Source organism: Argopecten irradians, chromosome 16, assembly GCF_041381155.1.
Source record: "Argopecten irradians isolate NY chromosome 16, Ai_NY, whole genome shotgun sequence".
In the NCBI taxonomy this organism is placed as follows: Eukaryota; Metazoa; Mollusca; class Bivalvia; order Pectinida; family Pectinidae; genus Argopecten; species Argopecten irradians.
The window spans coordinates 9,012,291-9,084,379 of NC_091149.1; the positions used below are offsets into that span (position 1 = coordinate 9,012,291).

At 34.4% G+C, this 72,089-nt stretch overlaps 3 protein-coding genes across 3 annotated transcripts; 1 reads left to right on the forward strand and 2 right to left on the reverse strand.

The window, feature by feature from the left end:
• Positions 1-3,672: 3,672 nt before the first annotated feature.
• On the reverse strand, positions 3,673-6,796 carry LOC138310567 (tripartite motif-containing protein 2-like). The gene is made up of 2 exons (XM_069251837.1): positions 6,111-6,796; positions 3,673-5,960 (listed from the first exon to the last, which is right to left on the reverse strand). Exon 2 carries the CDS (start codon positions 5,928-5,930, stop codon positions 4,344-4,346), a length of 1,587 nt encoding a protein of 528 aa, XP_069107938.1. The 5' UTR covers positions 5,931-5,960; positions 6,111-6,796; the 3' UTR covers positions 3,673-4,343.
• A 2,319-nt stretch (positions 6,797-9,115) lies between these two features.
• Positions 9,116-13,343, reverse strand: LOC138310569 (uncharacterized). Its single transcript, XM_069251839.1, has 2 exons — positions 12,810-13,343; positions 9,116-10,131 (listed from the first exon to the last, which is right to left on the reverse strand). Exons 1-2 carry the CDS (start codon positions 12,940-12,942, stop codon positions 9,932-9,934), a joined length of 333 nt encoding a protein of 110 aa, XP_069107940.1. The 5' UTR covers positions 12,943-13,343; the 3' UTR covers positions 9,116-9,931.
• Positions 13,344-23,619: 10,276 nt separating this feature from the next.
• LOC138310568 (uncharacterized) lies at positions 23,620-25,733 on the forward strand. Its single transcript, XM_069251838.1, has 4 exons — positions 23,620-23,791; positions 24,352-24,585; positions 24,976-25,005; positions 25,240-25,733. Exons 1-4 carry the CDS (start codon positions 23,644-23,646, stop codon positions 25,392-25,394), a joined length of 567 nt encoding a protein of 188 aa, XP_069107939.1. The 5' UTR covers positions 23,620-23,643; the 3' UTR covers positions 25,395-25,733.
• Positions 25,734-72,089: the final 46,356 nt, after the last annotated feature.

A 72,089-nucleotide genomic window follows, 5' to 3' on the forward strand; every position in this document is an offset into this window, starting at 1 on the left:
TCACAGCTATCACACCCTGCTGTACTGTAGTAGTTTTATCACAGCTATCACACCCTGCTGTACTGTAGTAGTTTTATCACAGCTATCACACCCTGCTGTACTGTAGTAGTTTTATCACAGCTATCACACCCTGCTGTACTGTAGTAGTTTTATCACAGCTATCACACCCTGCTGTACTGTAGTAGTTTTATCACAGCTATCACACCCTGCTGTACTGTAGTAGTTTTATCACAGCTATCACACACTGCTGTACTGCTGTACTGTAGTTTTATCACAGCTATCACACCCTGCTGTACTGTAGTAGTTTTATCACAGCTATCACACCCTGCTGTACTGTAGTAGTTTTATCACAGCTATCACACCCTGCTGTACTGTAGTAGTTTTATCACAGCTATCACACCCTGCTGTACTGTAGTAGTTTTATCACAGCTATCACACCCTGCTGTACTGTAGTAGTTTTATCACAGCTATCACACCCTGCTGTACTGTAGTAGTTTTATCACAGCTATCACACCCTGCTGTACTGTAGTAGTTTTATCACAGCTATCACACCCTGCTGTACAGTAGTAGTTTTATCACAGCTATCACACCCTGCTGTACTGTAGTAGTTTTATCACAGCTATCACACCCTGCTGTACTGTAGTAGTTTTATCACAGCTATCACACCCTGCTGTACTTTAGTAGTTTTATCACAGCTATCACACCCTGCTGTACTGTAGTAGTTTTATCACAGCTATCACACCCTGCTGTACTGTAGTAGTTTTATCACAGCTATCACACCCTGCTGTACTGTAGTAGTTTTATCACAGCTATCACACCCTGCTGTACTGTAGTAGTTTTATCACAGCTATCACACCCTGCTGTACTGTTGTAGTTTTATCACAGCTATCACACCCTGCTGTACTGTAGTAGTTTTATCACAGCTATCACACCCTGCTGTACTGTAGTAGTTTTATCACAGCTATCACACCCTGCTGTACTGTAGTAGTTTTATCACAGCTATCACACCCTGCTGTACTGTTGTAGTTTTATCACAGCTATCACACCCTGCTGTACTGTAGTAGTTTTATCACAGCTATCACACCCTGCTGTACTGTAGTAGTTTTATCACAGCTATCACACCCTGCTGTACTGTAGTAGTTTTATCACAGCTATCACACCCTGCTGTACTGTAGTAGTTTTATCACAGCTATCACACCCTGCTGTACTGTAGTAGTTTTATCACAGCTATCACACCCTGCTGTACTGTAGTAGTTTTATCACAGCTATCACACCCTGCTGTACTGTAGTAGTTTTATCACAGCTATCACACCCTGCTGTACTGTAGTAGTTTTATCACAGCTATCACACCCTGCTGTACTGTAGTAGTTTTATCACAGCTATCACACCCTGCTGTACTGTAGTAGTTTTATCACAGCTATCACACCCTGCTGTACTGTAGTAGTTTTATCACAGCTATCACACCCTGCTGTATGTAGTAGTTTTATCACAGCTATCACACCCTGCTGTACTGTAGTAGTTTTATCACAGCTATCACACCCTGCTGTACTGTAGTAGTTTTATCACAGCTATCACACCCTGCTGTACTGTAGTAGTTTTATCACAGCTATCACACCCTGCTGTACTGTAGTAGTTTTATCACAGCTATCACACCCTGCTGTACTGTAGTAGTTTTATCACAGCTATCACACCCTGCTGTACTGTAGTAGTTTTATCACAGCTATCACACCCTGCTGTACTGTAGTAGTTTTATCACAGCTATCACACCCTGCTGTACTGTAGTAGTTTTATCACAGCTATCACACCCTGCTGTACTGTAGTAGTTTTATCACAGCTATCACACCTGCTGTACTAGTAGTACCTGTAGTAGTTTTTATCACAGCTATCACACCCTGCTGTACTGTAGTAGTTTTATCACAGCTATCACACCCTGCTGTACTGTAGTAGTTTTATCACAGCTATCACACCCTGCTGTACTGTAGTAGTTTTATCACAGCTATCACACACCTCTGCTGTACTGTAGTAGTTTTATCACAGCTATCACACCTGCTGTACTGTAGTAGTTTTATCACAGCTATCACACCCTGCTGTACTGTAGTAGTTTTATCACAGCTATCACACCCTGCTGTACTGTAGTAGTTTTTATCACAGCTATCACACCCTGCTGTACTGTAGTAGTTTTATCACAGCTATCACACCCTGCTGTACTGTAGTAGTGTTTTATCACAGCTATCACACCCTGCTGTACTGTAGTAGTTCTATCACAGCTATCACACCCTGCTGTACTGTAGTAGTTTTATATCACAGCTATCACACCCTGCTGTACTGTAGTAGTTTTATCACAGCTATCACACCCTGCTGTACTGTAGTAGTTTTATCACAGCTATCACACCCTGCTGTACTGTAGTAGTTTTATCACAGCTATCACACCCTGCTGTACTGTAGTAGTTTTATCACAGCTATCACACCCTGCTGTACTGTAGTAGTTTTATCACAGCTATCACACCCTGCTGTACTGTAGTAGTTTTATCACAGCTATCACACCCTGCTGTACTGTAGTAGTTTTATCACAGCTATCACACCCTGCTATACTGTAGTAGTTTTATCACAGCTATCACACCCTGCTGTACTGTAGTAGTTTTATCACACCTGCTGTAGTAGTAGTTTATCACATCACCACCCTGCTGTACTGTAGTAGTTTTATCACAGCTATCACACCCTGCTGTACTGTAGTAGTTTTATCACAGCTATCACACCCTGCTGTACTGTAGTAGTTTTATCACAGCTATCACACCCTGCTGTACTGTAGTAGTTTTATCACAGCTATCACACCCTGCTGTACTGTAGTAGTTTTATCACAGCTATCACACCCTGCTGTACTGTAGTAGTTTTATCACAGCTATCACACCCTGCTGTACTGTAGTAGTTTTATCACAGCTATCACACCCTGCTGTACTGTAGTAGTTTTATCACAGCTATCACACCCTGCTGTACTGTAGTAGTTTTATCACAGCTATCACACCGCTGTTAGTTACATAGTAGTAGTTTTATCACAGCTATCACACCCTGCTGTACTGTAGTAGTTTTATCACAGCTATCACACCCTGCTGTACTGTAGTAGTTTTATCACAGCTATCACACCCTGCTGTACTGTAGTAGTTTTATCACAGCTATCACACCCTGCTGTACTGTAGTAGTTTTATCACAGCTATCACACCCTGCTGTACTGTAGTAGTTTTATCACAGCTATCACACCCTGCTGTACTGTAGTAGTTTTATCACAGCTATCACATCCTGCTGTACTGTAGTAGTTTTATCACAGCTATCACACCCTGCTGTACTGTAGTAGTTTTATCACAGCTATCACACCCTGCTGTACGTTGTAGTAGTTTTATCACAGCTATCACACCCTGCTGTACTGTAGTAGTTTTATCACAGCTATCACACCTGCTGTACTGTAGTAGTTTTATCACAGCTATCACACCCTGCTGTACTGTAGTAGTTTTATCACAGCTATCACACCTGCTGTACTGTAGTAGTTTTATCACAGCTATCACACCCTGCTGTACTGTAGTAGTTTTATCACAGCTATCACACCCTGCTGTACTGTAGTAGTTTTATCACAGCTATCACACCCTGCTGTACTGTAGTAGTTTTATCACAGCTATCACACCCTGCTGTACTGTAGTAGTTTTATCACAGCTATCACACCCTGCTGTACTGTAGTAGTTTTATCACAGCTATCACACCCTGCTGTACTGTAGTAGTTTTATCACAGCTATCACACCCTGCTGTACTGTAGTAGTTTTATCACACAGTATCACACCCTGCTGTACTGTAGTAGTTTTATCACAGCTATCACACCCTTCTGTACTGTAGTAGTTTTATCACAGCTATCACACTCTGCTGTACTGTAGTAGTTTTATCACAGCTATCACACCCTGCTGTACTGTAGTAGTTTTATCACAGCTATCACACCCTGCTGTACTGTAGTAGTTTTATCACAGCTATCACACCCTGCTGTACTGTAGTAGTTTTATCACAGCTATCACACCCTGCTGTACTGTAGTAGTTTTATCTCAGCTATCACACCCTGCTGTACTGTAGTAGTTTTATCACAGCTATCACACCCTGCTGTACTGTAGTAGTTTTATGACAACTATCACACCCTGCTGTACTGTAGTAGTTTTATCACAGCTATAACACCCTGCTGTACTGTATGATTTGTGTTACAGCTATCACACCCTGCTGTATTGTAGTAGTTTTATCACAGCTATCACACCCTGCTGTACTGTAGTAGTTTTATAAAAGCTATCACACCCTACTATATTGTAGTAGATTAATCACATCTTGTAGTACTGCAACATCTTTACACAATCCCCCATGAACCCAGTTGGTATCCATAGTAAATCATCTCTACCCACACTTACAGCCCATACGCTGTCTCTGTCTGTGTGTAGGATCCCGAGGCCTTTACCATCTTTACTCAATAGGACGACATTTTTGTTGTAATAATTCCCTACGATGATGCTCCCCTGACTATCATACACTATATCATATGGGTTAAATGGTCTACCTCCTGTTTGTGGTGATTGTTTACATGTACTGGGGATGTCACCTCTGTATACAAACAGTTGCTGGAAGTAAGTATCCATGACAACTACATGACTGTTTCCATCACCACCATCACGTTCATCACTGTGACCAATCACTGCGACATTGTTAGTGATAGGACATTCTGTGATCCTGTATGCTGTACACATGAATGGTTTCCCAATCCCTGATGCCATTGTAGTGATGACCATCTGACCTTGTGTGGTATATTTGGAAACGATTCCTGACATGCCCACAATGACATGGTTCTTTGCTGTAATACATATGCTGAAAAGACGTGTTTTAGTTGTGAATTGTTGGATTAACTGTCCTGATACCAGCTCGAGGATGTTGTTTTGTTGATCACAGGCCCACAATCTGTGTGTTGTTGGTGATACACTGATGTCCATGATCCCAGTCTTGTGTGTGACCTTCTGTATCACTGTACCATTCCTGTTCAGGAGAGTTAATGTGTTACTGTAGTCACTGGTCCAGGCCTGGTCATCAGTGGTAGGACATATAGAACCAATGACACATGGAGACTTCCACTCCTCCACCACCTTGGTCTCTGTCAGTAGTGTTTTCCTGGCCACTGCTTTCTTACCTTTATCCTCCGATTGCTGTTGTGATGAGGGTTGTTGCTGACCGTCTGATAATGCTACTGACCGTTTCCGGTCAGTAGATGTATGACCTTGGCCTGAGGTGATGACCTCTCCTAAGGCTTGTAGCAGGTGACCTTTAGGAGAATTGTTTGGATTAAAGCTAACTGTGTCTAAACCAGGTTTTACAGGAATATTTTTTCGGGAATCTATTTCACATTTGGTGTCGTATATTTCTATGTGAGAGCCCTGCTGAAGTACTTTCTTACATTTCAGCATTTGTTGTTTAAGTTCTTTGTCATACATCTCCAGTTCTTGTTTGTATTTCTGTATAAGTATGATATTGTCGTCTTTCATGTTCTGATACAATGAGAGAGTCTCTGCTCTAAGCTTGTCAAGGTCTTGTTTTAATTTTTCTATTTGCATGTCCAACTGATCAGATAATTTCTCAAATATGCTTTCGTTGTCTTTGAGGAGTGTATCAGTAGAGGTGATGTATTTCCCAATCTGTACCAAATCATTTTGTTCTGTTCTGTCAATAAAGTTTCTGATGTCTTGTTTCTTCTGAGGAGTGACTTCAATAAGCTCACACACTGGATGAATTCTGTGAATAGTTGATATACATTTTAGACAGATTGGTTCTTGACACTTTTCACAGTACAAATCTAGTTGTCTCCCCTTGTGATGGTTACAGGTTGTCTGTCCTTCCGTACGAACTGGTACGTTTGCTGTTGCCATTCTGATGCAGATAGAATGTTTGTTGAATTTCTGAAAATTGATTATATTGAATCAATACAATATTTGCATAATCAATTGAATAAGAGTTTTTTTTTGAAGTCTTGTTCAGTATAACTTGTGAATAAAGTTTTACATATTGATCTCAAACAGGTTAGTTTAAATGTATAAGAAAATAATTACCTGATAATCACTGCATTCACTGATGACACACACAGGATACCTGGGATTAAATCAAGTGGTTCATCCCCAGAATGTAAATGGTATTCAATGTTGCTAAAATATCCTTCAAAATTCACAGCCAACCGGGCATTTACTTCGTTCTTCTTAAAATAGCAGATCTGTCACTTTCTTAGTTTCTAATGGAAATATAAATTTTAGATCAATTTCCAAATTGGCACTACACAAAAAAGTACATTAAATGAAATTATATGTGTCCACATTGAAAAAACACCTTCCTTGTGTCCACGCATACGTCTATATAGATATTTTTGTCTAATAAGGCCAGACGAAATTAGATATCACTTCCTTGTCCGGCTTGACTTACAAATTAACAGAATCATTGTCATTGGTTATTTAAGTAAGCAAACGTCTACCAACGAAAATGTCTATCTATTGAGGCGTGTATAGGGATATTAGATATAACTTCCTTTGTCGATTGAGGTTACCAACAGACATACAGTTGTAAATTAAAGCAGACATATATTGTGTATAACGTCGATTTGGGTCAAGTTTACAACCAGCGATATCCAAGTTCTCAAGTTGTTAATATAAGGATTAACTTGAATATATTTTTTTATGTTATGGAGATATTACACAAAAATCAGAGTGTACTCTCATCATAAACCGCTTCGCACCGCTTTGCGGTTTATTTAGAGTACACTCAGATTTTTGTGTTTTATCTCCATAACATAAAAAATACATTCAAATTAATCCTTATAAACCAATTTACTAAAGATAATCTCTTCAATATTCAAAATTCAGTTTTGGACTCTTTTGTCTATGAAATCATTACGCCGTCATCTCAGCCAATCAGAAGCAATGTTACAAACGGCGACGCCATTTTTTCCTTTATGGGCTGATAAGGTAAATGTTTAAGCCAATGAAAATGCTCGTAACAAGCAAAATTGAATTATTTATCAAATGCAATAAATCATATAGGTTTAACATATACATAGATAGATAATACCATGCTGATTGTTATGTTTTCAAGATGGCGGAGGATAGTTCCGATACACTTCAAAGCAAACAAATTGACTAATATATGAGTATGCTATATATATACTACTGCATTTAATGAGAAGTTTCCTTTTTTCTGTTGCCTGGATCAAATATTTCCCCAGCAAATTTAAGCTCTTAACTTTTTTAGATGATAATATCATAATTAAATTATAAACACTTGGATGTTTGTGGTAATATTCCTTTACACATTTTTTTTACGTAATTCAGAATAAGCAGGACACAGTAATACAAAATGCATTTCATGTTCTACATCATTTTTGTCTAAAAAAGTAGAAAGTCTGTTGCCTCTTGGAACGTCGTTATATCGGCCTGATTCAATATGCAGAAAGTGAGCTTGCCCGCGGTATTTACTCAATATTTGCTTAGTTTTAGAATTCAAAGATTTCTTTAAATAAAAATTGGATTTCAAAATTATCAACAAGATGTTTGTAAATTTCACATTTCGACGAAATATCAAATGCGTAACGCAATTCCTGAATAAATATTTCATGCAAGCGCTGTCAATACACTTCCAAAAAGTGTTTTTCATAAGTTACATTCTGAGTAATTCAAATATTGTTGAAACCACATCTACTTATATAATTTTTACATCATACAAACAATTTAATTTAGAATTAGGTTTTTTAATAATGAGCTCAAATAGAACATTAAAGCATGACTTTCAAATACAGTTATCTATTTTAATAGCTTTAACCAATATTTCATAACCATTATTTTACGCTGTATATGCAAAGTAAACCTACCAGTCTTAAAATACACCATAGAAATATCGACTGGGATTTTTCACATTAAAGAATAAAAGATGTACACCTTTAATCTGAGGTGCTGGGTGAAAGCCCGGGGCCCCCATACCCTGCAACAGTAATTAAGTACACATGACACATAATACCAAATAATGATATTTTTGTTTCAACATTGAGCTTATGTTTTTTTTTCATTCTACATGTACTATTAAGAAGATAATCTGACTTTCTTCCTTTTCCAGTACATATTAGCCTGTAGACGTTTGCTTTTTCTCGAAAACAACTATTTTGATTTCATTTATGTTAACAGTTAAACGCCATTTTTTGCATTATTTTGCAGACAATCTAACATATTTTGTAAAGCGTTAGCATCTTCCGTAAACAAAACTGTATCGTCAGCATACATAAGTATAAACAAATTTAAAAGTTGCAATTGATAGCTTTGACAATTGGAGTTTATCAATTCACTTTTTGTATCATTACCAAAAAGAGAATAAAGTATCGGGGACAATGATTCTCCTTGGAAGAGTCCGACATGTTAATCGAACATTGTAGATAATTTTCAGCTTAATTTAGTATATGATTTTACATTATCAAAAATTGATATTATCACTTTCAACAATCTACCCCTGATTCCACATCGCTGTAGTTTAAGCCAATCAGAAGCAACGTCACAGACAGCGACGCCATTTTTATGGACTGATAAAGTAAATTTTTAAGCATATGTAAATGCTCGTAACAAGCAAAATTGAATTACTGCGTTTTAGCAAATCCATCATGTTACCTTGCATTCTCATAAAAGAACGCTTTGATTTCGCTTTAAACGACTTATATCATATTTCAGTCTCCGAGAGACCTATCCTGTTCGTCATATAATTAGTCAATGATCTGTCTCTATCAATTGGTCAGATCAGATTTATAATTAGAGTATAACCGCCAAAAATTGTCAGCAAACCATGGTTTATCTGGTACTTTCTTAGTAGAATTTTAATCATTGACAAGAGCAAGTACAAATATATACCTACTGTTCATCTGGGGTGCATTGTCTCAAAGACTATTGTTTTTCACAATGTATATAACATGTAATATAACAATAAGCAGGCAATAAATGTACAGTTTACTGATCATCTTGGTATTTTATCATCTTCCACATGGAAGATAATTTCAACATGGTAAATATAAATAAAAAATAAGATATTATTGTTTTATTTTTTTTTATTTCATAACGATGATTTTAAATTACATATACATGTACATTGCACGTTATGATAACAGCAAGCATTTTTTTCTTTATTTCATAACGATGATTTTCAATTACATATGCATGTACAATGCACGTTATGATAACAACATACAGATACACTGTATTTATTTGGGGACTAGTTTTTTTGAGGTTTCAAGTTTTGTTTTCGGCTCACAAACACTTCACGTTTCGAAAAAAAAAATAAAAAAAAAAAAAAAACAAAAAAAAAACATTCATCTAAGATTCTATTAAAATCTACACAATTATCAGATATCACATTTTTGTATAAATTTTATTAAAGCTTAATGACGGAAAAAGTCGCAATTGCAAACCCAAATCATTTACTGAAATTAGAATTTCAACTAAAACATTACGCTTTTCTTTCTTTGTTTCAAATTAACGATTTGAAAAATATCACAAATATGCTACAGTAATAAACAATGAAATTCCCAAGAAACAAAAATTTTCAGCTAAACTTTAATTCAACCAAAAAATTAGTTACATTTATACATTAATTGAAGATAAATGATTTCTATAAAATAAAACTAAAAATAAAAAATAAAACAAAAAACTCCTAATTATACCTTATACTTAAAGCTTGACTTTACATCGTTTGTCGTGATGTTTTTTTTTTTTTGTTTTTTTTTTCTAAATCAATAAACTAAATTCCGCCAAGATACGTAAGTGCACCAATGTCAGTTTACAACTGTTTTACTTATAAATCATATATATCTACACAAATTTGTTCGCCAATTGTCCATTTGATTCCATCTAAATCATTCTCGTGCCATTCCATACGAGCTCATCGGAGCCCCTCGGATTTCATTGGCTTCTTGAACCAGCGCACAGAATGGACAGAATAATGCGATCAACAAGTCGTTACATAACGTTCCGTCGATGCCTTTCTCCGCCCGGATCTTCCCCCGGATGTTTACAGCCGCTACAAGGTGAATCACCGGAAATAGGTACGTCATTGCTACAAATAAAAAAAAGGAGAGATATTTTTTGGGAAACCAGGGGCCTTCACACCAGAGATTCAGATAGTATACTATCTAAATCTCTGTTCACAACTTATACAGGATGAATTGAGATGACAAAGACCAATGTTTCGTTTTTGTGCCTTAAAAAGTATGAATTTTTGCAAAGAAAAACAATTGTTTCGAACAAAGGTTCCCGTTTAAAATCTAAAAGAAAAAGCCTAGATATATATTATATGCAATCTACTAAAGTAATTGATGAATACGCAATGTATGATGTTTACCCAAGGATATCCCATTTTGGCATGTTTTGTGCATGTGGTTTCAATGAAAATGAACATGAAGATTTCAGGCTCCTCAGGCCTTTGTAAAATTCACAAAAAAAACAATCGTAAAAAACAAACACCAAAAAACAACAGTCGTAGGGGGACAACCAGTAGTCCTTTCGATACGCAAAGTTTGAAGATTATTGGTCTGAGCATCAGCGTCAAAAACAATCTTTGATTATTATTCCACTCCACTTTAGGATGCTATTTTGGCTTGTATTGGAGCGTATTGTAAAACATTGAAGTATAACGGAAATACGATTCTAATTAAATAAGATGACAAATAAATACATTTTTACTTGCTTAAATGGTTTGACTTAAACTCGATAGATACAATTAAACGCTACTGCATTTTCGATACTCCAGGGGTTACTAGCACTGACGTTACATCAAAACAGAGGCAGTGATAGTGACCCCTGGAGTATCGAGGATGATGCCACTGATACGTGAATTTAAGAAAACGAAAGTTTGTGCTACATGTTCACGATCAATGGTGAATCGATACAATACCATGTATATGTAAAAATGTACTGTGTAGTTTAGTTCATCAGTAAATCTAGATAACGGCTGTGGAGCTGTGCAACATCTGTGAGATAGGCTATACAGGGAGATATTTGTTTTATCTATGATATGTTCTATTTTAAGATGAACTACATCTTTATCGTGCAATGTACTGTCGGTATCCGAGATTTCTCGAACAGGGGCCAAAGTCACGTACATGTAACGGGATACGACTCTGTACATTATACGTTAGTTGACACCGTCTCTCCTTAAGAAAGCATACATAAGAATACTATCATATTTATATATGTTAATGCGCACAATCGGAAACCTTTGACACTTTCCGTAAACGAGAAAATACAATCGGGGATTTCGGCAAAATACAATCGGGGATTTCGGCACTTTCCGTATATATTTGTTTTAAAGAAAGTGCCGAAGGTTTCCGAATGTACGCGCGCATAGACGACTATAGACTTTAAAATCTAATATTTCAATTCTCACTGAAGTTGGAACCAATGAAACTACTTTAAACTTCCTCTTTCGTTTGCTCATGACCTTGGCAATATTTTATCTAGACCTACTTTTGCCTAAGAAGAGCAGTTCATTTATTTTGTTACAACAGCAACTCAATTTATCACCACATGAAATCGACCAAAGCAAGATTCAATCTTGAATAAAATAATGTGTCTCCTGTTAGTGAGTACTATATAGAGTGTCGGTATCCATCTGTCTGTTCGTCTGTTTGCTCATGATTCTTGATTTCAAGGTAGATCATTTTATTTTATACAGTGAGGAACATCCATTACCAGACAAAAATGTTTCGGTTATTTCCAGTCGTGGCGTTTGAACAGCCGTCCGCTGGTATTTTTTCCCACATAATTGGGTGACCAAGATATTCAATACATGTACTTCCGGGTATATATTTACATTTAAAATGACAGCTGATTAATGATAACTTCAAAAGTCATTAAATCTACACATCTTTCTTTTAAAATACGCGGTCTTATCAGGTAAGGTTGTTACAGGAAGCAAACAGATTTATCTTTATACCGCTAATAATGGATTTAACATAAAAGCCGTCCTCATAATTACGTGACGGATCATTTACTTATATCGGTGTATTAGAACTGCCGAAAAGTCAATTACACATACATAGGTACAAAGAAAGACATGTGTAACAACATTTGCGTGCTACAGGGAAATCCTTTTTGTAGCTCCGTAAAAAACCCTAGTTTCATTTTCGTTTCAAACAAATTCTATTCCGAAATGTATCAACATAGTTTTCTTGTAAATAAAGAAAGCAATTATTAAAATACCTTGGACAAAACAGACAGGTGTATTGTTAGTTTCGCTATATAATGCAATACATTTTGTATACAATAAATACGTAAAATCTGTTTATTTCGCTTTGATAGATTTTCGTCCGGTACATGTATGAGGAAGCCAAATAGGGTTTACACAGTAATAAACTGCGTTGTTAAAAAGATAACATAGACATATGAGATACATGCATATCCATTGTAGCTCGTTTACAGATCTTACGGGTCTTAAACGCAATGACTATCCCATTGACTATGTAAAGATACCAATAATTCAACATTAGCTATAATTCATATTGCATATTTCATTGGTCAATTAATCATATAGGAGTAATTAAAGTGCGTTTCTATTGGTCAGTTATACATAGGTCTTAATAAAATCGCGTATTAATTGGTCAATTATATCGGGGTCTTAAAAAAGCTGCGTTTTCATTGTCAATTATATCGGGGTTTTGATTAGGCCGCATTTTCATTGGTGAGTTATATAGGGATCTAAATAAGGCCGCGTTTTCATTGGTCAGTCATTCTTACCACAGCAGCAGCAGCTTTCCCCCATAGCCTCCGCATTCTTCCCGAACGTATAACAAGGCAGGATGTACGTGATGAGGCAGAGTGTGCAATTGTCCATACACCCTAGTAGTCCGTGCTGCCAGTAGGAGGACATGACGGTCAGTTGTGGTCAGTTATGGTCAGTTCGGAGACTTGTGACTGGTCAGAAATATTCCGGACTCTGTTAAATCTTCTCCGGACACAGTAGACCAATGTAAGTTCAGTTGAGATGAAAAGACCGGTCAATATACTGGACACATCTGGTCACTGTTTAGTTGATAGTAGCTGGTCAAATCCACGCCGGACAGTGTCACATTACAGAGTGGTCAGTTTACAAGGTTCCGTTGGTTTAGCAGGGGTTGCCTTGACGGACAGCACCGAAAGGTCACTGACTATACAACTGTCCCGTGGGTGAGGGTATGTCTGGATACAAGTCCCGTCCCAGACAAAATCACTGTTACAACAGGTACAGGAAATAATAACAAACACACAACTGACACACTTACGGTGTATACACGTGTACTCATAACAGTCACGAGGAACAGCTGTCACATGGTCAGTAGTCACGTGGTCTCGGTTACGTTAAACACTCACATACGTCTTACATTTTGTATAGTGAGGTTTTAGCAACAGGTGATAACGTATGTGTATAACAGTCATGGCTGGTTAGCTTGATATCTACATTATTTGATTACTTACAACTATATATACCTTTAATATACATGTTAGGTTAAGCTGACAATACTTTGTCATGCAAGAACAACAGAAGTATATGAAGTATATTGCCCGTTTTACTTATACGGCATTGTGAGATAAAAATGAAGGACTATAGCGTTGATGAAACATTAATATAAACAAAGGTCAGGTGGGGCTACAATATATCTACAATCAATAAATTCCAATGTTACGTTGCAAATTATCAGGTATTAGACTCTAATTCATGTATGCTGTATACATTCCTCCAATGTACGTAAAAAACTAATATAGTCTTTCGTCAGCCATACACGGACGTATTCCGCTAAACTTGCCTACATACATATGTATTAAGCGTGTATTTTTAGATTGCTTTTTATATATTCGATTCTTTTCTGTTGTTCTTTTTTTTACCCATGCAAATCATATAATACTAATGTATGTGTAGGGTAAGCGGACAAACCCGGAAGCATATATCTAACTTGTAATAACATAATCTGATTTGCTATCTAAAATACCTAGATAAGGTGAGGCACACTCGTCAAACAATAATGTGCCTGGTCGTTGTTCTGTAGCTAAGATGTATAATATTTGTCAATTTGCTATTTTACCATACCATCATAATATATACATATAGTATCATACTCCATTGAAAAAGATCGAATTAATTAAAAAAATATATATTCCTGGTATAAATGATTTGTGTTGAACGGGTACCCTCCTGTGAGAGGGCATAGTTGTGTATGTTTGTCTTCTATTTTTTTCTAATTATACACGTTTTTAACCCTTTGATTGATTTATTATAATTTCATACAATTAGTGTTCGATTGATGCCTTAAATGTATTACATAATATGCATATCAATAATCATTACAACAGTGTCTAAACTCCACTACGCTCTGAGTATCAAACCGCCACCTAGTGTAGGCTGATTACATCGGTAACAGACGATGAATAAACATTTTTACTTAACAGAGGTGACCTGACCGACCTCGATATTATCATACAATGAAGTTTCTCATCAGCATGTGAGGTTTGTGACTAATAGGGATGCTGAACTTAATATCACGTGTGCAAGTTGCATTCATTAAAGTGTTTGATTGATTTCATAATATTGTCCACGAGAAAAATTCCGTCAGAGTGGTACAACGGTATTTTTATTCCGTCAGAGCAAAATATTGGCTACAAATTCCGTTAGAGCAAAATGTGAGAGATAAGCGACTTGAAATACCGTTGTACCACTCTGACAGAATTAAAAAAAACCCGATGTACCACGATTACCCCCGTGTTGTCGAGTCGACACAAAAGCGCAGTGTTCCATAGATACAGACATGCCTATCTTACATGTATAAATATGTACCTCTATATAGATCTTTAAACGTGTATGATGAATTGTAAATATGAATAATTCTACTAATCTGTCACATGTGCATGACTTGAATAATAACTTATGATGCTCTTTAGAATTTTGTGATTTGTGAGTAAATGAAATGTTCATAATATGTACTCGTAGGTATTTAATTTCGCAATTTACATGTAGAAATATTTCAGGATGTTATTGTTTTCGCAATGAATATTTCATAATTTTATATACACCAAATTGTACACAAGAGAGGCATTTTCCCGCTAAAATTCGTTCGTGTAATTACAATGAAGCGAAAATTTTCCTCTCGCGCCAATTTCCAAGTTTAAAGTTATATATTATAAAAAGTAACTATTTTGCGATATTTTTTCCTATTATGAATAATTCTCTACTGTCTACTGATCATTGACTTACAGTTTCCCATTTAAACGTGAATTGCAAACTTGTAAAATTGGAGTTGCCTCGCTTTGTATGAACATGTACCAGTATATCTAACGCTTGAATCGCAGTTACGGGCCGAGACCTATTCATTATATGGCAGTTCCACAGTTAATATTCGTTTCTCATGCTTATCACAAGAATATGTGCTTCATAAAAGCATCGTTTGGGATAGTTGGATTCTTCTTGGATATTTGGGTATTGAAATCGGAATTTGTTTGGTGGATGTTACAATGTACTTTCAAGGTACTCCACCTCTTACAATTAGTATTTTTTCTCTATAAAAAAATAGGAGCAGATTTTGTATTTTTCTTCAGTTACAAAATTTGTTTACATTACATCACTACGACTTTTGAAAATAAAAAATATTAAATATAATTAATTGCATCTGAAATGAAGTACTGATTGCGGATGCACCAAAACAAAACAATTTTTTTCATATTATTTTGTTTGTTTTACAATATATGTTTTTTTGTTGAGTTTATGAGGGTATACTGATAATGGAGCACGTGAAAATTATGTAACCCGGCGAAGCCGGGTTACATAAAATTTACACGGGCTCCATTATCATTATACCCTCAAAACCTCAACAAAATAAACATCTATTCCTTATATTTACAGTTTTTCGAGTAAATGAATATTATGAATTCACGCGGCAGTTGCATATTTTTATTAAAAAACACACATATTTTTTTCTCTCCCGTCATCGTCAACGAATTCGATTGAACAGCTAATTGGAACCGAGCCATTCATATGTTCCCGCCAAAAGTGGGGTCATGATTCCACGTTGCTACGCCATCAACTATTCACGTAACAATAGAATTGCCGCACTTGTTGTGCTAACATTATGCACTGATAATGATAATTCTAGAAAGCATGGTTATTGAGTCCATGTCAGTGCAAACTGTAAATATATATATATATATATATATATATATATATATACACACGATTAAGCACATGCTATTGTTTCAATGATGAGTATCGTTTTTACTTTGTCGGCGCTGGAGCATCTTTAATGAAAAATACGTGTACGGAAACAGAAGTGTCAATCATGTGAGATTTCTTGTTCACCATTTCGTGCTCATGTAATTTCAGACATCACAAAAATATTTGTTCAACCTCTTCTGGATTTATTTACTGTGAATTCCTTTATGAATTACATGTATGTATATAATGACCATGAAGAAAATAATGAAATTCATTTTTTTAATAAACACCATGACTTTTAAACAAATGCTAAAACAAATACAAAAAACCATTAAAGTACATGTATATGTGGTTTGCTTTTTTAAGCAAAGACAACAAATATCACTTGAAATTTTGGATTTTTACTTATAGTTAAAGTGAATAGTCGGGCAAAGAAAACCAGTCTAAATGCGTTCATTGGCCTTCCAAAAGTTCTCACATATTAATGCGACGGTCAAGGTCTGCTTACGTTTCCCAGTTCTGACCATTGAAATAAAGAAAAGGTGAAAACATTGAAAGCGAGGCTGCGTGGAAATGTAACCACGGGCATAGTCAGCCGGGAGGACGTTTTAGGATTCCTATACTTTAAATTAATTTCTACGTGCGCAGACAGATTTTGACGAGAAAGTTTATTTTTCTATTCCATAAGAAATTATTCTGGATACATTCACACCATTTTTACCGACTTTAGCCTTCCTTGCCCGACTGTTCACTTTAATATTTGTATTTTTCTCATCTCTGTATTGAATTATAGTTGGTTACTCGAATTAATGTCCTATTGATATTCATTTGATAACGACCTCCACGTATGGATTGTGTTGCGTGTGTCAATATCTGAAAGTTTTGGAAAGCTGCGGTATAATTGTGTTGAATATTCAGTAATTGATTAATATAGAGTTCCGTATGGGTTATAATCACGAATTAGTGTTATTTTGAGATCTATTGTCGTTATGTGTACTATAAACTAACCCATTTTTTCTTGCGATTAATTTTCGTGTGTTTTGCGATAATAACTCGTAGACCAAATCAACCAAACGCTTTAACCTCAAAAATACTTGTGCTGGATTTTTTTTTTCAAATAACTGTTGTTTTGTGTGTGTGTGTGTGTGTGTGTGTGTGTGTGTGTGTGTGTGTGTTTAGACTGATGTGGAGAGCAATCTGAAGTGGTAGACATCGTCAACAATACCAAAATATTGATATCATTCAATTTGTTAGTAACTTTAAGTCTGTGATCCTTTTATACTGATCTCATGTTGATACTCTACCATATAAGAAAATAATAACGTGCTATTAATTACCGCCCTATTGTTTTGAAACATACATCTTACTAGTGGTACTGTAATCTGTATAAAAACTAGGGTACAGATGTCTGAATTGCTCATATTGATTTAGAACATTCATGATGTTCCTTTTTCTTCCATATTAAAATGGTTGAACTTTTTTCTAGGATGGGTAGGGTAACTATTATGTTTAGGACTCTTTTTTCACTAAAACGAAACAGGTGAGCAATTTGATTTATCTTCAGTCCAGAAATAGTTTAATTCCTTCATGTTATGATATGTGTTACCGAAAGCAAAACTGAAGAGACGTCATCAGGCACTTATACTTACACTTTCTGTACTAGACGGTAGACGAGATAAGATCATAAATATCTTATTAGAGCCCAGTTTCATAAGCATTTCTTAACTTTTATAATTCCTTAACTTAAAAATTTTCGTAGACGCATTACAGGTTTTATGGAAGGCTCAGTTCCTAAAGATTTTTTCTTTTATCTTTTAACTCTTTAATACTTTGGGGATTTTAAAGTTAAGGGTTGGCTTCAAGTTAAGGAATGTTCGTGAATCTTGACCCAGAGCACATGCAAGATAAAACCTACAATGTACATATAAAGGTTCGAAAGACAAAAACACATTCTATTAATACAGCAAACGCTAATGAATGAGATAATTGTCCAAGTTAGGGAAACACACATTGCACTTCAGTAGTCCTTATAAATTAATATGAACTATGGTTCCGGAGCTATTCTAAGTTTGATATATGACCAATGTCCTAAAATGTTAGATTTGTTTTGTTTGACGAGGCTTGAGAAAGGCAAAAGAAATTATGGCAATTCGGTGGGATTTTTTTTCTTTCTGAAAAGAGACAATAAATAAATAATTAAATAATAGAAAAGTAGAATTGAATGCCCGTCAACCTCAAGGACATCGTATTTTTTCATCTCCTTTTTGACATTTCTATCAACGAGTTATTATACATTTAACAATATCGTACAATCACTGTGTTTTTTTTTAAAAAACGAGGTTATTAGTAACAGCAAAATAAAGCCCGGATGGAGATTGGCTATGTGCAGCACCTGATCCAGGACCTTCCCCGTTGGCTATTTCAATTTAGTTAAAAATCTAATTTAAAATATTCATAGACACACTAACTGGCCCGCGGAAATACTCCGATATTCCGTTTAATGGCCCATATAAATTTGTCTTGTTTCTTATCGTGAAATTACGTGGTTACTAAGGCAACGACTACGTAAACATGCACACATTCTTATGGAATGTTTTATGGTTTATAAAGCAGTTACACACTATTCATAATCAAAAGAGGAGTATGTGGGTAATTTTTATTTTTACTGCCAGGACTTGTCGATAAACAGATGGATAGCGATATAATGTGGAGGGCCCATCCCATGGCACTGAGGTCTTTTGAGGAATGTCTTGGATGTATCTAGAGTGAATAAATCTAGCTTTCGACCAGTTACTATATTCGCCTTCATTATGGTGTAAGGGTCATGGTGGCCGAGCAGATAAGATTTACCATCATATTATCACAAGTCCTCCACCTCTGGGTTGCCATGGTCGAGTGGTTAAGATGTCCCAACATACATGTACATCTCTGAACTACCATAAACCCTCAACCTTGGGCTTGGAAGTTCACTAAATCTATTCGGGGCAGTTGCCAGGTACTGGCCTTTGGCGGTGGTTTCCTCCTGGTACTCAGGCTTTCCTCCGCCAAAACATCTGGGACATTCATAAAGGATACTGGCTGTAAATTGAACCTTAAACGAAACAAAACAAGTATTTATAGTGTTATACCTGTGGCTTTATATGTAATAGCTTAATTCTCGCCTTCATGATTAGGACATAAACCCGATTTCATTTTACAAGCGAGAAACTATTCAATATATCATACAGGTCCCCTGATTGAATATTTTCCCGTGGGTTTATGTAAATAAGTTGTTAGGCGCTTCCATTGAATTTCGAGTTGTTATCTGTTCATTTTTAATTGCAAGACTTATGTTAGGGGAACAACTTAAAAAACAAATGGGTCAATGAAAAAAAACCCGAAAAAACAGAGCAACGATACAGAAAAAACAAACCCTTGCGAGTAGGTATCTATGGTGACGTCATTATGATCGGGACACAATTTACGTCGTCTCCTCAAAAAGTAAGACGTTACGCTCGCAAACAAATGACGTCACAATAAATACTTACTCTCAAGGGCAAATAACTCCGTAATATGCAAATACAGAATACTGTCTAAGAAATATTGGAGTTGCTTACATAGAACATCCGACTGAAATATTCTTTATGAATGAAGCACACATCTCCATGCTTTTTCAACAGTATGTTGTTCTCCCTCCATATGAATAACTTAGTTACAAGGACAGATTGAATTGCCTATAGGGAAGTAAAAACGCTACAGCGAGGAAGCGAAGGCCGATTTTGTCGATATTTGCTGCCTTTGTACAGATTGATAAAAAATGGAGATTTCCTCAAGGAATACAATTTTAAAACTAATGACATTTGTGTTGATTTGTCATATTTTCAAATCAGACTATGGTTAACAATTTTGTAATTGGGAAAAACATTAAAATTTTAACTACTGATATAGGGTTTTCAAATATCTGATAATCTAATTGTAACGTCGGTATCAAGGTTTTGATATGGCCTAATAGAAAACAAATGACTTGTGTGATTTTAACTAACCTCTATTAGTGGGGTTCAATTGAATTTGGTTCTGTTTTTATAGTCTTGATTTAATAAAGGACTGTATAGCAGCTTGACGAAGATGTTAAGGGAGAACAGCCTTATATATGTTTGATAGTACTAAGTCTACTGATAATTAGTTTTCAACTCCCATTTCTAAAATGTGAGTTAAATTTGACCTATATTCGTCCTCGATTTTTCTCACCGAATCCTATATGTATTTACTTTTGCTATATAAAACCACTTTATGACACCACTAAACATACTTTTATGAAATGATCATATAGCACACCCGTGCAATTACCAAGTGCATGATACAATAAAACAAGTAATTATTAAACTACTTTGTGACGTCATTTCTTATTATTTTCATGACGTCTTCGATTGTCTTATGCGCTGTTCCATAGACTATCGGATAATCTTAATACTTCTTGCTGAATTTGCTGGTGTCCACTTATATTATGTTCAAATATAATAAGATACACAACTAGTTATGATCAATGACGGAACAGCCGATTCACCAACCATCTGGTCCGATACCTGTGACGTCACAATGACAATTGCGTCATTGATAATAGGCTGTTGATGGTTGTTTAAATGGCTACCCCTTCCATGCCGATAATTCAATAAATATTCGTGATTCTGATTTTCTTTTTCAAAGGTATGCCTTATTTCCAGAGCACAGTCATTAGCTTTTATTCAAACGAAAGTCTGTGTACTGAGGCATGAATCTGATTTCTACTGAGGTTACAGTATTGTGTCATTATTGGCCTCCAAATGGAAATATGTTCATTGATATTTACTATTTACAATGTATATGGTGATACAGTCTAAAAAAATCGTTAACTTAGTTTAATTATTATGTCACTTATTAGATTAAGGACATATTGTGAATTAAGATGTTATCAATCTGTGTAAATTCAAAAATATTTACTCAAATAATGTTGAATTATTTCGCCTCATGCAATGATTGGTCATATACATGTATTGTAACATCACCTTTGATCAAAGTCGGTTAAGTGTTTGAAAAACATACGACTCACTATTGAAGCGTATTATTAACCAATGCACATCTTACCGCACTACATGAGACAGGCTTAATTTTGATTTGAGTGAGATTATGGAAAGATTCGTTATTGTAATTGCATGTAATTCCTAAACGACGGGAAACTATACGATGGAAAGCTTTCGACATATCACGGGATTAATTTAGTGAATTTGATCGACAATAAGTTTCTGACCTTGCACACATCCGTGTATCCAGTGCATATATATGTACATATAGGATCTTACATGATAGATCTTTTCTTGAAACGAATCTAAGATGTTTTTATTTGGTTATCCTCCGTAAAAGAAAATGAAAGTTATGACTATAAAGAATTTAATTTAGAGATCTATATTGGGTTCGTAGACCGATACATCTATGACATTCATTTAACAGCGTCAAAAACCGTTGAATCTCACATTAATTTTCCTTGATTCAAAATCAAATATGACGGCTCACTACACTTCGAACTGCATCACTACTCTGACAACGATACATATAGTCGTTCCGTCTCGGTTATCACCGTTTTTTTACGAAATGAACGTTATCGATATATTATCAAATTTTCAAATTGAAAAATAGAAATAATTGAAAGGTGTCATTGTTATATTTCAAAATTATGAACTTTATAATATTTGTTTTCATACTAAATCCAATTCTCTGATTTGCAGATTATTTATTTTCTTTCATATACTACGAAAAAAAATCCCGAGAATGGCGCGAAAATCCGACGTAATCATGACGTCACAATAGAGACGTCGACGTTGGGTAATGAATTCGGAAAATTAATCCATTGGAAAATCAATAGAATCGTATGCTTAAACGTATTTTATGTTTTCAAGTAGTTTAAGAAATTGCTTATAAGCATTGATTTAACTATTTTTTAACTTCATAGGGTTATGAACTAAATTTAATTGCAAACTGTTATGAGAATCCGCTACGTGGATTTACACAGATTGCAAACAAAGTAATAGATTAAATAATTGTTTGCAAATTTTTTTGAGAATCCGCTAGGCAGATTAGTACAGGTTGAATACAAAATTTCTCTCAAATCCCTATGAAATACTACAGTTATATAACACTGAACAATCAGAACTAAATCTTCGACAATCCCGACTACCGTAGTTACCCAACTTAGCAACCAATCCCGTTTAAAATTTGACGACGAACATGTAAAAGTAGACTTATTTATTTAAATATTATGTTGATAGTGTTTTGATTGCGTAAAAGATGCTATGAACACAATTGCATACAGCCATATTCTACTTTGGTGTGTCTCGGCAAGATGTAAGAACATACAAACATTCACTTAAAGATTCACAACTCTTGAGGTTTCAGTCTCATTGAAGTCTCGATTCAATCGAGATCAAAGAAGTTTTGGGATTTTCAAATAAAAGTTATCAATATTTGTAGCAAATTTCTTTTGCATTTATTTCAAAACAATAGTCACCTTTTTTTAGATTTATTTATATCGGGATTTTAAACAAGAGGTCTATGGCATATAAACACTACATGTTGCCCGATCAAGCTCTTGACATTTACAAAAAATATTGTATAGGGCCTTAAGACCTTCCAAAACATAAAGAGTATTTGTTCCATCATATCTGTAAATTCAGAATATCTTTTTTTTAATTTTAGCCATTTTGACTCCTTTAGACACCGCTCCTCTGGCCTAATAATTCAAACCAAGTTTGACTTATTTCCTATGAAAATTCAGCAAATATTGTTCATAAAAGTGTTTTTTTTGTAAACTTTAGCAAATTTGATCCCCTTCCAAGGGGAAAATCTGAGACCACAGTGCCATGAAATTCACAATCTTTTGTAGAGAGCCTTTCAATGAGACCTTTCAATCTATGAAGAGTGTTTGATTCTACCATATCTACGAATTGAGAAGATTTTTCAAATTTTAGTCATTTTGACCCCTTTTTGCCCCTCCCATAGCCCCCTGGGGTAGGGAATATACAATTCACAATTGTGATTGTCCTTATGCCTTAAATGGTTTGTGAAAGTTCAACAGTGGGATAGCACTGTAATAAGGACAATGGTTCCTCTGTTACAAGAAGACAACAAAAATATACCGCAGTCTCCAAAAACGTATTCCAATCACTTCAAACACGCAACATAATGCATACATGGGTAAGCATTCTTTCATGTCCCTGGCTGTTAATAGGACGTTAATTTTAAAAAGACGTATTGTGTCACGAATGGCCGTTTTATCGTCCCCTTATAATCCAGAATGTAAGACTACATAAAACTAAGGTCAGACCTTATCTAATATATATGTATTATCTTTATAGGAATTCATTTCAGACTATATTTGTGAACATGGCATGGTGGTTTGTTTTTACGGTATGCGCCCTAATACTGGATGTGTCGTTAGGTCTAGACAGTCCTTCTATGCTTGGAGATGGGTCCAATGATCCAATGTTGCTTCAGGTCCAACGTCTCCTGCTAAAACACGAGGCTCAAATAGGTAACATAAAGAGCTATTTTTTACTTGAATTTTTAAAACCTTTACGTTTCAATTCCAATCGGAATTTACTGAATTTCTTTTTTATGAATCTACTGAGGAAAAATCAATCTAATTAAAATACAGATCCTTATAACCATCCGAAAACATCTTATAGGTGGTCATGCTCGGATGACCTTACTACCACTTGTACTTCAGATCAAATGCATTTTTTGTAACTTTCTACATCAATTGAAAACACCATTTCGTCCAAGTATAAATATATAATTAGCTTTGTAATTTTCTTTTTTCGAGATGACTATATATACGAAAATTATTATGACAGCTTTTTCAAACTATTTCGTCAAATAAAATTCAATTTCAGCTTCCGGAGGTAACAATGTGATTTGCCATTTTCAATGGTCACCAGAACGTGATGACATGATGATATGTACTTTAATCAGGTTGATGAAAATTAATTTTTATCTAAGAGAGCAGAGACTTTCGCTGACAATTTTTCTATAAGAAAGTAATCATTTTATTATCGATATAAAATTTCATATGCTTAGTATTGTGTTATACAGATGCACTTCAAAAGGAAAACATCCGACTTGCAGAGAAATCGTCTACTCTCGAAGGGGAAGTTAAATTTCTTCGAGAGAAAACTGTTTCACTTAAAGAAAAAATTGTGACTCTCGAAGACAAAATCACCTCACTAGAACAGGATCAGCCTTCTGCTGATAATGAGGAAATCACTAGACTGTGTCAAGAAGAATCGGAAGGAATTGATGAATCCCGAATAACAACACAACCCAAAGGTACGTGAACTTTATGGCAGCTATTATGGTATTGTGTACGTCTAATATGCACACGTACGTACGCTCACGTACATTCATTCACAAATGCCCCCTCCATCCATACACGTATACATGGAATATACACAGAAGCCGTCTTCAATGGTATAACCTGTTAAATGAAAAAAAAGCAATGTACTCCTTTTACATATTTTTCTTCTATCGAGATATTTGTATAGAGGTAGCGGTGGATATAGTTTCTTATCTCAATCGATGAAAAGATAAAAGTTGACATTGCGAAGCACGTGACAATGTAAAATAATTATTGTTGTTAAATTAATTACGCAATGCAGCGATACTGATAAATCTGTGCTTGTAACTTCGCATTGTGATGTTTTTAAATATTTATTACAAATGGCGCCAAGAAGATAAACAAACGTGTCGGTAAGTCAATAATATTTTTAAAGTCGTATTGAATTCCTTTTTTAATTTATCTGACCATTTTGTAAAATGTTAATAAAGTTAATATATTGTCAGTTTTATCAACATTATTTGTTTCATGTACTTTATTCGACATTAATTAATGTCGCTTTAGCTTTTTTAATCTATCCTTACGATCTGAATTCCCATTTCTGTAGACCCATGGTGGAATTCAAGTTTTTGATATATTTTTTGCAGACACCACCACTGACAGTACAGTAGCATTCCACGCCATTCTCACACAAACGATAACAAATCCAGCTGTAGGTCATATCATTCAGTTCGCCAAAACCGTCACAAACATCGGCTCACACTTCAATTCTCAAACTGGTGAATTATCTGTCCGGAAGTAGGCGTTAATAAGTTTTCGTGGACAATCCATGTTCACCAGGGCCAATACGTAAGTACACAGTTAGTTCGTAACGGCCTGGTAATAGCGTCGGGTATAAGCGGGGACAGCGACCTTTATACCACAGGCTCGGCGTCAGCAATAACAATGCTAGTTCCTGGTGATTTGGTTTGGGTACGAGTATCATACACCCATAGTGGTAGTAACATCTACCCTACCTATACCATGTTTAACGGGTTTCGTCTGCACTAGGCACTACGACAAATGACTTAAATATCATGATTGGCTTTTGTCTTGGACGAATTTATTTACATTGTGTTTGTCCTAATGAATAAACATCAGAGACAAGGTAATTGTTGTAATGGTTTATATCATTATATTTACATTTTCTTTTCAGTCCCGCTATGAAGCCATACCAAGTTACCGAGCGCTGTTTGCATTCATATAAACTATGAACCACAGCCGCTTATCATGACGTCATTATCATAGTAACGTCACCATTGCCGTTCCAGCGATCACGGAAAATGGCTGTTCAAACACATGTAGCTATTCCATCCTTTACGATAACGAAATATTTATTTATTATAGATGCAAAATCCTCTGAGATTTCACCATAAGATTACAACCAAATGTAATTGTAAGCATTGGACGTCTATCAGTTGGTATTTATAACCTACATTAATGCCAACGGAGACAAATTAGCTCTTCATTAAATTTGCCTCGGTCCATTTTGCATTCATAAGTGCTATGAATGCCAACTGAAAAACGTTCCATGTCCACATTAACTGCATCTCTATCAAGTCTTGTAAACTCATACTGAAAACAGAATTTGTTATCTTTTTTGCAGACACCACCACTGACAGTATAGTAGCATTCCACGCCATTCTCACACACACGATAACAAATCAAAATTTAGGTCATATCATTCAGTTAGGCATAACCGTCACAAACACTTAATGGTTCCTGGAAATTAAGTTTGAATACGAGTATCATATCCCCACAGTGGAAGTAGTATCTTCTCTGAATATACGATGTTTAACGGATTTCATCTGCATTAGAAAGTGAAGGCTCTAATAATTTCAAAGCTTGTGGGAAAAACTTTCAATGGACTGATTGTAATTGTCATACCTCATTCACTTCTGATGTCGATTATGATTTGTTCTGCGTTAATCTTTTAGTTGAACATTTACACATAAAACACTATCATGATACATGAATAACCTTATCAATATTGATAACTATCTACATTATCACTGCACAGTACTTATTTGTTGCGACTAAGCCCAAATGAATGATAATTTCCAGTATTTACAATGGCAGTTAGGCTCTGGCGTACTAATACCACAAACATAGTTCAAAAGGTCAAGGAATTACTTTACGGTTTTCATGGTTTCACGTCAGTAGGATAATTCACTGAAGAATATAGCATTTTCTGAAAATTTATCTATATTGAAATATATTCTTAAGAAAATATTTAAACCAATGTTTGTTACACATGCACCAATGCATGGTAAAATATGGCAACTAATGCTTAATTACAATTAAAGTTTTTATTGAAACATTTGTTCCTTTTACATTATGTAATTGTTTCATATCTTAACAGACAATTAAGAGTCAAAACTATTTTCCCAAGGTGTTGGGATCAACCTGGTGAACTGTTTCCCGAGGCCGAGTTTATAGGGTTGGTCCAAACAGCGAGGGGAAATAGTTTTTGACAGTTGCCTAATATGGCATGAAACAACTATTTTATTTCTTGAATCGCAACCTTAAACGAATTACAGCTTCTGGCGAAACAAACATTTGTCGAAAGAATATTTGGGTCCGGCGAACCGGTGTTTTTGACGCCACCAATCAATTAAGCGCTTGCAAAAGTTCTTCATGTGAAAACAGTCGACATTACTTTACTTACATTCATATAGAGAGTCAGGTAACAGATGTGTGTATATATATATAGATATTAAACAGGTTTGTGATTGCGTTGAAGGTGGTATGAACGCAATGGTTGGATACAGACATATTCAATGTAGCGCGTTATCGCTACACGTAGAATATGTCTGTATCCAATTGAGTTCATACTGTACCACCTTTAACGCAGTCAAAACACTGTTCAATCTCCAAGTAATAACAAATAACTAGATAACCTACCGTTTTGATAGAAACATACTTACTGCCAAAGCTCCATTGTTTAAATTATTAACCATAGGATATTTTATCGACCTAATTTCAGGTGGATCCGTGAGTTTTCACCTAGTGAATGTGAAAGTATATCACTTTCGAGGGTGAATAACTCATTGATTCCACCTGTAAACAGGTCGATAACCATTTTACGACTTGACATTGAAAGGACCCCTCCAAAGATAATATACTAAAACTGAGAAGATGATCTGACAAATATTTGAAATGTTCTTTTTCCAAGAGTAATTATCCATTTTATGGAATGTGATAAGTTTGCAAATCTTCTTATTTTTGTTTCCACCTAGTAGAATCGGTAGGTTTTACCGCTGGATCAACTGTTGTTCTGGCATTCTTGTACGTTTTCCGTTCTATCGGAGTCCATCACCGTAAACTTGTTGTCTTCCGTCATATATTGCCGACTATAATGACACCACAATATGTTATCCTGACATCATTTAATTCGGAAAGTCCCTTTACGTTATATTTGTGTACGACTAAGCGACTATGACGTCAAAAAGTAAGGGGACTCAGTCCAGTAACCTCGAGTGCTTTCGTCGTTGGGGTTGATATCATATTTGATGAATACTTCTGAGAAAAGTATCGGCCAATCAAAAAAAAGTCAAACAATGAAATAAGAAAGAAACTGTAAATGATGGTTTACGTCAATTCAATACTAAACGGGAAGAATTAATCCAATATGTGTTATGCATTGTATAGGCGTGGCACCAGTGAAGATATTAAGGAAGTTAGGAGTCGTCTGGTCGGTAAACTCCCACTAAGCAATCCTCTTAGTAAGGTAATATCCCCTCCCTTCTCTCCTCTTTTCCACGTCCTTTTCATACATTACATTTTCCTCTATCAAATCGTGTTCTTCATGTAACGGTTCGGTATTATATACACGCTGAAAGGACGACTGAACGATTTGTAGTCACTCGTCTCCCATCCCTTTATTTATATTCAATAAAGTATGTTTGATGTCAAACTAGAGTGTAATATCATAACACATTCACCTTATGTTCGTCACATTTCGAGTTAAAAGCCTACTTTCTCTCCGTGTATTAGAGTCAACACTTATTGACATATATTAATGATTTGTCCAAAATATTCGATCAATGTCGCGTGGGTGCTATTGCCTTAGGTGTATTGATTCGGGCGAAAAGGTCGAAATGTCTGAAAATACATCAAAAATTGACAAATTAATCAAATATCAACTTGTCAGAGTTTTGACCGAAAGTTTATGTTTGTATGAAAAATTGAGGAAAGCATTACAAAAGTTAAGGAACAAAATAAGTTAAGGAGATATCCTTAAAATCTATAATGCTTTCCTATGGATAATTTTAAGTTAAGATTCCTTAAAGTTAAAAAATGTTCGTGAAATTAGGCCCTGGTTTTCAATTTCATCGGGGTATGAAAGCATTTTCGTTTGCAAACTGTGAATCTATGTGGACTACTTATAATTTTTTTGCTTGTTTGATTAATTAACGTCCTATTAGCAGCATGGGTCATGTAAGGACGGCCTCCCATATATGCGGTGTGTTGCGTGCATGTTTGCGAGGTGCGTGCTTTGGGAGACTGCGGTATATTCGTGTTGTGTCTTCTTGTGTAATGGAATTGTTACCCTTTTTATTTTCCTATACAATATATAACAAATAATGAATTTTATTCGTCCCCTTAAGTATTGAATTGAAGGGGAGCTTTATTTCTTAAACTTTAAAACACAAATCATGTCATAAATATCGTAAGGCACATGTGTAATTACACTATTATGACGTCACATGTAGTTTTGACGTCATAATCTATATTATTACGTCCCATGATTGTCTCAACAGACGGAAACATCACATCCGAGCCGGATTTCTACTGTTTTATATAGAGATGAGCTTATATTTCTATTGACAAAAGATATGTGATAAATATAACTTTACACTCGTGACTATGTGATATGAAATTTATTAAACTCGTTTGATGTATTTCATATCACATAGCCACTCATGTAAGATCCTCTATCTCTCAAATGTGATTCAATGCAGAAAAAATAGTAATATTTGAGCCAGTTTATGCTACTAATGAACATAGCAAAATATTTATTGGTGTTTTAATTTCTATAGATAAACCTCAACCTCACCCACTGCCGACCTTCCCATCCCATCAATAATATATCTTTTTTGCGTAAGTTTATATTATACAAATATTGTTCTCAATGCAATATACAAAGTGTTATACATGTATAATATATGATATCTTCCTCCGATATACACGTTGTATGGCACCAGATGAACTTTTATTGACATTAAAAAATATAGGTCACTGTGCCCTATTTTTGACAGTAAGTTATAGTTTTTCAATATGTTTTATTTTCAACATTATCATTGCATAATAAATCTTGAAAATCCTAACAAAAGGTCTAGCAAAACTGGACTAAACAGAACATTGACCCCCTGTTTAACCCCCATAACTCACAAGGGACTCCGACCTGACCTTAATCATATGTCATATCACGATGTCCTAACACGCAGGTATCTGTAACAAAATGCTTTTTGGTCATGGCAATTGGAGTGCCCCAAATTGACACTCCTCCCTTTGTTATTCACGTTTCGGTATTACATTTATACTGAGAGGAAGTCTAATCGATTTGTGGAAGAACATCTACTATTTCTTTGACTACATTGAATTTTCAATGAAATATGTTTGATGTCAAACTAGAATATAATTTCATCACACATTACTTGTACGCGCGTCACATTACGTGGTAAAAGCATGTATTTGAGTCCACACTTAGTGACATGAACAAGTGGTTTGTCCAAAATGTTCTATTAATCTCGAATGGGTGTCGGTGATTTAGATGTATTGATTCGAGCTCCAATGTCAAAATGTCTGAAACATACCAAAAAAAGACAAATTATTCAAGAATCCATTGTCAACTATTTTGACAGATTTTACATTGGTATTTAAAGTGTTTTGTTTATTTAAGGAATATATTATTATTGTTTTAAATGTACATAGTTCATCTTTCACATTAGAATGGGTGAAATAAAAAAAATTAAATCCATATTAATGCATTATTTATGTACTAGTGTAATATTTTTCATATTTTGACTATGTAACTAAATACGATTTACTTGAAAAGTCATTATTTGCTTTATCTATATATTGATATATTTTATAGTGATTTTTATTTTTCAAACATATCTTTGATATTTTGATAGAAATATATTTATTGACTAAACTCGATTTTAACAGTACATACATCTGTAAATATAGTACGTTTAAGCATTATGATAGTGTTCGATATATTCTATATATTTGAATTCTAAAATGGCCATCATTCCAGAATCCAAAATGGTCGCTGATTCGGTTTAAGTAAGATGCTACACCGCAGACGAATAAAGAGTATCATATTTTTCTCTATCGGTGGTGGAGCATCTTTAAGTCTGAGGATCAATCGGGCGAGAATAAACTAATCGTTGTCCACAAGACATGTTTTGAAACCCTTCGCGTATATTTCAACCAGAGGATACAAATATTCACAGTTTTTCTCATACGGGACATTTTTTGTTTTATCTCTACACAGACTGGAAACATAAGCAAGCAGAATACCAAAAAAAAAATCTGAAACTAATACCCGTGCAATATGCCGATATTTGAACATTTTAGTTTTGTATTGCCATGATAAATTTTCCTGTATTTTTTTCACTAATGTGTTTAACCTTATGCGAAATTTAAACTGGCGTACTCTGTTATTTTCATAATCAAAAGCGGGCATGGATTTGAAAGTTACAGTTTATGTCTTTTCCATAACGTTAGATGGAATGATTGTTTGCCTACTATATGTATCCAGAGGCAAGTTTTGACGTCGTAGTAAATTGTATGTCAGTAAGCTCATACAATCAGTTAAGAGGTCACCATCAGGATTTGTCAGATCCTAACTCCAAATGTACTGTTTTAATATTTGGTATTTTCATTCAATTTATACGAGTGACACAACCAGAAATGCAATCTTGCTAAAAACCATCGGTTATACTGTTATATATTTCCTATATAACAGCACTGTCAAAATCACTGAGTGTGCCGGAGAGCTCCGACATAGTGCGCCTCGGAACAGACGAGGTGCTGACCTAATCGCTGTGACGGTTGTGATCTCTCCAACCAAGTACGCCCAACCTCTGTCTTTCCCAGTGATTGCCGAGCTCCCGGGGAAACAGTCACAGCAGCAAACTGTATGTCTGCGAATACGTCTCGCGAGATTTTGATTGAACGCGAACTCAAACCATCAAGCTAAGCTAATATGGTAATTACATGTTTCTTGTCTCGTGGGCGTATGCTAAACCCCCCAAAATGTATGATTAATAACAATTATGAGTGCATAGAGTTTAGATACATGCTATTGAATGCAAATGAGAAATCTAAAATTAACAATGATACAGATTGTGTGAGGAACTCTAAAAGTGCAATGATTTTTAGATAGAGTAGCAGATCACTGTACAACTGAGCCATTGGTGATAGTTTCTTCAAATATAAAGCACTGTTTTGAGACCACGAAAACTAAAATTAAATATATTACATTAAATTAAATAGAGAAAGATCGATGCAAAATGAAGTCGTCGCTAAAATACGTTGGATTATTTTATACGTTATTGCTTTATCAGAACGCCCGTTTCAATATTGCATCGTTAAATAAACCACCTTTAGTTGCATTTTGTGTAATATAAAAAAAGCTCGGCAATATTCGTCGATTATTTTAACTCCCGTCTAAAATATAACTTATGTTGACCAGACTGTATAAAGCTTAGGACATTACTCAAGAGTCGTTTTTTTGTGTTTTATATTAAAGTCACATGCATGTGGTATTTTACCAATAAATTATCAATTCCATTAAAGAAACTATTTACGTCTAGACCAATATTTTAACATCATACTGCGTTTGTATGAAATAGTTAACAGGGGTCTTCTTTCATTAAATGGCCATTGAAACCATGATTTGGCACTTTCTGCCGTTTATTAGGAAGCAAAAGCCAGTCCCGTCACGATGAAACTTAAACGAACATTTGAATATTATATGTATTCATGTTTTCCGGACATTTCTTTCTTGTTTTTATTAAATTTATTTTGTCTGTGATTATTTAAAGATGCTCCACCGCTGACAAATGGTATTGTTTCACTATCGAAAACAGGAGCAGACGATTTAGTATTTTTCTTCAGTTACAAAAGTTACTTACTTTACACCATTACCACCATTGAAAAGTTTGAGTTTCTAAATTTACTTCAAGTTAAAAATATGAAAAATGATTATTTGCATCCCGAAAAAATTCCATGGCACTATATCCTATATAGAATGATGTACTGAATGCGCATGCACCAAAGGGAAAATAACCTATTTTATATTATTTTTTTGTGTTAATTAGACATACATAGACACGATTAAACACCAATTATCGTTCAAATAATGAATATCATTTATGCTCTGTCGGCGGTGGAGCATCTTTAACTTCGCGATTAATATTCAAAACTTTTTATCAAATATATAATTGAAATATTTTTAGACGATTAATATTTAAATCGTCCGCAAAAATATACGATATTTAATCGCATCGGAATATGCTCAGTTGTTTTACAGTACTGAAAACCAACTTTTTACTAACGATTTACTTTTGCGAATTTTGCGATCCAAGTAAATTCACGAAAGTTTATTTCCGCGAAAAAATATCTACATCGTCTTTATAGGTAGAAATTGTCATTCAATTTCTAATCCGCGAATATTAATCTTCGCGAACTTGTTATGAAATGGAAATCGCGAAATGTAATAGCCGCGAAAGAAAGTTGGATTACAGTATGTGTACTATTTAGATCATTTTTACTAACAGGTTGTACTTATGGAAATTTTATGAATGGACGCTATTCTTTTATAGCAATTCCGCAGTAGACAAATACAATATATATCACAAGAACAATGATAGGATATCCCTGATGTAGTCCTATTGCAAAACAGTTGGAATCAAGAACAGTTTACAAAGAAAAAAAAGTATTTCTGTGATATTTTTCAGAGGGTCATTCAAGATTCTGATTAGCTGTTTGTTGGTGTGATTTATTTTGATAAAATGTCTGACATCTTTATGAAAGTGATAAAAGTGCACCAGGCTATGAATGTAGACCAGCTGTACACCTTCTAAAATGATTACATGCTTTTTAAAGTATCAAATTTTATGTGTCTTCTGTTGCCTCTATCTTTACAGTGAATGGATATAACGTCAGTGATAGGAACCTCTGGGGTATCTAGAATGGCTTTCCTCTACTCTACCAGTGGACGTTATGAAAACACCACAGATATTTATAGAACTCACAATTGCAGTTTAGATATCAAACATTGTTACGTGTACATCGTAATAAACATTGTTACATGTACCTCGTACTAAACATTGTGTACATCGTACTAAACATTGTTACATGTACATCGTACTAAACATTGTTACATGTACATCGTACAAAACATTGTTACATGTGCAACGTACTTAATATTGTACAACTTACTAAACAGTGTTACATGTACAACGTACTAAATATTGTTACATGTACAACATACTAAACAGTGTTGTATGTACAATGTACTAAACATTGTTACGTGTACAACATACTAAACAGTGTTGTATGTACAATGTACTAAACATTGTTACGTGTACAACGTACTTAATATTGTACAACTTACTAAACAGTGTTACATGTACAACATACTAAACATTGTTACGTTTACAACGTACTAAACATTGTTACGTGTACAACGTACTTAATATTGTACAACGTACTAAACATTGTTACATGTACAACATACTAAACATTGTTACGTTTACAACGTACTAAACATTGTTACATGTACAACGTACTAAATATTGTTACATGTATAACGTACTAAACATTGTTACATGTACAACGTACTAAACATTGTTACATGTACAACGTACTTAACATTGTTACATGTGCAACGTACTTAATATTGTACAACTTACTAAACATTGTTACATGTACATCGTACTAAACATTGTTACATGTACATCGTACTAAACATTGTTACGTGTACAAAGTACTAAACATTGTTACGTGTACAACGTACTTAATATTGTTACATGTACAACATACTAAACATTGTTACGTGTACAACGTACTAAACATTGTTACATGTATAACGTACTAAACATTGTTACATGTACAACGTACTAAACATTGTTACATGTATAACGTTCTAAACAATGTTACATGTACAACGTACTAAACATTGTTACATGTATAACGTACTAAACATTGTAACATGTACAACGTACTAAACATTGTTACGTGTACAACGTACTTAACATTGTTACATGTGCAACGTACTTAATATTGTACAACTTACTAAACATTGTTACATGTACATCGTACTAAACATTGTTACGTGTACAAAGTACTAAACATTGTTACGTGTACAACGTACTAAACATTGTACAACTTACTAAACATTGTTACATGTACAACGTACTAAACATTGTTATGTGTACAACGTACTAAACATTGTTACGTGTACAACGTTCTAAACAATGTTACATGTATAACGTACTAAACATTGTTACATGTACAACGTACTAAACATTGTTACATGTACAACGTACTAAACATTGTTACGTGTACAACGTACTTAATATTGTTACATGTACAACATACTAAACATTGTTACGTGTACAACGTACTAAACATTGTTACATGTATAACGTACTAAACATTGTTACATGTACAACGTACTAAACATTGTTACATGTATAACGTTCTAAACAATGTTACATGTACAACGTACTAAACATTGTTACATGTATAACGTACTAAACATTGTTACGTGTACAACGTACTTAACATTGTTACATGTACAACGTACTTAATATTGTACAACTTACTAAACATTGTTACATGTACATCGTACTAAACATTGTTACGTGTACAAAGTACTAAACATTGTTACGTGTACAACGTACTAAACATTGTACAACTTACTAAACATTGTTACATGTACAACGTACTAAACATTGTTATGTGTACAACGTACTAAACATTGTTACATGTACAACGTACTAAACATTGTTACGTGTACAACGTACTAAACATTGTACAACTTACTAAACAGTGTTACATGTACAACGTACTAAACATTGTTACGTGTACAACGTACTAAACATTGTTACGTGTACAACATTGAATGTTGACCTTTTTAGCCACGTAGTAAATATTTAAATCGATATAGTCAGCCCCATGGGCTTTTTCGTTGACCATGGTCAGTTTACAATGTCTTTTACCTTGAGGTATCTTTCTAAAATTGCAATATATTCAGATTTACCTAAAATAAATATTGCTTAATTCAATTTTAAAATGGCGAAAAGGCAAATATTCTAGATGTGTACATTTTGTGAAACATGTGAAAATTCTTTTCATAATCATCATGCTTTTCTGCTTCATTAGTTACTTGGTATTTCAAAATATTTCAGTGAAAGAGAGTAAGAAAAGAAAACGACGTGTAAGTTACTATTTCCATCCTGTTGAAATCCCTCTTCTGTCCTCAATCTCTTCACGCACACATACATTTGAAGTGTAAAATCAAGAGTTGTCTACTTCCAAAGTTCACTTTATTCATACATGTACACAACACTCCTTCAGGTGTCATTCACCTAGTACATGAATGATTATGATTAGAAATCATGTCCATTTCAAATGTACGATCTTAATTTTCCCCTGGAAACGAAATGGGCTTGTCGTTTTGTGGATAGTGCCGTGTGTGTTTGTTGACAGCATAACACTCAGTTAGGCGACAAATTAATCTCGAAGGGAAGAATGATCGAAAAGACTGAAATGTCAGGCATATTTTCCAGTCTGTCTGAGACAGAGTTTGAAATCCAGTGAGAATTTGATGGTAACTAGATGATTAACAGGAATCTCGGTGTAAGCTTTATATTACTGTTGTATGTATGTATTTTTTTCTTTTCTGTGATTTCAAAAGTACATTTCACTTCCAAGTTTAACATTATATAACAACTCTTTCAAGAACAGATGTTCTAAATTACATTTTCTGACAGATCTAGTACATGGATGGGATTTGATTTGTTCTCATCATGACCTAATTGCATTACAGAAAGAATAACGACTGTGTTCTTAGGTAGTTTAAAGTAGGCTAGTCAGAACGAAATACACCCATAGAGGGTTACATATATTCACCTCACCTTCCTAATATTGACTGCTTACCAGCCAGCGTACTTGTTTGTTTGTTTGATTAATTAACTTCAAGGATCAAGTAAGGACTCCTTTCCATGAATGCAGTGTGTAGTGGCTATGAAGTGTATGATGCGTGTTTTGGGAGACTGCGGTATATCTAAGCGTAAACTATCTTCCAATGGAATAATGGTCTATAAGTGTATGGTCTATAGTTTTGTACTTATAATTACATTATTACATCATTTTGAGGATCTATACACTCTTATTGTCTAAGTTAGATCATGAAAACTTTAGTGACGTCATAATAGTCACGTTTTGTGTGTCAATTGTCCAAAGTCTATAAAAGTGGTAGTTTATTCTCCTGCTTACAGGGAGTGGGACAGTCCGTTGTCAGTATAATGTGACCGGATGGGGTGTGTTGCATGGTGTCTTCGGCGACATGCTTTAGTGATATAGCACTATAAAAAGGGCAACAGTTCCACTATACAAGAAGACACAACATGAATATACCGAAGTCTCCCAAAACACGCACCTCGCACAACATACTGTACACATCGCATACATTGGAGGCCGTCCTTTAATGACCATATCTGTTAATATGACGTTGATAAATCAAACAAGCAGACAAAAAAGTGTCAATCGTCAATTATATCAGAATTGGCAAGTGAATGTATATATTGATGTTATGTCTTCTTGTTTAGTGGATATCATACTAGTTAACACTTTATTCACGAGGATTAGAAATTAAATTGGCGTAGATACAAATATATGTATATATACTTAGTTTATAAACTTTTTCATTATAAAACATTCAATTGAAATTTTGTATAAAGTTATGAAAATCACAAAGACACAATACACAACAGTAAACTAGCTTGCAATGCATAGCCATTTGTATTTTTACTGTGACTACATTGTAGTTATACAATAATTTAAGATTTTAGAATCTTAACTACAATCTCAAATTATTACATAACTACACTGCAGTCACAGAAAAAAAAATCAAATTCTTAATAGAATATATAGGTCATCTGGATTTTGTTTTTAGTTTTTGGTTTTTGCGTCCTTTAAACCACCATATAGTAGGTTATTTATATTCTATTTTGATGTCTTGAATACTTAGATAATTTTATTGGACCAACATTGCATTGACAGATTATCTAAATATAAATACTTACTGAATGAAAATATGCGTATATCTACTTTAATTTTAAGTAGAGAGTTTTATACAACGGTAAACAGGACATGGCCCCAATACATATTCTTTAAAACGTGCTGTTGCAAACTTTTTTTAACAGCTTTTAGTTAATAAACATATTTTAATATGATTGAGAATTTAGTTTAAAGTCCCAAAAGATGTATCTGTCTGATTTTTATCAGTCACAGTGCTAGCTTGTTAGCACCAGTTTGAATATAACGAAAATATATTCTTTTCTTTTGTAAAATTAATTTCCTCTTAATTAAAGAAAGTATTAACAAACAATAAATATAAAGGATATGTTTGTAATGTTTGGGCTTTTAGATAGCTATGAGTCGTAATTAAAGTAGTAATTGATCCGTGTACATTATGCGTTCCAAACTGTAATTATTCCTCATTTTCTATTACATCGTCTACTGAAGTTACATAGAAGTACACAATATCCGTATCTTTGGCAACGTTCACTCATGTGGAACGTATGTCAAAATACATAGAACTGAGAGATTTGTGACTAGCGTATGTCTGTTGACAACGCCATCTCCCGGGGGAGATAATTAGAATACAGGAGCTGGACAAAAGAGTTCCAGAAGTCATTTCTCATGATCGTAAGGTAAAACTATTTGACGTCTGAGTTATCGGCCCTTAGGGACATTACCATTATGGCGACTTGCATTTATTCTAATATAACAATGTCTTTTTTACGTAGCTGTATGGAACCTATCAATATACTCCCAGTTATAGAAACAGAAATACTAAGAACTGAAATAGATATATGGAGATTGAAATGGTTATTAATGTACTGGGAAGGAAATAGTAGAATAGTAGATCTTCAGATTATATTTCATAATGTATAGTCCGGACAGGTCTATGGCGTATCTGATAATTAACCGATTTATTTACATTTCTACATAAAACATTATGGAGTATTTACGTCCAAATAGTCAAGTAATAAAGCATATATGAGTTATTAATAAATACTTCACTTGCATTGGTCATACTAAAATAAATTCCATAAACGAGAAACCAAACTTTGTTTATTTCACCAGGTAAGTTTGATAACTGGTAACGTAATACAAGCAATTTGTATTTGAATATTACAGAGTTATCTGCCCTTGTGGGTAGGTATTGATTGTGACGTCATGTGTTTACGAGCGTAATGCCATATTTTCTGGAGAAAACGATTTGAAATGCGCTCACAAATTAGTGACGTAACAGCAGGGGAGATAATTCTTTAATGTGCCAAGACGGAATATACCTAATGTTGAAGTCCTATAAAGATAGCTTAGGTCATTTAAGGTTGACCCTTCCGAGATCCTGTGATGCGCATATTGAATATATGCTGTACCCTCTCGTCCTAGTGGAAGCCTTGTAAGTTTTATAGTGAGTGGTGTCTTACTGAAACGTACCGCCAAAGACAATGAACCAACACCAGTACGCTTCTCTAGTAGATTGAAAACATTTGCATACGTCAAAAATCTCACTAGGATGTTCAAATATTCAAAATATCGCATATAAAATCCCCTTTTGACAACTGTGAACGTTCACTGTCCTGTCAAAGAATATGACTTCTGACAGGTTGTCACATAGAATATGTCAAATAAACAAATCTACCTGATCCTCCACCTGTAATTGGATCAATGTGCCGTCTAGGTCGTTTGTTTTTTTGATTTTTTTTAGAAAATAATCGCCCCCAATCAAAACCTTCCATCACTAATTACAGATTATAGCCAATTAAAACCTATTTGTGAGACAGCCTTGTGTTTCTTCTTCCAGTACACTCTTACTCAAATGGCATTGATATTTACAAAGTGACATTCGAAGCGTTGTGCTTTGTCTCAATGTGCCGTTGAACTGACTGAGCCAAGTTTGATAAAAAAAAACAGTCGAGAATGAATTCGGTAGATTGCATCAGAGTAATTTGATACTCTTAGAATCTGTCATAAAACAGGTTTTATTTCCCAATTAACAAGAATATCTCAAAGAACATCGGTCATGCCTCTGTCTTTGTTAGTCAGAAAATCCAATCCTGAACGTTCTGTCGTCCCAGAAAATTAAGCTATTCATTTGAAAGGAGTGTCGAAATCTTTTGATCTTTGCGGAACTTCTGAATCTTAACACAACTTATTAGTTTGATAGGATATGATCCACTGAAATACAAATGCAAATAAGATTGTTTCCACTTTGCACGAACAAAAAAAATCAACATAAGCGTCAGGAAGAATAAGCATCCAATAAAAATCTAAGTCGTTTGATGTTGTGAGTTCTCGCGTGACTTGACGCAATAACGAGAACGTTTTAACTGTGGTGTTAAACCTCGAGTGAGCCCTTCTTGTAACGATCTACTGGTTTGGCTATAAATCTCTAGCATGCTCAATCCCATGTTTCAATGTTTCCTTAATGTAAATGACAGGGTTGGAATTTATTGGTCACGAAGTGAATTGAATATTGTTTATTATTGCCGTGTTACTAATCCGCAAACACTAATGTAAACATGTGATAGACCTCGTCCAATCGCTGACAAGACCTCGCTTCACAGTTGATTTAAGAACATGTCACCCTTGCGACCGATATTTACACATTTAGTGTTATCACGTTATGTATGAAAATGATTATTCCACCTACTTTGCCATTATGATGGTTCGATGTGTAATTGTGAACCTTGCTGCAGTGAAAGGACATATTATTAAGTTACTTGTTTACGTCCTATAAATGACCTGGGTCAGTTATGAATGGCCTCAATAGTATAATGTTATATATATGACTATTTTTTTTTATTTCATTTGGGTATGAAAAAAAATTGTTTGCAAACTGTGTGATTCATCTACGCGGATTCTCACAACAGTTTGCAAACAAAATTTATTTCATAGCCCGTTGAAGTTGAAAAACAGTGACATTAATGCTTATAAATATTTTTTTCAGACTACCTGATAACACAAAACACGATTAAACGTACAATTCTATTGATTTTCCAAAGGATTATTTTTTTCTAAATTAATACGCAACGTTGACGTCTCTATTGTGACGTCATGTTTAATTCGGGTTTTCGTGCCATTCTCGGATTTTTTCTTCACAGTTTATGACGAAAAAGAATCTGCAAATTAGAAAGTTGGAATTAGTATGAAAAAAATAAATATATATGGATTATGACGGATACTGATAGTTTACCCCATAAAATGTAGAACTCGAGGCTTGTGACCATCGGGAGTATTTTTCTTTCATACCTCGATGCATCATTGTAAATTTATTATTATGATCATCCGCCAATTTGATATAATAAAAATTTAAATTGTACCAAAAAGGTAAATTATATTTATGACGTCACTAGGCTGTATCGCATAGATAGCCAAGCAACGTGAGTGTATTGCATGAGACTATTTCATATGTGGAAGGATAGGGATAGGTCACAAAATGTAGTAAAACCCGAGGCTTGCCGAGGGCTTTGGCAACATTTTGTGATCCTGAGGGTAGAATTTCTCTATCCTTCATGTCCACTTATGAAAGAGTATTTTTCTTTCATACCTCGACGTTTTATTGCAATTTTAAATCTATAATATCCCGCCATTTTGAAATAAAATCGAAGAAATTTACTACTGAAATTCAATTTTCATAAATGAAAAATTACGTGATATTTTCAACAAAAATTCCGTTGTTTGCATCTTTTATAGTAAAACCAGTCAACTTTGTGAAAAAAATGTTACACTTTTACCAAGGAAATAGAAATTTTGCTGACGCCGTGACGTCACGAGGCTTTATTGCATGGGTAGCCATGCAATACCGCCTCAGGCGGCATGAGTGTATTGCCCTAGACCAGTCGGTATTACACCCGTATGAAAGAATATAGCTTCTGTCATATCTATATATGTAAAATGTGCTGGTCTTTGGCAATACACTCATATCGCCAGGGGCGTGTATTACATGGCTGCCCATGCAATACAGCCACATGACGTCAAAGCGTCATCAGAATCACAATTTGCTTTGTAAAATTTTAATCATTTTTCAGAAACATGGCTTCTTTTCCTATAATGGGATTTGCGTTGAAGATATCATGCAATATTCATTTATGGATAATTGACTCGCAGTCACGGTCTCTTCGAACATATTTCAAAATGACAGAATATCATGGCTGTAAATTTGCAATAAAATGTCGAAGTGTGTCTAAAAGCCTCGTTTTTGCAACGTTTTGTGACCCTCGAGTAGACTATTCCCTTTCCATACCCCGGACAGGAATATCTGCAATTTTAGCGTTGTGAGATTGTTCTATTGTTCTATCTTCCCCTAGGGTAATGACAAGCTACACACGATCTTTGCCCGTGCTCAAAGAGGGCAGGAGAAAAAGAATCACTCATCTCAGGAGATCTCAACCCTCGGATAAGCCTAGTGTTTGACAACTTAAGGATCTAACTCCTGGTTTGAAATTGACCTGTCTCACCCAGGGGGGGGGGGGGGGGGGGCGAAAGAGTCTACTAATCCTTCATATTCACTTATAAGGCAAAAAATATGTCTGTTTAGCGTTACCCGACCGACCCTAATTTTTTTATCCCAGACCCTATTTTTCCCCACTTTTCTACGAAAACAATATCAAAAATTTGTGATTTCGATCTCAGACTCCGGTTCCGGTCATCGTTTTAGAAAAAAAAAATCCTCCCGACTGACCGACCTTATTTTTTTGCCAATGTAACCCTAAACAAAAATATGTTTTGGCCTAATACTGTGGATGGGAAGGTCTGTATATTTTGGAAGATTGTGATATATCCGTTTTGTGTGTCTTTGTTTGTGAAACCCTTCATTTTATATATTTTATGATTCTTTACATGTATCTTCAGTTGAAACATTTACATATGCTCATATGAGTTAGACTGATACATATATTATTTGAAGAATTCAGGTTTTTTATATAATTTGATCTGATATTTTCAATTTCAACAATATTTTATTGACGTTATATACATCAAAAGGATCGGGCATCAGGCTAAGTCCTCTCCAGTTTATATTTTATAGTGCAAACATGAATATATTCTGCATTCATTAATACATATATTTATATATACATATAAATTGAAATGATCACAGTACAGTAAAAGAAATAATTACTAATTAAAGCGGATAACTCCAATTTGATTTTTAAAATTGATTGACATCAAACCGCGGAACATTTTTTTTTTTGTGAAATTGATGAAATGACTTTCTTAGATCTCTCAATTTTGTTAAAACAGTTTCACGGTAACATTTTTGAATGTAACGTGGTATCCTATATATACACAATTTACATGACAAAAATATATATATTCCTACAATATTTCGCAAAAAAGGTAATAATATAAATTACATATTAGAAGGAACCAATGTCATAGAATTAACCAATGAAAAGTAGTTAAGCCGGTTGTTGATGCCATTTACCTGTCAACGACTTTGAAAAAAACCCACCATGTTCAGATTCGTCGGTCATGATTTTGAAAAAAAAACGAAAAAAATAAGGAGATTGATTTATCTAGATTGTTTTTATATTTGATCAAGGTAGCTGATTACAAATGCGTCTCAAGAGAAATTATAAAGAGTTTAGGCCTGTGGTCATTATATGCCGCAGTAAGTTAACATGGTAGCACTTTTTCAGCTAAATACGAAGCATTTTAAGAAGTTACATGACTAGCCCGTACGTCACCGGAAGTATTTTGTCTTCGGCAGTATAAATGTACTTAAGGTACATAGAAGTAGGTAGCTATTTTCGAATCATGATTTAGATCTTATCAAAATACCATTCCATCAGAAAGCACAAATATATACAAACCTATGTACCACAATGGCGATCATATAATATTGTCATATATAGAATACAATGGTTCTGCTGTTTCTAATAGACATTTCTAACATCGACAGAGACACCGACTCGGAGTACGACTTCGACGGTTTGAGGGGTCATCTCACAATGCAAAATGATGTATTATTAACATACATTGTATCTTTGTACCTTTCTCTTACATATTCGCTAATTGCGGTGCATTTATACAAAATGTAGTAGCTACATTTAAAACTTGTAGTTTTGCAGCGTCATAGAAACTACGATAAAAGATCCGCCGGAGTACACATTCATGTACACTTATCTTGGTTGAGATGCGTATTCTTTAGCTTGATATACTATCATATGAACCAGCCATTTCGTCATATCATACATATGCTACAAAAAGTTTATGTTAGCTATAGACGATATTTCATTTTACCTTTATGATGGACCAAATTATACAGATGGTAAAAGAAATAAAAACAGTGATGTTTTGTACATTTAATTTTTAGGAATACTGTCATACCCTTCACGCTATTGTGTCGTAAAATAATAAAAATGTGATACAAATTGAAATGTGATCGCACTTTTCGGGAATTTTTCAGCAAAATATGTCAAAAAACTTGTAAATGACATCACCTGTAGTTAATGTTAGTGATACGTAACGGTAAAAATATCTATGTCTTGATTTGCAAATTTGTATGTTGAAACATTGCGATATTTCAGGCAGAACTTGATCTTTTTTTTGTCATAAAAATGTTTTTGTTTCTATTTATCAGACATAATTTGTACATACTTCACAGGCGCTTTTAGCGCCATCGTCAGCACATAAAGGGCAGTGTATTTGTGTTGGTGATAAATGGCTTTTTAACATTGTAAACTAGGAATATGTTACTGTCGTTGGTACTGGTTCTTAGTTATGACCATAAAAGGTGTCCAAATGGCCCATAATCAGCTGCTGTGAGTTTATATAAAACCTTCGCCAGCTGGGTGATAAATGATAACGCTAATTTTACGCGTTCGGGGATCTGTGATTGAGATGTCCCAATATTTTAAGTGTCAATGGTGTCGATATAAATTGTTCCTATGGGACACGTCACAGTCGGCAGGGACAGCACGTGATGTGTATTATATACAAGCCTCATTCTGAGATGTCAAGGTCACGTGATCAAAACTATGGAAATGTTCTCTGTCGTCGTACACAAGAGTCCATCGTCGGAAACCTACGAGTTACCGCTCTATCGTTTGTGTTTCTGAGGATGACAGGATTCATACAATCATACAGTTGAATAGGACATATTTTTATCAATATGAAAAATAAACGTTATCAAAACACCACAAAATGTCATGTCTTGTTCAACATATTTCTGTTCAGAAATTCAAATGAATGTTCAAGTGTTTCGAAATTGTTATAATAAACGAGATAATATAACCAAATAGAGGTGGTCTAATTGTCTCTGATATCCCGTTTTTTTAATGCTTTAATTTTCTGGACATATACACGGTAGAGTTGTATATGTATATCATCATCCATTCATTACATGATCCGCCTGTTGTCCAGGGACCCCCTTTATCTAATATCGTTAAGCTATGGATCGTGCTTTTAAAACAACCTGGACACTGAACTTCATACACAAGGGCTTTTTCACTATAGGTATAGTAAATCTAAAATATCAAAATAACAAAATACAGGTAAATAATTCGTTACAATTATATATATATATGCTTACTAATAGAAAATATGATCATTTTACATGTACATATGTTCGCATGGATCAACTGAGAGCAAATTTTAAAAATATCAAACAGGTAAATGATTCGAAAATAATTATTATTTGCTAATACTTGATTATCTTAGGTACGAATCACTTGAGAAGAGAAATATCTCTATTAAAATACATTAATACGAAAAAAATGTATATAACGATATATTTGGTAAACATTAATGGTTATTTCGAGCTCATTTGTTGTTGTTTCGTGTTTTATGCATGTTGATAAATATTATCTGGATGAATCCAACGACAAACACCTTTATTTCACCCCATCCACTGTTTACATAAGTAATTATCAACGCGATGACTGACGCTAAGACAAGAAATATGCTTCTGATAAATACAAAAGTTCATCATTATGGATCAGAAATCCGACTATCGAGAGGTATTTTAGACCGTCACTATCGCCGATATCTGACTCATGGATAGCCGTCAAGTGGTAACAATCCTCTTTTATCAACAGATAATCAACCTCTTTTAGATAAACTTTCCTTGAACTTTAGAAAAAAATAAATGCAATAGCAAAAGTACAGTACATTTTTTTTCATTTGCACAATTTGTTATGTTTTTTTTTAAAATATGATAAATAGATATTCTGAATTTCCATTGATTTTATTCTTCATACGATATTTGATTTAGTACATTGTATACGTATACATGCACTTGTGTATAAAAAAGATCAGGTGCGAAAATGAGGAAGTTAAGAATTTCTCTGCGATATTTTTGTACCTTTGTGGCCGTGTTCTATCGATATCCACCATAATATGAATACTGAGATGCTGTGGTTTATGTTATTTTTCATAATCCTTTTATATGATTTTATACATATACATTTGTCAATTTGTTTGTATACTATTTATTCTACTACTATAATATGAGTGTCTTTTTGTAATATATTTGTTAACAAACAGTGGTCATTTTCAATTGTTTTGACTCTTTGTTTTCTCCATGTTATTGAGTGTGCATTAAGTATTGTATCCGAATATATAATTTTTTTCTTCTATGTGTTTTCTAATTACTTTTAATGGTTCTATCCTGTATAATATGATGCAAACGTAATATACAATAGAGTCGGGTCAAATTCCTCGCGATTTGAACGAAATTTAAAACAATGAAATTAAATATAAACGGTTTTATTTTTTGCCTGCTGCAAATCACACATTTTTCAATATTTCGCGAGTAAACTTTTCGCGATCATAGCAAAGTCCCATTAAATGGAGAAAACATCATCCCTGTGGAAATAGCAGGCTACACAGTGTTAAAAACATACCGTCGTTTAAGTATAGCCGGTGTCCATATTTCACCGGGGTCCACATTCGCAATTTTTATGATAACAAGTGATAACCCGGTAATTACGACATTAGTTGAGCAGCACAGTATCAGTAAGAAATAATAATAATCTTCATAACAATATTCAAACAATAAAATTTCATTTTTACATTGGTAGTCAGGCCCTTTTTTCCAATACGGTTCTTTAAAAGGGCTACAACTTCCTTGGGGGAGGGATATCGAAGAGATTGACTTGATATATTTTTTTTAATGTTGTTTATTGTGTCTGATTCAACACAATGTTAAATGAGTGGCCTATTTAGTAACCAAATGACAGTGCATGGACATAAGTTTACTTGATATGATTTTATATCTACATCTAAATCGTATTAATTTACCAAAATGGCGAAATATGGACACCCTCCGGGAAAATGGTACCTGAAATCGGGAGGTATTGCAAAGCCATTCATACAAAAGATACAGTATTCATACTTTTGTTGAGTAATTAAAGTTTGTACGAATACGAGGAACCTTTCATTTAGACTGTTGATTGTATCTCTTTTACAAACAATAAAAATCTACTATTGGAAAAAACAAGTAAAAAACGAAATATGGACACAGACAATCGCTCTACTTTTAACTAGGATATCAGGGATAACTTATGTTTTACCATCCATATCGGCTGCGTGTTAAAGAGGGTGGTAGGGAAGAGGATATACTTTGTAGAGTCATATCATAAAGTTTATATCTATTAATTTTCATGGAAGGGACTATCGTCATGACGTCACCTTTGTTAACGTCATCACGGCATTGTTATGGTGACGTCATTCATTTGTTGAAAAGATGCAAAGATCTTTGATTATATCCTTATCCCTACCCCGCCTACAAAAATAGAAAATTAAATGGCATCAAAAGTATCTGAACATTCATGTACTAGACTTATGTCTTAAGTTGACATCATCTTCGCTGCTATACGGATACTATCACTGTCGCAATATCCATCCCTGGCCTATTTCATAGTAATTTATAAGACAATTCAAGAGAAAGAAAAACTGACCAATCACAGGCTTGCAGAGTTGTACATCATGTCAAACCACATAACCTTCAGTGTTGCTTTGAGACAACACAGCGATAGATACAACGACAGTGTTAGTAACCCCTGCAATTTCGAGGATGAAGTTAACAGATGTCTCGGTTAATCAAAATGGATCATTTATTCGTACTACAAGAAGCATTTCACAGTGCATTTCATCTTGCATCGACCAGGTTTCATTCGTTCCAAGTCGCTTAACATTTCAAAGGAGGATTCTTGCTCTAATTAAGTGTTTGTGGAATGGGATGAAGTTTTACGTAATGTACTGCTTTTATTTCTTCTTCAATAGACAGAAATAACAATATGACGAAATCCAATTTAGACGGATGTCGATAGCCCCAATTAGATATATCCACGTGATCAGTATTTGTAACTGTTATATATATGTGCCAACACACACACTGCCTTATATAATCTAGGAACACTCAATTAAAACCACGAGACACCCTTCTCAACAGGAAATCAAAACTCAGGTTCATGTAGCCTTCGGAATAGATGATTATTTAGAATAAATTTAATCGCTGTTGTCTCTCTTTCGTTCCTTCAATGAATAAAATTATTCAGATAGCTCATATAACAGATATTTGTTTATAAGACGCCATTTTGGTCATGTAAGATTGGTATTTATCTTTATTTTCCCGGTGTTTTGTCGCCAGCCTATCACATTCCCCACATTTATCGATATCAAGTAAAAATAAATTCTGGCTCTGTAGGTTCATTACGTCATTTAAATCAGTAAGGCAATAACATGGCGCTTTTTAAGTAAATCTCTAAATACACTTTCGTGAGCTAGCGATTTAGTTTCGAAATACTAATATCACGACCTCTAACATAAAAAATCACCATGGGAGATTCAGTATCTACCATTTTTTTAAATTCTTTTGAGTGTTGTCTTTTTTATGTTTGATTGTTCACTAATAAGTTTATTTCAATAGTATTGTTTTATTGTGATTGGACATACTTTGATATCAGGTACTGACCGTTTGTCAGTTGTTTTTCTCCGGGTACTCCTGCTTTCTTTCCCGAACTTAATCTGACAATGGAAACAATTAAGAAGATTAAACTTTTCAATGGTGGTAATATTGCAAAGTAAGTAACGCACCCCATTGAATATATTCTTAGAGGAATTGCTCCATACAACCATGGTTAACATAAATCCGATCCCTATACATAAAGCATACCGTCGAGTATTTGCGACAGAGGCAATATGTCATCACGTCAATTTGATCTGAAAAAAATCTTGGCCTGAAATTGACCTGAAAAAATCTTCATGTGAATTCAGGCCAAAATTTTCATCTGAATTCAGGTCAATTTTACATGAAATTGACATGAAAAATTCTTTATATGAAATTCAGGTCAGTTTCAAGTCTATTTAAGGCCATAAACTAGAAATGACTCTTTCGCTCTTTTCAGGAATATGACCTGAAAAATTTCACTTGAAATTGACCTGAAATTGACCTGAATTTACCTGAAGACATATTGCCTGTGTACCATAGAATTATATCAAACACTGTTTCAATAATCATCCATTTATGTTATCAATTCGTTTGTGTTAGGATATGCTGCATCATGATAACACATGTTGATGTGTTGATGTTGTGCGTAAAATTCTACGAAATGCCTCAGATTGACCTCTTCATGCTCCACCAATACTAACCCTTTACAAATAGCCACAGGCATTCACTATCAAACTCCAGCCACTTGTAAAACGCGTAGATAGATATTGTTTGCTTTTGTAGCAGACGTGGTAATTTTCCAATAAATCAAATTTCTTCAAACGTATTTAAACCTATAGACGTTTCTCTTCGACCAATGACCTATATGAACGCATTATTCATAGAAGACTAGTTCACCTTTCAATAAATCAAAAATGCCTAAAACAGAATCAAACCCATTTGTTTTTTTTCACTTTCATTATAACAACAGCGTTGCATCATTGTTCTCGGAAAAGTTGACAAATTTCCGATAAATCAGTCAAAGTAAATGCGGAGCCTGAAATAAATCTCCTTCCTTTCCAGGTCTTTATACGGCTCCTGTGAAGTCCGTATTTATTGTACCCTAGCGTGGGTTACATTTGTTTCTACTACCTTAATACAGCACGTCTATTGATAAATCTGGACGTGTTGGTTTTCCGTCAAACGATAAAGCACGGAGTAAACGCTAACAATGTAATCGATTGATTTTCTTTTCTGTTTCTACAACTTCTTTAAATAATTTTATTCGTTGATATTGCCTTTTGTGTCTTCTGTTTTCCAATGCTAAATTTAATATAGTTTAATTTGTCTAATCCGCTGTCTATGCCGATGTTATTGTGCGACATTTTTCTTCTTGATTTGTAGTAATTTAACTCGGTATAAATTTTCCAATACTAGTCCTCCAGTTTTTATTATTATTTTTTTTTGATTAGTTTAACGGCCTATTAACAGCCAAGGTCATTTAAGGACGTGTCAGGTTTGTTGGTGGAGGAAAGCCGGAGTACCCGGAGAAAAACCACCGACCAGCGGTCAGTACCTGACAACTGCCCCACATCGGATTCGAACTCGCGACCCAGAAGTGGAAGGCATGTGGTTATATGTCGGTACATCTTAACCACTCGGCCACCGCGGCCCCGAAAGTCCTCCAAAGTGAGAATATCAATATATATTTATGTATAATTAAACAGTATAAATGTCTCTTAGACAAAGGAGTAGATATGATAGGACCAGTATTTGGCCTTAATTTTTCAGGCCGAAAAAAATTAACTGTGATCCCCATCAATTTCATATCAAAAAATATTCTCATACTTGCCATTCATCAAAACATAATTTTTATAACCATGTACACGATGTGTCCCACCTATGACGTCATCAAATTGATGATTTTCCTCTTCTCGCCAAATTTTGCTAGAAATTCATCATCTTTAGGTTAGAAAAGGCTTGAAATGGATTTGGTCGCCACCTTGGAGCAACTTTACATTGTGCATGGATATGCGTAAATACACGATACACAACATGTGAAAATCTCTTTCTGCTCCACGAAGGCGGCCACATTCATTTTTAGAGAAAACTACTCAAAAAGCATGATTTTTCAAGGATTTTTGTGAAAAGTGGCGGGAAACTGCATTTTGGTGACGTCATAGTGAACATAATTGGCACATGCGGGATATTTTCGGGATGTAATGTGTTAGCAAATGTATTCAGCTGTTATATGGCAAAATATGTTGTTCTTTACTGGAGAATTAATTTTGCGGCCATATTCGAGTCTTAACGTACCTTCTCCTTTTCGGCCTCTTGGCCATCTTCAGGTACATAGAAACACAAGAAAAGCTAGGTGAAATCCATCTTGAAAATAAGATGGATTTTATCTAGATTTTCTTGTGTTTCTATGTACCTGAAGGTAACTTTGTATAACACGACCATACTAGTATCATACGCTGATCCGTGTAAATTATGTTGTACTATACATGCAATTAACCAATATGATTGATCATTAAAATATTGATATGAGTGTATCTCAATAAATGGGTAAAATTTCATCATTATTTATGCCTCTGGATTTGAATCAATTGGGGTTATATGGGCCGCATTCATATCGGATCTTAAACGATTATTCATTTCATATGATATTTTATGAAGCAATTCTTGGAAGTTTTTATCTTTGATCCTTGACGAGACGAATTTCCTGGTTTTGGTATGGTTTGGTTTTATTAGTTTAACATCATATTGATATTCAGAGGCATTAAGAGCGTGCCAGGTTACTTGGTGGGAGGAAAGCCGGAGTAGAGGAAAGCCGGAGTACCTAACTACACAACATGGGATTCCAACTGTAGTGATATCATATGGAAATGTTCAAATATAGAAATTTTATTTCATTGATTAAAATGTATTGCAGGTGTATATTTCTATGTTGGTCATACCCTATATTAGTCTGTCGGTAAAATTGCGGTCAATTAGTCATTAAACCCACTCTTTTGGGCAGGGAATAAACGCATTGAGGCTAATCAACATTACAGACCTCACAAACCAGAAGGCTTTTGGTAATATGTCCGGACAGTTTATCCACTCTGTCACCGCGGCCCCACATGTTTTTATAAAATCTTATATGAATTGATAGACACTTATCACATCCCTAAAACAAATTACATTTCAAAGAATTTGAACGCCAAAATGCCCTGCAAAAGTCCAGCGGAGGCAGTAACTTTCCCCGCCATTCTCGAAGTCTTGACGTCACGTCATTTTACTAATGTCAATGTCTTGTTTCCGTCATGACGTCACACATTGGATTTCCTCCTTTGTATAGCCAATGAAAATCGTTCCAGTTATAAACTACTGACATATGCTAGGGACAAGCTTAGGATCGATGTTCAAACTTTGAAATGACAGCATTTTATACAAAGAAACCTTTTTATTTTTATGCAGTTTACAAAAAGTGCGTCCATAGGATGATGCATTTTTGACACATAGCCTTAATTTTTTTTATTTATAGATTCACCGAGCTGATATCTCCAAGTATCGAGCTTCTTATAATCATTGTTCGGTCGAAGAAAATCATGGAAAGTCGAGCATTTAAGTACAGACATGTGTCATGTAGATGTTTTTGTCATTATATATTATTTGTCTAAACCGGATTCCACTAGGACCAGCATATATTGTTAGTATGTTCAGATTCCGGATTATGCAGGATTTAATTACTTTAAATAAAGGAGTAAAATGACATATAATTATGCCGGGAATAGACAGAGATTCGCATTAGAAAGGGGTCGGTTTTGACAATTTACACAAAGTTATTTATTAGTGAAAAAGGAAAAAAATCATCTCAGCAGGATATGGGAGAGGTTAAAGGTACATTATATGCATATCTTACCAGTGGTCTTTTTTGAAAATAATACCTGTCCTCATCAGAAGGAGGTAAGCAATATTGAAATGTTAACTGTAAAACTGGTTTCTTGATTCAAAAGTTCCAAAAATTATTAATTTACCGTTATTAACATACATACATGATTCATCACATCATGAACTGAATAGTTTTAAAAAAGTAAAGTAAATTTTTATTTCCATAATGCACATTTTTTTTAACTTGTAATGTAAGCATAGTACATCGCCGCTCGATGCAGCAGAACAGCGAAACGAAGCATTTTAAAGAGATATTTACACAGATAAGCATGCTTTCGTTTGGAGTTGTAACTTATCTTAGACCGTTGATATACATGTGCCTTCGTTGTTACTGCTATGGATAAACTTTTTTGTTTAGTTTTGTTTCGGAAACGTAAATTGGCATTCAAGCGTTACGATGTGAAGATATGCACAGCACGGTTTTAATTTGTTTGGTATCAGCCAGTGTGATTTGGCCTCAATCTTGAATATTTGATGCGGTTTATGGTTTCATTAAGAGTAAGATACCATTCCCGTTGACAAAACGTGCAATGTGCATTTCGATGCAGTCGGTACTCTCTATCTATCAGTTTCACTGTGCACTTCATTTGTCACAAACGATTTCACACGAGCGCCATATCGCTCTATCTTCCATCATACGTAAACATTCCTGTCGATGGTAATTGGAGTAGTGATTGTTGTTAGACGTACGATAGATATAAAATAAATATATAAACATATCCTCGAGATATGAAGATACATCTTATCTTTAATGTAATTCAAATGAAATTAATCCCCTGATATTTGATATTTTAAATATAATTTTAAAGAAGTGTTTTTTTCGCATATAAGTTGAAATAGATAGCAATCATTTGCTTTTGTTGTTTAATATTGAATGGCATTTAATTGGTAATATGTTTGAGCGTTCTAGGTTAATATTAAGTTTTGGCATTCGGTAGATATTTGTTGTTTTCAGAAGCAAAATCAGTAACAAATGCAAAACAAAATGTGACATGCTGGTTTCTCTATCGTTGATTTGTTTGTGCTTCATATCAGTAAAACTTCAGCGAAAGATGACCTCCCAAATGTGTAATGTATTGCATTACAAATAGTTATATTCTCTTTATTTACGTGATTGACAAGGATAACCCGTGTTTGTTAGGAAGAGATAACCTACAGCTCACACGCGCAATAATGACGTGAGATCATCAATACATGGGATGCCCATTGTCGACGACGTCATGAATTTTGACACAATGTGACTACCTGGTGATGATGGACTACGTTTCATAACAACTAAATATTCCATTTTACAATAACAATAATTAAATATGTAAGGTGGCTGATTACGGTTTTTCTCGTATTGTAGTGTTGTCAACTTGACGCGACAAGACGACATTTTCTCTGTAAAATCTTAGGTTGTCGCAGTTTGTGACCGTGAAAACACGAAAAGATGACAAAACGTCAAGGCGACAGCATGATATTAGGAGATGGCTGCACTATGTCTGTCACGTGCAAGATATTTTAATCATCATGAAACACTTTGACTATCTACCACGTGTTGATCAACCGAAAATTTTCATTCAAATTGAGATGTCCATTTGTATGTGACAAATCCATGTAATATTCTATGAGGAAGAATACGGTTTGTTGTGATGATCTATCTAGTTAAGTCTCCCTCATCAAACGCAGCAGAAATCCGTCATCTTTCATATCAGTATTAAACATAACACGTCATTTTCCTATCATAGGTCGTTGGTAATGCAATGGAGAATAGATACTATAAAAAGTACGACTTTCAGGGAGAGCAAATGATGCAATCAAACGTACACCCATATATCTTAAATTGAGAAAACATCAAGGAATCAAACGAATAATTGAGACTAGATATTGCATGTATCTATATGCTGGTTGTGCCAGTTCGGTACCACCAGTCTTCGATGCAACGTTTCTGTACTCTGTTGCATCATTGCTCTCTCAATGAAAAGTACACGCCGCCAATCGAGAGCTGATACCAATAGGGAAACATTTACTTATTGCAGACCTATTTATCTTATCTAGAGGCAGGGCAGATACGGTACCATGATAGAGACGACTGAACGGTGTTGGCGATCACGTATCCGTGTTGTATAGAGTGTTCATTTGAGATGTCCTGGTTGGTAAAATCGAATTTGTTGTTTTTATAATGGTAGAATTACTCCCCAGGTATGAAGTTTATACATATATATTTCATGAATATGCTTATACATCAAACATGTTATTGTGGAATCTACTTCCTGGTTCAAGCTGGCGTTGTCTAGCGACAGTGATGCCTTTCGATATTCTCTTACGTCAACCCCCACGTATCGATAGGTGTATCTTCGGAACCCCAGGGACTATCGTAGCAAGATTAATAGTATTCCTTTGGGTATTAAGTATATGGTAGTAATGAAGGATTTTCAAGGAATCAATTTATTAATTTAATCGTTGGTTGTTTTGAACAAACACATAACATGTTTTTGTACACCTTAATAAAGAACTAAAAGTCATTCTATAGTTTTACTACAATTTCTCTTCGTGTTTTATGAAGATGTTTTTCCATATTTTATGCTGTCAAACTTCGATGATTCGAACTTCGATAATTCGAATTTCTCGCTGTATAAAACTTATTGCCTGGTCCAGAATTTCTTCGTTATATAATATTACTAACAAACACATGTATGAATCGAAGTTTTATGAATCGAAGTTTTATGAATCGAACTTTTTTCAGGGACCATTTGTTAGGAATCAAAGGTAATTGCATTCGATGACGATCACAATACAGTTGCTGGATTTTATACCTTGTTATTATTTTGTTTTGTTTGGAACAAATAAAATTATTATGAAATTTACAGATTGAAAATGATATGTAGACAACTGTAACGTGGTCATGGTGAAAAAACAAAGATCTAATTCCAACCTTGAATTATTCGAAGTCTCGATGTATCGAAGTTTTTCCTGTAGGTCCCTTGAATTTCGAAACATCGAGGTTTGACTGTATTAATATGATTCATCGGTAAGGTGGTTCTAACTCACAGCCTATAGGAATAATATTTTAGATACATTTAATTTATAAAGAACATGGACAGATTACATTAAAACTACACCTATGGATACATTCTAGTAAAATTGTCCATATCTGAATCGTCTAAAATGTAAATCTGGAAATTTCTGTTCTTTTGTGTTAAATGTTTTCTGAAGCACCTTGTAGTGTACAAACAAAACTTTAAGTTAAATCAATAAATTCTCACGTTAATTGCGGACGAATGGAATTTGCGAAAAATAAACTTCATGTACAAAAGAGCATTTTTATGTTTGCTTCTTTGATTGGATTTTTTTTGGTTTATTCATTTTTCTTATTTAGGACACGATATATTTTAAACAACATTATTTTAAGTGATTTAACTGTTGATCACGAAACTAAGTAGGTCACGGAAATAACGTTTGGCATGAAAACGTGAATTTAGAAGCCGCGGAAATAATGTTTGGTATAAAAACGTGAATTTAGAAGCCGCAGAAATCATGTTTGGCCTGACCGTCGGTTAGTTTCTTTTCTATAAGTACTCTGGTTTTTCGCTACCTCCCAAAACCACGTACAGTAAAACAGGGTTATAACGATCCTCTTGGGACAAACAAAGTCACTTCATTATAAGCATAATTCGTTGTAAGTTTGTTCGTTATTCACGATTCTTACTTTAAATGACATTGGCGGTTGTTATGAAGGACATCGTTAAACATAAACCGAACAAAAACCTTGTTTGGAAAACTGCTATAGCACTGCAATAGGCAATGCGATCTTAACATGAAAATCCAAAAGATCACTATCAAAATATTAAATTAATCCGTTAAAGCTGTAGAGTATAATGTACAATACCTTTGTTAAACATTTCCCGATTATGCTATCGTTATATTATTGAATAGTGCATCCATTATAGAAAAAAATACACACGATTTATCTCCAATCAAGCATGTTGTATCATTTGTGATGGGTACTAAGTCCTAGAAACGCCTCTTCCAGTGCGTAGCGATTTACAAAAAATACTGATACGATCTATTCCAAATGTCTTATCGAATACTTAATCACTACAATACAATTTACGCTAATGTCAAAACTATATTAAACTGGCCAATATCCCATTATAAATCTTCACCGCTGGGTTTATTGTATTATGTGTAACTTGCAAGTTCTAAATTGATAACGCTATCTGGTCTATGATACAGTGCAGTCAGGTCTAAACTACACTCTATTCCCATCTGTATGAACTGTCTTGACAACGATTACTTCATAAGCTTCGACCTTATCGAGTTGTTGATTTGTCTAGAAGGCAATACATTAGTTTGATGTTTTTGTTGTTAATTGTCGATCCAACATATAAGACATAGAGAAATAAACATCACTCAAAGTGCAAAATTTCAATGAAAAGTTGGAAAAAAATAAACGCCTTCCAATGAAAAGGATGTTCTTTCACACGGTTTAAAACTGACGTTAATGTTTTTCGTTTCTTTAATAGATACTCAAACATATACACTGTACATATTATTTTTTTTGGTTTTCGGTTAAAATAATCTTCAGAAATCGTAGTCTTTCGATTTAAAATAGTATAGAGTTACATGATAAAAAAGTGAAAAAAAGAAGATATTTTTAGAAAAAAGATAATGATTATAAAAATGAATGATGGCAGATTTTTTAATATGGTTGGTTTAGTTTTGCGTCCTAATAACACCAAGGGTTAGAAAGGACTTGGTTTGATGGTGGAGAAAAAAACTCGATTAACCGGAGAAAAACCACCGATCAGCGATCAGTAGTCAGTACATACTACACAACTGCTACACATGGAATTCGAATTCTGACCCAGAGTACAATTAGCCGGTCGCGAACTTCGATGTGGTGTTTCGTTACAAGTGTTAAACTAGCGTACGTTACCTATGTTGAGCTTTCCATAATGATTGTCCTGCGATATTTATATTGAGACCTGTAACATAATAATTAGTTTTTACATTTTTAACGTATTTTTGTCTCGCTTCTCAAAAGACGTTCGATGTAGGATTGCTTTTGTCGTTAAATAAACCATGCAAATTGGTCGAGAGAGAGAGAGACAGAGAAACTGAATGTATTCACAAACGGTAAACTATGTATTTCTATCTCTATACTGGAAACCAACTTTCTTTGGCGAGCGATGTACTTTCGCAAGTTTCACGACCTATGTATATTCGCAAAAGTTACATTCGCGAATTAACATCTTCACATTTTACATTGAAAAGATATCTCAGTCAATTGCAAAATTCGTCAAATTGGTTGGAAATGAAAATTGGGAAATTTAGTAAACACGAAAGAAAGTTAGCTTACAATATATATGTAGTCATACAAACTCAATTTATATTGTTTTGCGTCCCAGACACATACGCCCTCGGTGAAAAATGCATAGTCTACCGATAGAAAATCCATGGACGGGTTTTATAAACATGTGTACTTAAGTACATCTCTGAATTGATTTCAATGCCCTTAAAGCTTTAGGCGGGGGTGTTTAATAGTCACCAAAGTAACAATGCCAGTCCACAAGACATAATGAAAAAATGGAAGCATGTCTGGGTCACCCGAAGAAATCTTAGCCTGCATAGACAATCGTGTCCACATCGGTAGGCCATACATTCTGCCGATGAATCAATTCGAGGTTCCATGATGTACTTTGAAGCACAATGTTGGAAAATTTCAACGAAAAGAAGCATGGGATTTCATTGTATGTGTCCCGTTGGCACTTTCATCAATAGGATGTTGGACCTTGAACCTGAAACCTTGTCATACGACTAAATATCTTTATCATAAAAGGGCCACTACCTTTCCGAAACGGCTTTTAATTTTTAAAACAGGAATGTAAAACGAGATCAATAATTTTGTAGAGTCGCAGAAGTTATTAACTATACGTTTACTAGCACACTTATCATCACCTTCAGAACTGTTTAATTAGAATAAATAAAATGTTAATATTCATAACGCGGGTCGTTTTATGTTTCCCGCCGTCGTCCTAAATGCCGCGCGGTAGTTGACTATCACTGCGCCAGACAGCAAAACAGCGAAATGAATCTCCACTGTTATCGTACATTAGACAGGAAATCTTTCATATGTTTGGTGTTGTAACCTCACCTTAAGCCATCGATATATATTTTCTTTTGTTATTAATGTTTTTAAGAAACCTTCAAATTTTGCTCCGGAAAGGTAGTGGGCCTTTAATGACACTATATATATTCTGTATTTCCATATTACAGAGTTATCTGCCCTTGAGGGTAGGTATTGATTTTGACGTCATGTGGTTGCGAGTGTAACGTCATACATTGTTTTTCAGAATAAAAGAAGCTAAATTTACCCACAGAATAATGACCTCGTAATGGATACCTACCCGTAAGGGAGTCAACTCTGTAATATGCAAAGACGGAATAATTTGCTTGATATTCACAAAGTAGGCATATGATATTCTCCAAGCTCTAATTGTATAATGGTAATATTTTTTCAACCGTTTATGACGGTGTTTGTTATGACACCTACTACACACAGCAATAATGGCTTGTATCATTGAGTCAAGGATTTTGTAGTTTTTGAAAAAGAAAAGAAAAAAAAAAGAAAAATTATACTTCGTGTAGGAATGATGATATTGAAATTTCCGACCCCAAGATCATGAATCATTATGTCTAAATCAGTTTAGACTTAGCCAATCACAGATGACGTTACAAAAAGTTACGTCATTTTTGATTGGCTAAGCAAACACTTAAAGTTATATGTGCCGTAACGGTGCCCGAAATCTGGACATGTTATTTTTTTCTTCAATTATCTATTTAAGACCATAAGTTTTAATGAATAAAGCTGTGAAAATCATTCAAATGGACAGACAAACATATATAATGCCTTATAAACGTTAGTTGGAACACATAGGTTATGCAATATGAAATTCTTGTTTTTTATGCCTTATACACGTTTAGATGGAAATATACCTTCAGAAATCACTTTATAATTATTAATAATACTGTAAAAATGTGCAATGAAATTGTGGACAATAATATGGCTTCATGGTCTGACCGTATGAACTCATTTCACTACACTAAAGATGTTAATATAATGATTTTTGGCAGTACTGCCAAAAATCATTTTCAGCTCTCTTTTGTGCTTGTAAAATTTAAACCTATACATTGAAAGTATTGTAATTCTCAAAATGTTGGAAACTTTTGGAGTTGAATAATATATCAAAAGCTCTTCTTGATTCGTGACTATGAAACATACGGCACATATAACTTTAAGTCTAGAACTGCTCCATGGCATAGAGCTAAACTCATAAATACAATCATCATGAAGTACATGTAGCTACATTATATATATGTGAATGTGTGTGTGTGTGAACATACCAATCCCTTACATTGATCACGTGGTCATACGTATTCACGACAACGTAAATCGCTTTGATTACATAACATCATTTCCCCTTGGTTTAGGTAAATTAGCACCATCAATGTAAAACTACGTCGTTTGTGCTGCTCCAGTAATTGTGCTTTCTATTTCTGAACTTTGTTGTACGCAATTTACAATAATTTGACTGTTGTTTCGTTACTTTAATTCTTATTTTGAATTAAACATTTACTTTAGATTTGAATCCTAATTAAACACAGACTGGTTCCTGATGAAAATTCGATATTTCCTGATTAAATGATCGATGCTGCATTTCAAGAACTTTATTCGAAATTGTGTCTAAGATAATGTGGATGTTCTTATATCTCAAGTGTTTATCTTCGGCTAGTCAAATTTTGCTTGCGGTTGAGCAGCACTGTGGATCCATTAAATCGAAAATGTTATGTCGAATGAAAACGATATATTTATATGTATATCTTCGTCACGTTTTGTTTGCAGATGAGCAGTACTGTAAAATCATTATATTCTGCGATGCATCCATTTTCATGACTTTTTTAATTAGACCAAAATTATTTAAGTCTCCATGAGATGTCATCGTTCTATTTCCGAGTTCTCTGGATTTCCTGAACCATCAAATTCTTTCATCACAACACACCAAACCAAGCCAAACATACATTTAAAAATCATTTCAATCTCAGGGACAAGCTTTCACTGAATATCGAAATATCGACTTCGCGAAATGTCATTGTCACACTTTCAAACTCCTCTGGGTTTCCGCAACCACCTAAGGAAGGCATGTCCTAAACTTAGCCTTAATAAAATGTTAAACTATCAAACCAAAAATACATATTAACATAAAAATTTCAACCTTTAGACAGGTTTTCACTGATTATCAAATGATCACACAAGATGTCATCTTCATATGTGTCCTTCGGGTTTCCTCAACAATCTAAGCGTGACTCGTCTTAAAACACCACTGACTGTTAATAGGACGTTAAACTATCAAAACCAACTACACATCTTAGATAAGCAATTCGACCTCAGAAAGATGTTTGCACCACTGACAACCTATTGATTACACGAACTGGCATTGTTTATTTTTCAGTGACAACCTGATGACCACAAGAAATATCATCGTTATAATATCCTTAAACCTGGAACGTCTCTAAATGACACTAGGACGTTATAAGTAGAATACCAAGTAGACATCTTAAGATAAATAAATACCCATGACTAATAAACGTATTTAACTTAACCGAAATACATTTTAGAACAAAAACAATAAATCTAAGAGATATGTCTCTGTTGACAATCATTAAAAGCCTTTGTTACCATTAATCCGTATTTTCCTACTACAGAGTTATATGTCCTTGCAGGTAGGTATTGGTTATGATGTCATACTTTTCAGAGAAAACTGCGTGGGTTGGGCTCACAAAATAATGACGTCACAATGGAAACCTACCCGAAAGGGAGGTTACTCTGTAATATGCAAAAACAGAAGATTAATCCGCTGTCATTTCGCTGGTAATTGATGATGTTGATATCCACAATAGCTATGACTGGTAGAACCCTAATAACCCCACTGCTACTTCTCATGATCTGTGAAATCCTTCTTGTTCATATTAACCGCGGATTGACACAGCACTTCACCTTGGTCAATAGTTCTCAGAGTTATCATCAAAGGGATGTATTTAATTGGTAGGTCTACCACCACAAGCACAATGTAAATAAAACGTTGGATTAATCTGTTGTATTACAAGGATTTAAATCATATAGTGACAGTTATGAATTTGACAGCTATCGGCTAAACATTGGAGCAGACACGATTTCTCACACGACTGGTGTCCCTATTGGTGGAATTGCATTACCAGCAGAGTTTACAGAGTTACTGTGCATAGCAAAATATCATTTTTAGTGTTGGTGGCATCTTACCGCACATAAGGAGTTTATAGCCTATATCCGTCATGGCGAATCTATCAAATATTAAATATCAAATTTAGAATCATGTCACTATGAATTCGGTTGACACATTGAAATTAAAAACTAATGCTCTTTTATTGAATTACAATTAAAATGATTAATCATTATGGTTTTTTTTATCGAAGAGTTACCAACAATACAATTTAATCGCACCATGAGGCACTCAAATTTTTGTTTGGTGCAATGCTGATTCCTTGCATTTTCAATAACCTCCGTAGAAGTAATGGAATTTCTGATTAAAAAACAGAAAATATCATTACCGCTAAATGATACCTGATAACAGTATGACATGTACGGGTGTGTATATTACACAGACATGAAATGCCACATTAATATTATATTAAATCGATACAGTGTTCTATAATTCATATTTCGTGTTGACTGTCACAGAATGCAATACATCTACCATGGGGATATGAAATGACTGACGCATTATGCTAAAATCAATGCTATCATGTCAGAATATCCGCCATGTTTCCATAAATGTGTTGAATTTGAAAACTAATGCGAAGCTCAACAATGCATTATAATTTATATATAAGGAAATTGAAATATTTTCCCGTCGATTAACATTATTTTTGAAACAGCAGGTACCTGTCATAGCGATCAGAACTTTTCATTCATTGAGCTATTGTTCTCATGTAAATTATCAATTGCATTTGTTTTTGATATAATGGATGCGTCAGATTGAACAAAACAATTATCATTCTGCTTGTTGCATTCAATTTCCAATTTTTCCCAATGTACTTTGAATTTAATAAAGTGATATTTTTGAACGGTTATTTATGTCTCCGGGATCATGACTTAAGTTTAAACCTAGCCAATCAAAAGTAAGGTGACATTTTGTAACGTCATCTTCGGTTGGCTATGTCTAAATGTAAGAATGCTTAGACCTAAATTTGTTTCGTGATTTTAGGGCAGAATATACAAAAATACAAAATTTACATTATTATCAAACAGTTTAACTATATCAAACATTAAGATTCGCATTTTACAAATAAAACTATAAGTAGTGCATCGGGGATATATTGTGAGAGCTGCTATTTAAAATACATTTGATGATTCTATGTATTATCGAAGTGGAAATGAACAGTGAGTGGGCAGTTTAACCTTGTCAAAACAATATAATGCAATGTTTCATATATTGAATATACTAGAAAAAAGTCTTATAAAAACTTGTATGATAGTTAATAGAGAATAATAAATGGTTTTTTTACATGAACACATTATAACTGTAAATTCTCCCTATAAAATATGACAGTCTCAGAATTTAGTAAAATTCTTGGCTATGAATTGAAAATGATGGCATGGGACTTTACAAATACATCCTTTCGTCTTCGTTAACACATTTGTTACATTATATCACCATACCAAATATAGACTTTTAAAGTGGAACAAACGAATTAAAATGGTCCACACGCAATAACAATCGAACAGATCAAAGGAAATTATACTTGTTTGCTATTTCTGGAGTAAAAAAATGGCATGTGTTGTTTGTATTGGAAATTGTTTTCGATAAGAATTATTGATAACTGTTGTCTAATTATTATGTACAACATTTCACTTTACGTGTACAAAAGAAAAACTGTTTGTCTATATTTACTTTCACTTCTACCAGAAATTAATTACAATAGTTTTGAGTGGGAGTACACAGTATACAAACAATATTGATTCTGCTTTTATTTACCACTCAATTCAAAAGGTGCAATGAGTATTTATATTCTATGATCTTTGAACGTGAAATTAATAATTGCTAGTCCGTAAACGTTAACTAGTGGTTCGATATAACACAAACATTGTCTAGCAGGTACCTTATCCGTTTAAAGAGATCCGCTTGTCCGTAAAAACGACATTCACTAAGAGTTGAAATATTATTCCAAAATTATATAACGGACATCATAGCTTTGATAAGATACTCAATTGCTTAAAGATGCTCCACTGCCGACAGAGCATAAACGATACTCATCTTTCGAACATTAACTAATGTTTAAAGGTGATAAATACATATTTTAAATATGCTATTTTTGTGTTGATATTTGATTATTGTGATGCACTTTATGATTTCCAACAAAAAATACAGGTTGTATTTGACGTAATTTCAATAAAATGTGCTTGAAACGAAGTCCATAAACACCCTTGTCTAGAACGATCGCATCGCTTATCGCCCCTGATATCACCAGGTGGCCGTAGATTCGTGACGTCATCTGAGACCAACAGCTGTGACAAGAGCCGGGAAATTCAATGGGACAGTGTTGCGGTATTGGCGATTATAAATATATAAAACAGTCGCGCTACGTGTAGTTGCTATATTGATAAGTGGAAATGTATCCGTATATATATATATATATAGTATACAATCTATAACATACCCTGATATAATAAAAACGATCGTTTACTCATTCTAATCGTTATATTCTGGGCTATAAAATTGTTATGTTCTTTAGGTCAAAAGTCATTTGACATCGTGTCCGTGTGTGTCAACTCAGGTTCGAGGAGGTTGCGGTTGACTTTTGTCTGTAAATTAAAACTCTAAACATACACTTTAAAGTGTATATCAACAAGAAGAAATAAAAGTTTACAAGAAAATGGACCAAAACAAAAATGACACTACATATGCTACATGTACATACATATAATGCATATTTATAAAAGTAGACCCCGACATCCTTCATAACTTTTCTAAAACCCCTATCATACCGCGACAAACGTGCCTCTTTCCCGCCTCATGTATGTATGTACTACATACCTCTATTTCCTATTTGGAAATCCTTCAGAACACCGCACAGAAAGGATAAGGCTTATTTATTTTTTAAAGTTCTGTAATAAGTTTTTCGGATTTATTCGACAAAATTTCGGGGCTTTCCGTGTACGAAAATAGAATAACATGTACAGTAGTAATAATGCACGCACGACCGATAAAAAAAGACGGGACAAAACATAGATACTAGATACAATGGCCAAATATGCACGACATGTACTCGTGGACAAGATATGCACGTTTAATAGTTCAACTAACACAGGGCCATGAAACAACCTATTTCTTATAAAAGACAAATCATTTACAAGACCTCTTCATTGTATTATCTAACCGTGCGCAGTTTTGGAAAATTTCAAAAGTATACGAACAGTCCACAGGGATTTGAGAATTAGTTTGTATCAATATGGACACGCTAGATAGCCTATTGACCATTATGAGACGATTTAGGGTCTAGATAAAAAAAATCGGAAAAAATCGTATTCTACATATACGCAAGTGTACTATGAAGAATATAACAGGAAATTGATGAGTACGCAAATTGCGGGCGAAATTGGCGAGCATACTATTAACAATGGCTGTGACGAGTTTTACGATGTATTATGATGATTTTAAAGCGTTCTTAACATTGTAATTTTTCGATTTTAAATTACATGCATTTATATAATGATAATATTGTGAATGTCGTCATATCATTATGCAACCCTGCTCGATCTGAACATACCGGCTTCACACCATCGGCACATTGTTGTGTAACTCAAAGTACATGCACAAAGAAATGTAATAATGAATTAATTGTCTTGCTAAGACTTATACACATTTTTTTTAAATACATGTAGTAGAATCTCTAAAAGGAAGTATGAAAACTGTGCAGAAGGACCCTTTGTTTTTTTCTTTTAATCATGCGCGTATGTTTGTAACAGATGATTTTTTTCATCAAAACGTAGGTCTAAGGAGGTGGGCCGCAATAACTGTCCATTTTCACTACAATTTTATTTTGCACAAAAAATTACCAGTATGTATATCAAAACTCCCCGTTTAATTTTATGTGTAAACTATAAATTACATACATGCACAGTCGTATTACTCCAGGGTGGACTGAAAAGGAAAGTAATACTTATTCATTCGTGAAAAATGACCTTATGTTTAACCCCCACATGATACTCTACATGATATATGTACACGACATTAATGCCATCATCATTTACATATAGTGACGTCATTTTATAGGTTATGACGTCAATAATGTGTCATTATGTAGGGGATAAACATGCTACCCAATAAGTCGGAATATAACATATTTTTTTCTGTGTGTAAGACCTAAGACCTGTGGCTAAAACCCACATGCATGTTGACAGTTCCGCGATCGGCACACCGGCTTCCGCTAGTTGATTGTCTCAGATGACGTCACAACTCATCGGAACTCAAGGGAGGTAAGTCATAGAAAAAAATCTGTCGTCAAAAAGATGTGAAGATTGATTTCATTAATTTTACTATTTAGAGACAAAATATAAGCAAATATCAAACTGATATATGTTTTAATAGGACATACAAATGTTTCTAGCGTATTATCTCATTTTCCATGTCCCTTCTGTTTTTTTCACCTTTAATCGCGCATATATGTGTCTAATTAACACAAAAACAATATATAATACTTTGTTTTGCTTTTGGTGCATGCACAATCAGTTCTCATTGCATATAGAACATAGTGCCAGATATTTTTTCATGATACAAATAATTATCTTTTTATATATTTTAGTTTGAAGTAAAATTAGAAGCTACAATAGTGGTAATGGTGTCAAGTAAGCAACTTTTGAAACTGAAGAAAAATACTAAATCGCCTGCTCCTGTTTTTGATAGAGAAAAAATATCAATTGTTAGCGGTGGAACATATTAAACTTATAAGCTAACGGCTGATACTCCAAGTTACCTTACATATTTAGTATCAACACAAGACAAAAATAATGAACACTGTCGAAATGTATCAATGCAACGTTTGTCACGTGCGATTTAAATTAGCGATTTTTTTTTGCGAAATTGAATTGCCGCAAAATAATATCAACTATGATGCCATGTGTACCTTAATTGTACATTGCTGCTCTTAAATTGTTGTTAGTCAGACAAACGCAAAATTAGGTCACTGCGAAAATAGCTTTGTTTCTAGCTCTCCAAACGAATACATTGTTGACAATCAAATCGATAACTCGTGCTGTTTAGAGGGGACGTTATTAATTCTACCATGACCATACTAATAGCACAATGCGTAACTTTAGACAGAATCAAACAAAATCGTTCTAATCAATATACTATCATAGTGGCTTTTTTAATAAATAATATAAATAGCCGACACGTGTAAGTCGAGAAGTATTATATTTTTTTGTTTTGTCATTTTAGCAATTTGCGCGCTCATATTTTTCATACATTTTTATGCTCATTTATAATGAAATGGTTTCGCTTTGAATCGATTCCCATTTTAGACTTTTCAAAATATTCATTGATAACCCCGGTATTAATTTCTAAATACTTTAATGTCTAATGCTGTAAGTTCATCTTTGATTCTATATCAATTTCCTTATTACATGTTCTATTTTTACCTGGTGTAATTCATACTTTTAAATTATCAATGACCGATTATTTTAATTTCAATGCCCTGTTATTCACACTTATTGTTACTAACGCCATCTGGTAAAAAATGAAACTGTTGTGTCTGTTTCAATGTGACAATTTGTGACCAGCATCTACTACAAATAACGATACTGTCCGGAAACAACGATTGGTAAGTTGATCCGGATATATAGCGTGTGTATTGTTTGGGAGGCTGCGGTATAGTCTTTCGTTTCATACATAAATAATATCTCTACGAAAGAAATGGTTACTTTATCAGCTTATCATAATAAATTATTAGCTTTCCATGAATTTGATATCGTTCATGTAATTTACTACAATTTGTAGTGTAATTTATATGTTTGAATTATTAAGAAGTTTTACGACAAGTAACACTATCTGGTGATATCGATAACTGCTGTAAGTTTCGTCCTGCCATTTTTGTGATCTTTTGTTTGCTATAGGGATTGAATTTCGTTTTTATGTTAACCAGGCTTGTATGGAGCAATTCCTCTAAGAATATATTCTATTGGGCGCTTATACGCGCCCCATATTGAATATATTCTTAGAGGAATTGCTCCATACAAGCATGGTTAACATAAAAACGAAATCCAATCCCTATATTTACACTCACACGACTTTTTATTTACATTTTATGCAATAAAATCGTCATTTGAAAGTGACGTAATTATTCAATAAAAGTCGGTCAAAAGTGGGAGGAGCTTATAATTACTCAATTGAACAGCGAATGATGACTCTTTACGTAAGATAAAATTATTCATCCGCGACGAAAAAAAACAATATTTTAGTGTAAAATAAACATGACAAACAAAGTAAATTTCAGAGATAATTTTATTTAATCATATCAGAACTTTAAATAGGTATTCAATTTTGCTAAAAGTTAATATATAGCGTAATAACATAAAGTATTTGTACTCGGCCACATGTGTGAACTCGGTGACCGTTATTGTGCAGCGAGGCGAGGCTGACGCACGCTTACACAGTGGAGTTTTCCGAAGTTGTCAAAACACCGATGTTCAAGTAGCTAAGTTTGTTTGAGATTGTCGTCTGACTTGACGATATTACATCCTTCGAAGCCATGTGATTATATAATCTACGCTTAGATCCATCGCCATCTATAAGATGGAACAACTTCACTTGTGTTCGATGGATACATTGTATTTGTGGTGACGTGTGACTGTCAACACGTGGATTACTAGCGGTGCATGTTTTATAATACACATAATTAAATTCTCAAAGAACAAATACAAGAGAATATGTTTATAACTGACCTAGCTCTGTCAGAGGGTCTCACGCCCGTCAACCCCAAAGACTCGATCGTAGGACACAGACACAGAGGTAATGTTTACATTTGACATCCATCATTTTTAACAAAAATGAAAGCGCTGCACGTCGCCCCGGTCGGGATATTTTTTCCCGTTTCTTCATACAATTGTTCATTTCAAAAATGTTTGTATCATATATAAATATAAAACATATATGTATTGTTTACATTTTCCCCAAATTCTATGAAAAACAACAATATACACGTAATGTTACGTCAAAATGTAAACAAAGCCATGTGTTTCTTTTAAAAAAAGTAGCCCCTTTACGTTGCATAGAACATTTTCATACGCAAGTTCAAAGTTCAATGTTACCATGCAGTTATGGTAAACAAAATCGGCTAGTACTTGCGTATAGTGATCAAGCCTAGCAAGTGTAAATATATGGTCATAAACAAGACAAGTCACCTAAATTACATGAAAATCGTTGATTTCAATAGTTCGCATGAACTTTATATGTGGGACTTGACAGCATACCAGTTTTTTGTTTTTTGGTTTTTTTTTCTTTTAATTTTTACTTTTGACTTTGATAATTGCCTGTTGATATTAGATGTCCACACTTGTTGATTTACACGTAGTTATTGGTGATACGTACGTCGGTTTATTTGGGGGGAGGGGGTATTTGGTCTCAGTCATAACGACATGTGATTGAACGTCCCTCTAAGTTTCCGAAACAAACAAAAAATACAATATTCATAAAAGCAACATAAAAGAAAACTGATATAGATGTCATCATGTGTAATATATGTTAAAAGTGATGATTATATTGGCTGTTTTGCCGTATGGCGCAGTGATAACGCGCGGTAATTAGGGCGACGGCGGGAATTATATAACGACCTGCGGTGTGAAATTATTTCATTTGAATTGTTCAGAAGGAGTTGGTTAACGTGCATGAAGAATTAACAGTTAATATAGCTAATACCTTTTGCAACTCTACAAAATGATAAGTCTCATTTTACATTTTTACTTTAAAGGCCCAATATCCGCATCTTTCTTATTTTTTTCATGATTTAGGAGAATGTTGAAAAAAAAATCCTGTTGTAAATCATGCAGAGACAGGACTAAATCAAAGTCAAGATGAGCGATTATGATTCGGAATACTTTGATAAAAATTATGAAACAAACAAAAAACACAATATTCATAAAAGCAACATAAAAGAAAACTGATATAGATGTCATCATGTGTAATATATGTTAAAAGTGATGATTACATTGGCTGTTATGCCGTATGGCGCAGTGATAACGCACGGTAATTAGGGCGACGGCGGGAATTATATAACGACCTGCGGTGTGAAATTATTTCAATTAAATTGTTCAGAAGGAGCTGGGTACGTGCATGAAGTGTTAACAGTTAATGTAGCTAATACCTTTTGCAACTGTACAAAATGATAAGTCTCATTTTACATTTTTACTTTAAAAATAAAAAAACTGCTTTGGAAAGTAAATGGGCCTTTAAATGCCGTTTCTTTTTATCGTGTACTTTTGAATAACTATCGCTTTTAATATATCCATAGATAGAAACGTTGACCAACATGTCGATAATTACGCGTAAAGAAGGAATGTATGTAGAACAGAAAATACGATTACTTAACGATTAAACGTGCACAATTTTCAATAAATGAACCCGCGGAATTCTTACTCTAACAATGAAATCTTCAGTAGGATAGTTGTCGTATGTTCGCTATTGACCGATAGCGTCTGAGTAGTTATCCCCAAAACAGTCGTTGTCGATGTCGGTTTGTGATCCTTCATTTCAAGGCTAAACCGTTCTGATCAATATCCTCTCCGTCATTACGACGTACGATTCGGCGGTTGACTTTTCCAACAAATGAAAAGTCTCATCTTCGTTCATTCCGTTCAAGGTTGTTAGTAAATGAATTATACCAGGAAACCGGAGGGAGTTACATCTGTTTTAAATAGACATTATACAGTGTGCTTATGATCTTTTTCTAAATTAACTACGGCTTAGTGGAATCAACCAGTCGCAGCGCAACAATTTCACATGGTAAGCTGCTATCCTTTCTGAAAACCTTATCAAACTCAATGAACTGTCATGTCTGGTGTTGAGGTAACGCATGCGTCAATAATAAGTATTTTCTCCCAGACAATTATATCCTCATCATTGTAAGGCACTAGGCTGTTACATTTCTCTGTCTCTTGTCACCAATGACAGTATGGGACTTTGTTGTTACGACACCGGAACCGCTCCTTGTCAATACGCGGGTCCCAAAGCGTATACAAGACAAAGTTAGTCCCAATCATGGTTGTCAAGGATGTTTAAATATGATGATACGATTGTGACAGGATCGCTTCTATTCCATATCCTTTCGAAGGTGACTGTACAAGATTCGCTCAAAATAAAAAAGTGTTTTTAAGCGTCACTTCTTAAGATGTCTTAATAGTTCTTTCATTTACTAATGTATAGTGTACAACACATACTTGTACACTATGTAAGGTATATTACATCGCCCTTGAGGGACTTGTAACTAATAGTCGATTGCTGGGATAATGTCTATTTTTATATTTTAAAGTTGAGCTCCCGCGTATAAAAGTGTTGTTTTCAACCACGAGACCGGAGAAATTATTGCCATGTGCATTTATGTGAGCTTATTAAAGTAAAAATCAATAATGATGGTATCAAAATTGAAAAACGTGACCCTGCTTGTTATGAACTATTTAGAGTTATTAATTAAAATCATTAGTAAATGAATTTTAAAAAAAGTCGTGAAGGTTCTTTAATATAACACAAAAATGATTAAAAATAATAAAAAGACAATAATGAATTAGAAGAGACAGCAATGAGCGAACTAGTAAACTCAAACAAAAAAAAGATATGTCGTAATGAACTGTTTAGAAATATTAAGATAATACATTATTAATTAATAAGAAAACGTCGTGACTGTACTTTCACAGAATATAGATAAAATAATTAATAAATATGGTAAAATACACAACAATAATGCATTAGCAGGGATAACATTGTTAGGGTACTAATGTACTGATGATGAAATCAGAATTGATTTAAAAATCAACGATATCAAAGAAAAAATCATTCTCACATGGGCGGATAGATACTACCTGTTGATAGGACAGTTACAGATATATGGTATCGCCACACATCTGTTCTCGGGGCTGATAGCATCATCACACTGATTGTATCCCGCTACGGGGTACTGAAGAAGCAATGATGTATCTTATCACAAAATGGCGTCCCATCAATGTCACCGGAAGTTGTGAAAAGGCTACTGACGACA

Coding starts and splice junctions, on each gene's coding strand:
- LOC138310567 (XM_069251837.1), bottom strand. CDS start 5,930: ATGGCAACAGCAAACGTACCAGTTCGTACGGAAGGACAGACAACCTGT.
- LOC138310569 (XM_069251839.1), bottom strand. CDS start 12,942: ATGTCCTCCTACTGGCAGCACGGACTACTAGGGTGTATGGACAATTGC. Junction 10,132..12,809: donor GGAAAGCTGCTGCTGCTGTG/GTAAGAATGACT, acceptor TTTTATTTGTAG/CAATGACGTACCTATTTCCG.
- LOC138310568 (XM_069251838.1), top strand. CDS start 23,644: ATGGCATGGTGGTTTGTTTTTACGGTATGCGCCCTAATACTGGATGTG. Junction 24,586..24,975: donor AATAACAACACAACCCAAAG/GTACGTGAACTT, acceptor TATTTATTACAA/ATGGCGCCAAGAAGATAAAC. Junction 25,006..25,239: donor GAAGATAAACAAACGTGTCG/GTAAGTCAATAA, acceptor TATTTTTTGCAG/ACACCACCACTGACAGTACA.